Below are 72,089 nucleotides of genomic sequence, written 5' to 3'. Positions count from 1 at the left end.
TGTGGCTTGGTCACACATGGGTAGTGTCATACCATGTACATTTAGTTTGTCTGTGGCGCTAATTTCCATTATTGGTTGCATTTCTTTACTTAACATTATTTCATTGAATTTGAAACAGCTTGCAAGAGTTGGCATTAAGGCCATACAATTGACATTTTTGTGGGCTAATTGTTCCATAACATCTGTAGCACATGCATTATCACCATAAAGTGCATGAATGTGCTGGGTTTTCAATATTGCTTCTGCTTCTTTAGAAAGTATACCAACTCTGATACTTTTAAAGATTTTTGCATAAGTGAGATCTGCAGATGGCTGCATGTTTTCTGTTAATTCTCTGTATTGGAAATGTTGCCAAAGGTTGACATTTCCAATGCTGCCAACAGTTTTGCGGCAGAGTTTGTGTCCTAATGTTTTAAAAATAGGCTCACCTTTTACTGGTGTCAATTGAAGAAGATCTCCGAAAACAATAATGTGTTTTCCTGCAAAGAGCTCTTCATAGTTTGTTTTGAGTACTTCTTGTAATTTGAGGTGAATCAAAGCCAACATTAGGTTGGACACCATGCTCACTTCATCTATTAGAAGCATTTTCATTTGTTTTAATACTCTACGTAGTTCCATTGCAGCTTCTGTAGAAAGTTTGTAATAGTCTAATTTGTTTTGATGTTCTACTGGCAGGAGTAGTAATCGGTGTAAAGTGACACCACCTATGTTGTAGGCAGCTAAACCTGTGGGGGCAGTGACAACAGCTGACAGTTTGTTGTTTGTCAATTGTTGAAGGAACTTACTGATGATTTTGATTAGGAATGTTTTGCCAGAACCAGCTTCACCACTGACGTACAATAGTATAGGTTTGTAATTTTGGCAGGTGCATTCTTTGTTTTCATGTTGTACACCATGTGCAATTTCTTTTGTTACTTCTTGAAAAATGCTATGTTGCTCATTGTTTAGTTTTGATTGTAGTATAGTTAAGTCTTCTTTATCTTCATACTGACACATGGTGTTTTCTACTTCTTTCATAGCTAATTCTGCCTCATTTGTTATTGGTGTCTCTCCCAGTGGTTCTTGGCTTCCTGTTACAGAAGGTTGACTACTGTCAGGAGTGTCCTTATCTAGTTGGGCCTGGAGTTCTTCTTCGTGTTGCTGTTCATTGTGCAACATTGTTTTGTACTGTGTAAAGTTTATATCAGTTATAGTGCTTTCATTTGCTTTGAAAGCGTCTTCGTATGAGTCATAGTTATCTAGTATTTCTTCTACTTTTCTCCATGGTTTAAAGAGTTGTAGCAGGGACATGTAATATACTTCTTTATGTTGAGGAGTCTTTAATGACAATTTGATATGATTAATTATATTTGGTTTGGTGAGTTTTACTAAGCTGCCTTCACATTTTGTCACTCTGTATTTACCGTTTTTTTCATCAGGTTTTATATTATTTTTGTATGTGTAGTTTTAGGCTATGTGGTATAGACACATGGTTTCCAAAGTGGTACTCCTGTTTGGGTAGTATGTGTCCAATAAATTGTTTTTTAAAATGTCTTGGCTGTTGGGATCATGTTTGGCTATTGTTTCTATATCTTCGTATGATTTTAGAACTCTTTTTCTAGATTTAGCTGGTGCAAGACTTAGCCATACTATATTTTCAGATTTACCATACAGTGCAGTACCAGTTAAACGATCAGCTGCTTCATAGGATCTACATTCTCGATGGGACAGCATTTTTATGCCCAAGCTGTATAATTTTTGAGACACTGTTTTATCTGATGACAGGTCATTCCAGAGGTCTTGCAGCTCTGTCTTTTCTGCTTTAAGTATGCTGTGACATATCGTGCAACTGCAGTAGAATTGTCTGCAATGTACTGCACATCTATGTTTGCATTCCATAAGTGGGCAATGATTGCATTGTAATCATTGATATATTTTTCTTCTTCTTTTCTTTTTATGTAATATGTATTTTTTAGTGACTTACCTTTAACACTATATCTAACTGAAGACATGAGGTTGTTCACTTGACCTGTATTTGGAACTGGTCTAGGGAAACCAAATCGGCATTTGGTGTAGTATTTCCCTTTGTTTTGTATTTGCAACGACAATATTTGCCACATTTGTGTCTTTGAAATTGTAAAATTTGTGCATGAAGATCACTATTTTTGGATGCCGATGGAATTTCACAAGTGACATATTTTTCAATAAACTGAAAAACAGTGGCATCTCTGTCTTCACCAAATTTAGGAGCATCTTTAATCCATAAAAGCATGTGGATATGTGGTGCTCCTCTGGCTTGGTATTCTTTTCTCCAAAAGAAGTGTTGCACTTCTCCAAGGGGAGGAACAGTTTTATTACAAATAAAATGTAGCATAGCAATGAAGCGATGGTGAAAATATCTTGAAACATTAACACGATCCAGAGAACAAAGTTCTCCAGGTTTTAGTATATCTATGTTTGTTTTGTTTTTGTTTGATATGCGTAGGAAATCATGTAAATCTTCCCATGCATATTCTGCACAACTTAATGTAACAAACCAAGTGGGTGGGCCAAGGTTTCTGATCATACAACGTACATCTCCGTGACGTCGAAACCAGTACTCTTTAGTACCACACATATTTGCTAATAGATTTGTAATATTTGATTGTAAAACCTTATCTTTTTGTTGCACTTTTTGTAATAATTGTGTAGCTGTCATATTTTGAAAGTGGGATCCTGATTTTAATATGTGTGCAACTCCGTAACATAAAGTTGCTAGTTCACTTTCAAAGAGTAGGTGGAATATGTATTCCACATTTTGTCTAAATCTGGGATCTTCAGAATACATCCGTAATGAGCGGTATTCTGATGCTGATATTTGAATAGGTCTATCATCGTACCTTCCTCCTTTGCCAGTAGGAAAGAGTAGAGGAAAAGCATGTGCTTCTATACTTTTTTCCCATATGCTGATTGGTGATCCTTTTGATTGACGCATTTGGTACGTTTCCAGTGCATCTTCTATGGTGTCATTAGAGTGCAATGGATGAATTGTTGTAACGCTCACCTGATTCCCGTAGAGGCGCCGGTCTTGACTGGGCGTATACCGTATCTTCAAAGGTGATGTGTAACACACGGCTGGCTCTTTGGGCTGGACCTCTGTGCACTGTATGTCTGCCTCGAAGGGTAAGATGTCTGCAGATAGAAAATATGGGATTAAGGAACTGGGTTATTGAATGTCTCTCTCTTCTTCCCTTTCTCTTCTCCTGTAGAACCCCAAAGGTTAACGCTCTCACCTTAGGTAAGTGAACGCCGTGCTCTCCATCTGCCTCGGGGCAGGGTGCTGTAACCAGTTTCTTCACTGGATAAGGGGAGCAGGACTCTTGACTTCAGAGGACTGCTGTCCGTCGTTTACTGCACGAACGGTAAGTTTCGAGTAATTCTAATGTCTTTAAAGTCTTTAGTAATGATGTTTTTTGTTTTGCAGGGTTCCGGCGATGGCGGATGACGGGCTGAAGTGAGTTGAAGATGGAGCCCGTGTGATGAATAGAAGCGCCTGGAAGCACGTAAGTAAGCGCTTGTTGCCTGCTTCACGATGCGCTCTAACTGTCTTTTTATTTTGCAGGTACAAGTTCGGAGCGGCTGCAGGGTGCCGGAATACCCACTGGGTTAGATGTGGAAAGGAGTAATGGCACGTGAGTATTAAAGTTCCCCAATGTCTTTAAACGCACCTTGTTTTGTCTTTCAGATGCGGGATGCAGCGCCGAAGGCCTCCGGAGCGTGCGAAGAGTTGGTAAGCTTTTGTCTTTCAGATGCCGGAATGCAGTGTGAAGACCTCCGGAGCGCACGAAGAGTAGGTAAGCCTTTGTCTTTCAGATGCCGGAATGCAGCGCGAGGCGTTGGTGACAGCCGATGGACCAGGTAAGTGAAGAGCTGTCACTGAAGACCGTAATGCTAACCTGTTCTTTCTTGTCTTTATAGGTGTTGCTGAAGACTGGATTCAGGATGGTAAGCCTTTTTCCTTAGGCCCAGGATCAGATGCAGAAGACACGATGAGCGTTCTGCTGCAGAGGATGCAGAATAACGCAAAGCAAGATTCATCCATCGGATGTGGTTTAAATAGCCTCCTGTAGTGCTTAGGTGTCTCCTTCCACAACCACGCCTAGGTAAGAAAAGAGTTCCTGCTTTCCAGAAGAGTTCCAGAGTTCTGAATCTAGGGAGTGGCTCTTGCCCCACCCAACAGGAAAAGTAGTTCCAAACAGAAGAGGATCAGAGGCTCAACTGGCAGGCAAGTAAGCAGCATGGTCTGCTGCAGGTAAGTCCACCCAAGCATTATGGGCCCGGTGCTTCCAGCGCTGGGACTGGGCATATTTATGAGCCTGGTGCCACTGGCGCCAGGACTGAGTCCAAAAGGTCCCAATTGGGACTGGTTGGCACTCGGAACCTGGGTTATGGATCTGCTTCCAAGGGAGTTGGGAAAACCCTGACCTTTTGGAAGCAGAGATCATGACAGTACCCCCCTCAAGGCCCCTCCCAAACCGGGCTTCTCCGGGGGTTTTGGCTTGTCAGGAAATGTTCGGTGAAATCTTTTGATTAGGCGAGGAGCGTGGACATATTCAGCAGGTTCCCAGGATCTCTCTTGGGGGCCGTAGCCTTTCCAGTCAATTAGGTAAAATAGTTTAGATTTGGAGATCTTGGAGTCCAGAATGCTTTTGACTTCAAACTCGAGTTCTCCATCAACTAGGATAGGTTTTGGAGATTTAGTTAGTCGGGTTTGAGGTTGCACGGGTTTTAATAGAGAGACGTGGAAGGCCGGATGTATCTTCATGTGCGGGGGCAAGTCCAACTTGACCGCTACTGGGTTTACTATGGTAGTGATGGAATAGGGACCAAGGTATCTTGGGTTGAATGTGCGTGGCCCTTTTAGAGGTAGATATTTGGTGGATAACCAGACTTGATCCCCTACTTGATATTGAGGGGCTTCCTTCCGATGTTGATCTGCTCCTTTCTTGTATTGTTCTTTAGCCCTTTGAAGGTGAGAAACAGCTTCCTTAAAGTCTTGGGTGATTGTAGAATGCAGGTAGTCTACTGCTGGTGTTTCAAGATCTTGGAGGGGATCCAACTCCGAGGTTCGAGGGTGACTGCCGTACAAAAGAAAAAACAGGGTTTTCCCAGTTCCCGAATGGACAGAGTTATTGTAAGCATATTCGGCTATCCAAAGGATGTCTTTCCAAGTTTTTTCAGTTTGTTGCAGCATGCAGCTTAAATACTGTTCCAGAGTTTGATTGGTCCTCTCGGTTTGTCCGTCGGTCTGAGGGTGGTGACTGGTCGATAGTTTCACATCAATTTGAGCCGACCGACAGCAACTTCGCCAAAAATGAGAAATAAATTGACTACCTCGATCCGAAATTAGAACCGAAGGAAAACCGTGCAGTCGGACGATGTTTTCGAGAAATTCTCGGGCCAGAGTTGCTGCTGTTGGCAAGCCTTTGAGCGGAATGAAATGCGCCATCTTGGAGAATAAGTCCACGATTACTAGAATCGTATTGTATCCGGAGCATGGAGGTAGATCGGTGATGAAGTCCATAGAAAGCGTATGCCAAGGGCGAGGTGGGATGTCAATAGGGCGTAAGAGGCCTGCTGGTCTTTCCTTTTGACTCTTGTTTTGGGCGCATACTCCACAGGACATTATAAAGTCTCTGATATCTTTTTTCCAAGACGGCCACCAGAAGTAGCGCTTGATCTTTTCTGAGGTCTTGGCCATACCGGGATGTCCTTCCATTAAAGAATCGTGATAACAAGAGATTACTTTTTTCTGTAAATCTGTGCTGGGTAGGTATAATCGTTCTTGGAAATACAATAAGTTGTCCTTTACTGCAAAGTCCTTTCCCTGCAGATGCCAATTCTGTATGTCTGCTGGAGTTACAAGTTGCTTGGCTTTATCCTTAACTTCCTCTATGGATTCTGTGGCGATTACACCCAGAATTCTTTGTTCGGGAATGATTGGTACAGGTTTAGGGTTGATCAAGTGTTCTTCCACTCCCATCCGAGAAAGGGCATCAGCTTTACCGTTCTTTGTACCAGGTCGATAGGTAATTATGAAGTCAAACTCGGCAAAGAATAATGCCCAACGGAGTTGTCTAGAGGATTGGGCTTTTGCGGTTTTCAAATATTGCAGGTTTCGGTGATCCGTAATCACAGTAACGGTGTGTCGGGCCCCCAGCAGATAATGCCGCCAAGTCTTAAAGGCAGACTTGATAGCCAGAAGTTCCTTGTCAGTAATCGTGTAATTGATTTCAGGAGGCGAGAATTTGCGGGACCAAAATGCCACGGGATGCAACTGATTGGTTACCGGGTCCTTTTGTGATAGAACTGCCCCCATGGCAAGGCTTGAAGCATCAGTTTCCACGATGTAGGGGAGTTCGGGGCGAGGGTGTTTTAAGATTGGTGCAGAGATAAATTTAGTCTTCAAATCCTGGAAAGCTTGTTCCGCCTCGGTAGACCATTCAAAACGTTTGTTTTTCTTTAACAAGGCAGTGATGGGCTGGACTATTCGAGAGAATTCGGGGATAAACCTGCGGTAAAAGTTAGCGAAGCCTAACATGCTTTGCACACCTTTTACGGAGGATGGTGATGGACATTTGAGAACTGCATCGACCTTCTTTGAATCCATACGCACTCCGCCAGGTGATAATATGAATCCCAAGAATTCAACTTCAGTCACGTTGAAAACACATTTTTCCAACTTAGCGAAAAGTTTGTGTTGACGCAATCTTTCGAGGACCATTTTCACGTGTTTCCGATGTTCAGATTCCGATGAAGAATAAACGAGGATGTCGTCAATGTAAACAACAACACACACATCTATGAGCTCTCTGAGGACATCGTTCATAAAATATTGAAAGGCGGCCGGGGCATTGCAAAGTCCGAAGGGCATGACCTGATATTCAAATAGCCCATACTTGGTGCGGAAGGCCGTCTTTCATTCATCGCCCTCTTTTACTCGTACCAAGTGGTAAGCTCCTCTAAGATCCAGCTTTGTATATATGCATGCTTTTCTGACTTGGTCCAGGAGTTCAGGGATCAAAGGTAACGGATATCTATTCTTAACGGTGATCTGGTTCAGGGAGCGATAATCTATACAAGTTCTAAGGTCTACTTCCTTTTTTGGAACGAAGAACAAAGCTGAAGAAGCAGGGGACTTGGAAGGACGAATAAACCCATTTGCCAGGTATTGATCCAGGTATTGTCGAAGGTGAAGGTTCTCAGGCTCGGTGAGGGCATAAATTCTACTACAAGGAGGAGTAGATCCAGGTATCAGGTCTATCTGACAGTCATAAGACCTATGAGGAGGTAGAGAGTTAGCCTGATCCTTCCGGAAAACATCTTGGTATTCTAGGTATTCGGGAGGTAACTGGGGAGTCTCTGAAGAAATTGCTGCCAGTGCAACACCAGGTGGAGGGTGACAAGTAGAGACACATTCTGGAAACTGGACCGTTCTTGCTCGCCAATCGATCAGAGGATTGTGTTTCTCTAACCAAGGTATTCCTAGAATAATCTGAAACTGAGGGGCCTTGATCACATCGAACACGATCTTCTCATGGTGTCCATCTTGACTTACTAGCGTCACCTCTTGAGTGGTATGCGTTACTGGCCCGGAGGCTATCTCCGTACCATCCACCGTAGTAATGACGTCCTTTACAGCCTTGGGACAAAGAGTTAGATTCATCCTCAAAACCATTTCATGATCCACATAATTGCCGATTGCACCGCTGTCGACGTAAGCTTCAATTGCATGTAATCGATCCGGATTATCAGGGCTAATGAGGACCATAGGTATCACGAAATGCGAGGTCACAGAACTGGTTTTCACGCTCGGCAAGAGGACCTCTATTCTTGTCGGGCGAGGTCGTTTCCCTGCTCAGAGTTTGTAACTTTGGTAACTGCAGCTCCTACTGCCTTCTTGGCAGGTTTCACCGGACAGTCTCGAAGAAAGTGCCCTGAGTTTCCGCAATAGAGGCATAATAGCAACTGTTTTCTCCTTTCCCGCTCCTTTTGTGTTAGAGGACCTTTCAGACCCCCTATTTGCATGGGTTGCCCGGAGTCTACTCCTTTGGAAGGAGTTGGCGGTTTGGAAAATACTCGAGCATCAAACTTGGAACGATCGGCCTTCCTGTTCTGCAGTCTGTGATCTATTTGAACGACTAAGTCTATATAGTCCGAACAATCTTGTGGGGGATTCACTACTTGGGCTAACACATCTTTGAGCTCTCCACGTAGACCTCTATAAAACAGCGTAATCCTTTTGTCCTCAGGCCATTGAGTTTCCACTATCAGTCTGTTGAAAGACGCAATATAAGCCAAAAGGTCTTGATTACCTTGTCGCAACGAAAGAAGCTCATTGTAATAGGCCTGCCCCTGTGAATGTCTTGCGAACAGTTTTTCCATACTGAGCTGAAAAGCTTGAAAATCATGGAGGACCGGATCATCTTGATTTACTAGAGGGATCGACCAGTCTGCCGCATTGCCACTAAGGTACGAAAGCACGAAAGCTACTTTATCTTGATCAGTTGGAAAGGCTGCTGGCCGGCATAAGAAATGCAACCGGCACTGATTGATAAATACTGCAAACCTCTTTGGGTCACCAGAAAATCGTTCGGGCGGAGCCAGAGGTACATTCCCAGGTAGGTTGATCTGCACTGGATTCATAGAGGATGTAGAAGGAAGATTTCCCCCAGATGCGGGTAACGGGGTCTGTCCGGCTTGTGACTGTAGCAATTGTCTAGCAAGATCATCTGTTCGCTCCTTGGAAACAATCAGTTCCCTTCTTAGAGCGTTCGTTTCCTGACGGGCTGCATGCACTTCTGCCCTTAGTTCCCCAAGTAACTGGGCTAGCTGGTCGGTATCCGAGGTTTCCATAGCGCCTGGACGGGAGTTTTGTGGTAGGCTTTGCGTTCTGTAACGCTCACCTGATTCCCGTAGAGGCGCCGGTCTTGACTGGGCGTATACCGTATCTTCAAAGGTGATGTGTAACACACGGCTGGCTCTTTGGGCTGGACCTCTGTGCACTGTATGTCTGCCTCGAAGGGTAAGATGTCTGCAGATAGAAAATATGGGATTAAGGAACTGGGTTATTGAATGTCTCTCTCTTCTTCCCTTTCTCTTCTCCTGTAGAACCCCAAAGGTTAACGCTCTCACCTTAGGTAAGTGAACGCCGTGCTCTCCATCTGCCTCGGGGCAGGGTGCTGTAACCAGTTTCTTCACTGGATAAGGGGAGCAGGCCTCTTGACTTCAGAGGACTGCTGTCCGTCGTTTACTGCACGAACGGTAAGTTTCGAGTAATTCTAATGTCTTTAAAGTCTTTAGTAATGATGTTTCTTGTTTTGCAGGGTTCCGGCGATGGCGGATGACGGGCTGAAGTGAGTTGAAGATGGAGCCCGTGTGATGAATAGAAGCGCCTGGAAGCACGTAAGTAAGCGCTTGTTGCCTGCTTCACGATGCGCTCTAACTGTCTTTTTCTTTTGCAGGTACAAGTTCGGAGCGGCTGCAGGGTGCCGGAATACCCACTGGGTTAGATGTGGAAAGGAGTAATGGCACGTGAGTATTAAAGTTCCCCAATGTCTTTAAACGCACCTTGTTTTGTCTTTCAGATGCGGGATGCAGCGCCGAAGGCCTCCGGAGCGTGCGAAGAGTTGGTAAGCTTTTGTCTTTCAGATGCCGGAATGCAGTGTGAAGACCTCCGGAGCGCACGAAGAGTAGGTAAGCCTTTGTATTTCAGATGCCGGAATGCAGCGCGAGGCGTTGGTGACAGCCGATGGACCAGGTAAGTGAAGAGCTGTCACTGAAGACCGTAATGCTAACCTGTTCTTTCTTGTCTTTATAGGTGTTGCTGAAGACTGGATTCAGGATGGTAAGCCTTTTTCCTTAGGCCCAGGATCAGATGCAGAAGACACGATGAGCGTTCTGCTGCAGAGGATGCAGAATAACGCAAAGCAAGATTCATCCATCGGATGTGGTTTAAATAGCCTCCTGTAGTGCTTAGGTGTCTCCTTCCACAGCCACGCCTAGGTAAGAAAAGAGTTCCTGCTTTCCAGAATAGTTCCAGTGTTCTGAATCTAGGGAGTGGCTCCTGCCCCACCCAACAGGAAAAGTAGTTCCAAACAGAAGAGGATCAGAGGCTCAACTGGCAGGCAAGTAAGCAGCATGGTCTGCTGCAGGTAAGCCCACCCAAGCATTATGAGCCCGGCGCTTCCAGCGCTGGGACTGGGCATATTTATGAGCCTGGTGCCACTGGCGCCAGGACTGGGTCCAAAAGGTCCCAATTGGGACTGGTTGGCACTCGGAACCTGGGTTATGGATCTGCTTCCAAGGGAGTTGGGAAAATCCTGACCTTTTGGAAGCAGAGATCATGACAATTGTATAATGGTCTAAAGTGTTTGATATTGCAGCAGGATCTAGGAGCTCAAATTGGCCAGCTTCTTGTGTCTCTTGAATTATTTCAGTTGTATCCTTCAAGTTTTCTTCAATATTAATTTCTTTGTAATATTCATTATTCTCTTTAAGATATTGCAAGCCTTCTCTAACTTTATGTAAATCTACCAGCTGTTGCCAATTTTTTTTGTCTTTTGTAGGTACTCCATTTACCAAGATAATTAAAGATTGTTGCATTGGACGTTGCACTCCTAGAGTGTGCAAATTTTCTTTTAGATCTAATGGTAAATACATTACTTTTCCACGAATACCTTTCACTAATTCAAAGGGAGGTAATTTTGCAGTTTTTGGTTGAAGGCGTATTATTGCTTGAAATGGGTGCACTGTTTGAATTATGATGCTCTCATATAAATTAAGTTGTTGAAGGGGTTTTGGTAGTGGATATAATTCCAAATTATTTGCGATAGCATGTGAATGAGTTTGGTTGTTGTCACGTTTTGTAGTGCAGTAACTGCAAAGTATTACAGGGTCAGTTATTTCGTATTTGTTTCTGCTATAAGGTAGAGAGCTAATTCAAACCATTTAGAATCTTCATTGTCTTCTATTTTGTATGATAGGTCTACAGTTTTTGTGTCATTTTTATAAAAAGTTCTGCGGCAACATACACACACATGGTTTGGTACTTCAGCTGATGTACTTTTAAATTTTAGTATTTCTTTTTTGTATGTGTGTAGTAAAAGGTTGCCATGTGTAGAATTGTTACTAATTTGGTTTACAGCTATTTCATTCTGTAAGTGGGTTTCACTTCCAAAATATTTTTTCTGGATATAGTCGATTTCTTCTAGTAGGTCTTTTGCTGTACCATGCAGAAGAATGTTATTTAAATTGGCTAGTGCTGAAGCAGGACTTTTAGCATAGTACAGTTTATAAACTAGATTTCTTATACTTGAATGATGTGTTGATATCCTTTTGATATCATGGAAGGTGGTTTTGCAAGTAGGTCCTGTAATGCAGGCCAATGAATGTCCTTGTAGTCCTCTGTACTTGCGTACTGGACAGGTATCCATATTTTGCAGTAGATTAATTTTGATTTTGTCTTTGCTTTTCACATATTGATTGAGGAATTGACGTAAAGACTTGAAAAATTGTTTGGGAAAGTTACACATTGACGTGCATGGCCATTTGTACACTAGACGTTCTGATTCAGTTGAATGGAGGGGTAATTCTAAGTTTTCAGGACATATTTTTGTAAGGAGTACTTTTTGTTCCATTATGGTATTATTAACTTTTTCATAACCTCAACCACTGCTATGTATTGCAATTGTATTTGTTTGCTTTTGTTTGTACGCTTCTTCATTAAAGTATGGTTCTGTGCTCGTAGTGTGACTCCATTCACCTCCGCAGATACTTAAGAGGTTCTTTCTGTTGACATTTCGTTTATTGAGAAGTCTTTTTTGTAATTTAGTTATTAGTTTTGTTAGTGGCTTCATTTTGTTTAACACTAAAATAAATAACTTTCTTTTGAGAAGAATTGCACTGTCTATCAACGCTTCTAAGATTAATTTCCTACGATAGGTTTTAAGCGTTGAACCTGGTTTCTCTCCTGTTTTTATAAGATTTTGAAGGACTTTGTGATGGAACATTTTGGCTAAAATACTTTTCTTGGTATGCTTACTTTGAACTATATCAAGATTTAAAGAAGCAGTTTTATCTGTAGTGATAGCTGATTTTCTGCTAATTGTTTTTTGGTTTGGTTTACATTTTGATAGAGGAGGCAAAGTTTTTGTACTTGAAACTTCTTTTGTTTCACTAAATGACTGTATTAGCTGTTTTGTTTCAACTTTTTTTTACAAATTGTGCTAGAGATGGATGCTTATGTTGGACACTTTTATTTTCATTTGCTCTACTTCTGCGTTGCTTTCTACAGACTTGATTTTTGGTAGGCATTCTTTAGAGTCTGTTGAAAAAAATAAAGAAGGTATGGGTTGGGGTGTTCTGCAATGCATGTGTGCTGTGTGCATTAGTGTTTGAGTAAGATGATAAAGATGTATGTAATGGTGTGTGATTGTGCATTGGGAACTACAACTAGCAGGGATGGGTATACTTGAATTAATGTGTTACTAAACTGGGGTTTAGATGACAGAAAAAAGTAAGCTAATGGTGTGGAGAAGTATAAATAGCATATCTAATGCTATACAATTAAAACAGTTGTTTGTTCTATAACATCTAAATTCTAGCGGTTGAGTTGGGTAATTTGTGTGTCGAAAAATAGGAATTTGTGGCCCATTCTGGCTGCAAATCGCTGTTTAAGACATGGGATTTTTGAACAGAATGGTGCAGAATCTCTATTTTTAGGCACAGAAATAGCATGAATTAACCTTACAGTGTGTTTGAGTGATAATACAAATATTATGGTGATATTCTACTTACTTTTTTTCTAAAATGAGCAGGTTACTTCTTAGTTCTTCTTTGTACTTCAAATTTGGCTGCTTCTTTTCAGGAGAATGGTCTTCACTGCAATTGTAAAAGAAACAAATTAGTAATTTTGTTTGTATAAAGCACTGTTTTTAATTTAGACATTGATTTTTTTTTTATTGAAATCCTCAGCGCCTTCCTCAAAACCATTAAAACTATCTTATTTACATAAGATACGTCGCAACAGTTGAATACATATGATATGTCCTTAATGAACAAATTGTATTGCAATGACTAACTGTAGCAAACAAAATATCTTTACTATGGGCCTCATTACACGGTAGGCGGTAACCATGGCGCTATTAGCAACATGGTTGCCGCCGGTACCGTACCGAGTCCGCCATGATGAATGGCGGAATCACCGCCACATTCCAAGGTGTGTGGTGGCGGTAATTCCCCATTCACCATGGCACTTCCCCATTCCCATTGAGCCCCTATAGGGCTCAATGGGAATGGGGAAGGCAGCAATTACGGTACCGCAAATTGCGGTACCGTAATTGCATCCAAGGTCCCTTTGCGGGCCCGTTCCTTAACGGCTGGTAAAACCAGCCGTTGAGGTCGGGTCCCGCAAAGGGACCTTGTAGTAAGGCAGTAAGGGTTAACGGGCACCGGTCCCCTCACCGGTGACCGTTAACCCTTAACGCCTTCCGTGTAATGAGGCCCTATGTCTTGTGAAATTCATAATGTACCACTGAATACCATTATTCCTGTAACTAAGCTCTTCCAAGTAATAGTGCCCCAATGTCATGGGCTGCTTGTCCTATATAAATGTCAGTAATTTAATAAATAATGAAATTTAAAAGAAATTATGTAATTGTACAAGTATTATTGTTTGAGATCTGAACATAGAGTGTGCGTGCAATTTTGTTTGACTATATGTAGTCTATATATTTCATTTCAAAAATGTTAGTTTAACATGATTTGAGTGTGTGTGTGTATAAAGAAATTAAATATTATAAAGATTTGTAAGTGACAGTTGATTTTTGGAGATTGAAAAAAAGACTCATTTTACAGATTATACAAGCTAAAAGTCATTTAGAAAATGTGTTCATGTACTGTACAGAAAATATGCATACCTGTAGTTTGTGTTCATGCATATGGATATGCATGGAGCTGCAAGTAGAAATCTTGGAGACTTGTACAGTATTTCTTGTAGATGGTGCTTGCCAATGATATGACACTTGTACTCAGAGAGATTCACAGTACATTTGCAGTGCTGATCTATGATGATGCAGTTAGATGTAGAGGTCTTGAATGTGATTGGTGGATGGTCATGTGACTTCGTAGCTACATCCAATGAGGGAATGGCACAGAGAGTGAAGTGGAAATGGTAGAAGGGCTGTTCATGTTATGATATGTCCGCGGACATGGTGGTAGTTCGTGGACATCGGGTGTTACATCCGGGGATTTTTGGGTTCAGAAGTCATGCAAATGAGAATGAGCACTGAAAGGGATTGGTCAGGAAAGATTAGTGGGTGTGTTGTGCCAGGAGAGAGTTTCTCAGATACTCTTTTTGCTGAGAGAAGAACAGATAGCTATGGCTGTGTGTTTCAGAAAACAGATTGTTTGGATTTTGGGAGACTCGTGGATACATTGGTTGAAGGTGCATGCAGAAACCTGTGGAATAGCTGTAGATCTTGGATTCCCACATGTGGAAGTACACTGGCATGGAGTACGTGGAATGAAGTGGTTGGACTTGTTACCTCTCTGTGCTACTTTGTAGACAGAGCAACATCCAGATATAATTATAATTAATTGTGGAGGGAACAGTTTAGGACATGTGTCTGGAATTTCTTTGCAATTTAAAAAATTAAAGAAGGACTTGGGAAGGTCATGAACATGTTTCCAAATTCTCAAGTAATTTTTTCATGGATTGCGCAGAGACAAATGTGGCTTCGTTCTTCTTCATTTGGTCCACAAGTGGAGAAAGCAAGGCGCAATGTCAATAAGGCTGTTTGTGCCTTTCCAAGAGATTTTGGCATGTCCTCTTTTCACAATGAAAATATTATGTTACGTAGTACATACATTTTTCGCAGAGATGGCGTACATCTAACTTATGCTGGCAATCAGATTTTTCTAAGAAACATACAAAATGCATTGCGACCTTTTTTAGAATTACAGCATGAAAAGTAAATACACATGTGATGTCATCAGTGATGTCATCTATGACATTTGTGATGTCATCTTTGATGTTGTGGGTGTTAGTCTTAGCAGTGCACGGTGGTGGCACGAGTTATGGTTGCTTAGCTTACCATAACTGGTGAATTTCAGGTTTTTTTTGGTTTTACTTGGAACCATAACGTCCCTTTATCAAAGTTTTTTCACTGAATTTCATAGGTTTTTAATAGCGCGACTTAATCATAACGTCCCTTTAACAAAGTTTTTTTCACTGAATATATATATATAACTGCAGGGTAATCATTAAAGTGTTCCCTTTAAACTATAAGCCCTGTTTGAGCTTGTAGCTTAGTACCGGGCCTTGAGGAGCAGTGACATGTGTTCACATACCATGGAGTGATGTTCGTTTTTTATATATATGCCAGCATTATGAGCCCAATTGGTTTGAGGACGATTGAGGCACGGCTGCTAAATGTCAGCAACTGTACCTAAATCACCCTTCCGGCAAAGGAGTGGCGCCTAATTGTCTGCCGAGCCACTCGGACGCGTCACAATGGTGCGGCAAAGTGCCTTGCATGGAAGTCTCGTGCCAAAACAGGGCACACCTCTTTCTGGTGAAAGACTATAGAGAACCTTGAAGAATAACTCGGGCATCATGCGGTATCTTAAATCACACACACTTCAGAATGAGACACAAAAATATGAACATATCAAAAAGAAAGTATTCTGGTCTCACTTATCCATGATCTGGTAATTTTCCCACTTAACTCTGGTAGGTTTACTTTGGCTCTATCTTTTTCCCACGGTGATTCCAAAGTGCTGTGAACTTTCTGTCAATCGCATGTTCAGCGCCATATTAAAATCATTAAATAAAGGAACATTTAACCTTGTCTGTGTTTTATGGACCTCGAAGGTACGAAATAAACACTGAATTACATACTGAAGTGAATTAATATGAGACAGATTAAAAAGCAATATATGCTTGAACGCTTGATTTGAAGTACTATATTTGGAGAAGTGATTTCATGAGCCTCGGTGTCAAAGAAATGCAGGTGCTTTAGATAATTGATGAAGCTGTGAATTTCGCCATCAACAGTTGTTAGCATCAAAGTTTAGACACTGATTACCACAGAAATAAGGGTTACTTTTTAAGTGCTAAACCAACAGAGTTTAATTGCACTCATCAGACACACTAAACATAATCTTCTCTCACTTGAACAGAGCAATTTCTCAAATATTCTCACAGAAATAGTTTCAAGTAGAGCTGTGGCAGTTATTTTTCAATCTCTGGGGGTTTGTGGGCAGCCGCAATGTATCATATTTTAGAACTACGCAGGGCCCTGCTGTTTAATTCGATGCTGTTTGTGTTTGCGTCGGTTCCATGATTCATGGAAGAGTGCTGCTGCCTCGCCCAGGCATAAATCATGGCTCTGGCATCGAGGCGTCTGCAGCAGGATGCATTCCAAGGTTTCGGAACAATGTGGAAAGTACCTTGCACCAGAAACCGTGGCAGCGTTCGTTTGATTATGAACAGACGCATCAAATCCCCATAGCCGAGACACAGTCCAGTCACCCAGCACTTGCCGTTTGCTGTTCTCTTTCGCAGATAAATCGATTCATTTTAGAGACTGCGTCACCGGAGACTAGTTAGAGAAAATAGCATTTCACAAATATTTTCGGAATCGCACTGACGCAAGTGGGTGTACAGCAGATATGTGCGTACCACAAGCATGACGGGTAACACTGTGAACAGTAAGGGATGAAGATTGCAAGGTGATTGTAATCAGAGACATTGTACCTTTAGTGCCCGTACAAGTTGTACCAACTCAGACCAGATGCAATTCGCTCATTTTGAAGTGGGAATCGTCAAAATGGTGTACACTGCGTGCACGTGCTCAGCTTGTAGTTCCAATGTAGAAAATAGGAGAAGAAACTGCACCAAGATGCCATGCAAGTGGCAGAGGCGGCACTATAAGGCCCAGTAACATAACATGATGAAACGGGCCTGATTACAGAATGAGTTGGGCTTCCACCACCTGTGTTCCACCACTGCTCATTACCTACCTACCACCACCATCATCAGCCTGCCATAGGAACAGAGTGGGGGAATACTGGTTTGCCATTAGGGAACGTCGGTAAATAGAACAATTGCACCCAATTTTATGCCACTTCCCAGCAGCCAAATTTTGGGGGGCATCCAAAGATCTTAAGGGATCCTGCAGGATGTGAGGGAGTTCCATGTGGGCCTCCCCCTGTGAGGAAGGGGTCCAAAAAAGTCCCCACTGTAGCGGGAGAGGTGGCTCCGGGTGGTGGTTCTTTCCTGCCAGAGGCCTTTCAGGATGGAGTTGATAAGACGGCCTAGAGCAAATGGCTGGATAGGTGGTGAATTGTGTCATTCAACTTTATTTACTGCCCGCTCAGGCAGAGTGGGAGTACGTTATGTAATCCCATTCCACCTGAATGACTGTTGACTCCAGCAGATGCAAATTAGTCTGCAATGAGGACAGCCAGATGTGACTGGTAATAGTTTTGTTATTTCCTGGGGATGTGCCCGGACCAGGTGAATATGCAGCATCCATACACACCAACGGGGTCATAAGAAGTTGGGTGCTAACAGCAGGGACGTCATTTCACCAAAATCCCAGGGGTTGCGGAAGTGACAACACACGACCCTTGACCTCTGATGACATCACAGGAAGTGATATAATTTGACCCCACCACCAAGTGACACCACAGGAAGTGATGGCACACAACCTTTCAACTCTTGACAAAACAGGACATGCCATCACATAGCGTTGTTCCTCAGTACACTAAGAAAAATATGGTTATGATATGACTGTAATATGAAACATATTTCATACACGAATGGATCACCATATGTGGCGTTAATATCAATGTACATAGGAGGGGGCTTCACTCTGGCAGCAGGAACTGCTGAATTTCAGTAGCTTTGTATATGATGACAGCACCTGGCAAATGATGTGAGTAACTGGGCATTTCACAGAACAATTTGACATATGTTGGCTGTACATTAGATGGCAAAGCATTGCATATGGTGTAAATATTCTGGTATTTTCTTTCATCCTGTAAAGTTTAATTAACTGGGTATATTATGGCAAAACCTGACATATGATGTGAGTGCTTGAATACTTGACACATGATATAAATAGTTATCAAATTGTGTTATTTCCTCGACATGAAAGGAATATTTTGAATATACGTTTCTTGGCTATACCAAAAAGGCTGGTGATAGGGTTTTTTGCGACCTATGGTGTATTTTTGTGGCCCTCTTCCCAGGCAACTGGGACACATTTGCTGCTTGTAATGCTGGGGAATGCTCCATTTCGAACCCGCACTCAAGAGTGCCCTAAGCCTTTTGCAATTAAATCATTGCAGCCAGTTATTTTGGCCAGGGGTAGCAAGGGTTGCAGCTGCGACCCCTAGCAGCCCCAAAATGGCATCCCTGGGTAACAGCATGATCATTGGTGCAGGAGGTATTTACTTCATGCATTATTTCAGGCATACAGAATTCAGAAAATACCTCAAGATTATCAGGGTGGCTCCTGCCGCAAAAAAACTCATATTTCAACCAACATCCAAAACATCAAGGTGAAACTATTTCACTCTTTTCAATTACCCCTCTTTTCAACAGATGCAGTGGACCCCATAGAGAGAGGGATTGTGTGGACATCTCAAATGCCCATAACCCCCCCCCCCCCACTCCCCTGATGCAGAATGCAATGAAAGGTAATTCCTGGGGCTTCTGTGCATTTTTCTTCATGCGACTACATTGGTGAGAAATGCTTCTGTTCCATGTGTATTTCCATCCCACAGATGAGGAAGTGCATTTTTGATTTTTTCATAAACAGCTGATTGCAAATGAATAACTCCTTCACCATGTAGCACTTGCAACTGATACTAGAAATCTAACCCACTAATCCCACACTGCAGTGGCCCTTCCAAGTCTTAAGATAGCTACCCACCTTAGAATCTTTTATTGCAGCACGGAAAAAGCAGGTCACACCTTATTTTTAAAGCTGACTTACACTAAAAACCATAGCTGTCTGATTAAAAGCATTGTCCGTAGACTAGCAAGTGAGTACACAACCTTTCTGAAAGGGGGTAGTGTAGTACCCTTTCCCACTCCGAATACAATGGAAAATGGTTTTCGTGGAAAAGTGCGGTATTGTGAAGACTTGAATCTAAAGCCCCAGAAGAAGAAAGGAAAACACCATTCTCCATTAAAAAAACGTTTTTTGTTAAAAGAAGACAGCTCGTATTTGTCAACTTATTCATGGTGTGCGATACTGTTCTTAAGTTATTATGCTACTCAAAAATCTGTATACACCAAACATACATCAGTCAAATTGATTTTAGGGTGTTGTCTCAATAGATGTATGCTATATTCCCAAATTAGTGTCAGCCGGTTTCTGCAATTTAGTTAGTTATTGTATTCATCAGGACACAGGAAATGGCCATTTAGCTAGCCTACCACATCTGCCATAATATTCACGGGCTCTGCAATCTAAAATCAAAGCAAAAGAAATAATTGCAACATTTCTAATGCACCATTATGTGATATTGAACATTAAAGGTCATATTTGCATGCCGCTGAGGAGTCACGAATGTAATAATTTCCATTTGTCTACTAACTCACCTGGAAATGTGCATTTTCTTTTTCTTTTCCTCTTCATACCTTCTACCCAGCTTTTTTCATGGTTTGTTCAGGCTATGTTCTGCAATAAATAACCAATATTTCCAGTGAGTGGCTTAACATTTAATACTATATGGCTATTTCTCACTAGTGGTTTCCACACTTTTTTCGCAGCACTCTATCTCCCTGCAAAGAACTTGAAGATATTCTTTCTAGATGTTCAATAGTGTCAGCAATGGTTTTCCCCTAAGTGTTCTACTTTGGATATCACCTCAGTTATCCCAAAATAAGGTAATTGCTCCCAAAATAAGGTATCAAAGGCCCCTAAAATCGATTAACGTGGGCCTGCTCGACTACCCCGAATTGTGGGCACAAACAACTGCCTCAAAATTGAAAGCGGGTTAGTTTATGACTCACCATGGCGAAATTCGAGAAAGAGAAATGTACAATTGCCATTGGACTCACCTTCGCACTGAAGTCATCCCAGCAGTCCCAGCCAGCTTAACGTAGTCTGCTTGGAAAACATTCCCAAATGGGCAGGGCCAATTTAGCACTGTCTGAACACTATGATGTAGGATTTCTAGAAAATGTGTCTCTAATAGGTATCCTGGCTGTATTGCTGCCAGGATACTGGCAAACAGTAGGACCGTTACCAGCAACCGGTCCGGTGGAATGTGCACTGTATTCTGAGTGCCAGTAATAGTGTTAAATCTCCATTCTATGGAGTCCCATAGGAATCCATGGGGGGATTGCTGGTATTTCCGGCACGGTTATACCACTGAATCATTGCTCCGGACCATAGGAGCACTTTGATTGTTGGCACTAGAGACTGTACCTTGAACATCAATTTTCCTGGCCCATTGTTGCACTTGTGGATTGAACTGCGACATTTGAACATCCAAAGTTGCAGGCATCTGCAACAAAGTGAGGGCCACTATAATGTAAGTACTCTTTGCTGCTTGGACTCTTGAGATACTAGTTTCCCAGTAATCTAGCACCCTTAAGATTCGACCATGGTATCCAGAACCTGGGAGTTTGGCTCTTTGTGTTCTTGAGTCTAGGATTCAAATTACAAGGGCTTAATTCGCTGGGCTTCTGTGGTCACTAGTATCCTTGATTTTACAGCTCTACTTGTACTTTTACTTAACAGTATACTGTTAGTCTTGAATATGGTTTATATATTATTGGTTACATCTTCAATAAAAATTCCTTTGAGAACTATTAATAGGTGTCTTGTGGTCCCGAGTGATGAGATGGGTGGTGTTCCTGTGACAAAATGACTACTCCACTGCAGTAGTTCAGGGATGAGTAGTGGCTAACCACCTACTCAGCCTGACAATGCTACAAAGTCAGCAGTTATCCCATTCATAAAGGTAAAACAAGCACAGCCCTTCAGGTATACAAGGTCGGACTGGGCCATAAAACTGACCTAGGCACCAATGAAAAAGTGGCCTAGAGTTGAAAATAGCAATTCATTCCTTTTGTTTGAGTAGTTCCAACGGGGGAGTTTATGGGTCAAATATGTTGCAAATTCTACATTTCAAAGGATATGTGTTCAGTAAGACTGTTCAAAACTACTAGCCATATAGTGAATTAACTAATCAAAGTGGTCCACTTTGGCCAAAAAACAGGCCCATTTTGGCCCAAAATCCTGGCCCACAATAGCCTGTTGCACATGGAATTCAGGCATTGGCCTATTACCCTACAGGCCTGTCAGGGCCTGCAGGCATACCTTTCTTTGCCTTTTGTGGTAACGTAGGCAGAGGGCAGGCTATGCTCCTAGCAGGGGTGGGAATTGACCACAATAGCAACCCAAACAGCAATAGTACAAAGACTCCAAAATAAAAGTATGTCCAATCAAGGTTCTACACAAATATATGCACTTTAATGAAACAATCAAAATGCTGGTAACTAACTAGAAAACACAAACAATAACACACACCTGAAAAATAACACAGAAAATACAGAACTGTTATTGAATAGCACTCTGGGTACCTGCACAGGATCGATCAGGCAATGAATTGCAGTTGTGCTCCGAGACCCCCAACCGGCCCATAGAGTCGGGGTTTGCTCAGAAGCACTTTAAGACAAGATAGCAGCACCCGTGAGGTGGATGGGGGTGCAGATATATACTTCAACACCAATCAATAAGGACAACCCAACAGTGTGGCAAAGGGAGTCCGTTTAATGACAAGTACAAAAAACAGGGAGTTATGACCATCAGCAATGGCGCAATCTTCCTTCTCGCTTCAACTCCAACAATCGCCACAAAAACCATAGCATTTATACTGAAAACTCTCATCATTGACGTGTAACACTCAAAAGTTGACATGCAATTCTATTGGTCCAGGAAAGGTAACTTTAATATAGGTACTGTATCTGTATATGGTATGGAGTGAGGGGATTGGGTAAACACTGTTCGGTGGGCATCTAAGCCCTTCCTTCAAAACGACTACTGCAGACGTCACTAAAAGTACGACGTCCCATTGGATCTACTAACCATAGGACCCTAGAGTATTTGGTCCATTGTGATTGGGTTGACACCAACCCCATGCATACTTTTCCACTTTGATTAGCAGCATGCAGAATGGTCGGGCAGGTGCGGGGTGCCCCTTAGTTACCCGGCCTTCCTCCAATTATTGTTACAATCAATCATCACTTTAGTAGCCATGTGTCAATTATTTCACTGTGGTTGGCCTCGAGACTGCATCTTCTGTCTGGAAAAGTTCTGATATCTTTGCCTGGCCTGGTGCCATGCGTAGGTGTGAGCCCTCGCTCCTTCTTGCTCGGCTGGTCACATGATTCAGACACTGTGAATTTGCCTCTTTTCCATCAATTTGTGTATTTGATTCTCATTTCACCCACCACCTGCCTTCGTCTTCTTATCTCGACCTTTCAGAGGCAGGATATTCTGTTCTTAGTTTCATTTAAATGTAGCTACTGTTCGTCTCTTCTATTGGTACTACCTTGGCTTTCTTGGCACGAGTTGTCGCTGCTGAGTTTCATTTCAGCCGTCTCTTCTCGATTTTGCTAAATATGAAGCTTTTTCTCAAGTGGCCTTTAGTTACCTGGGTTGATTCTGCTTCTCCTGCAAAGTGGAAATACACTTATAAAATGTGCTTCGCTTGAGGTAGATTATGTATAGTGGTGCTTGCCGCACTATCTTTCTACTAAGTATAGCAAGCCGCACAGTTTTCTTAGCTTTCTTGCGGTTCCAAGCATGTGTACAGGTGTAAACTGGTTGAATATCTTCACCATGCTCATGGATTAAGCTTCTTACGTTTGACATCGTCCTTTCACTTTAGGTTCACGATATCCTTTATTCATGGCATTTCATCTCTTTTTATCATAATCAGGTCGTTATTTCTTCTATATGTGAATCAATCCAGGTTCTTGTGACATCACCATTCGTCTTCAATTACAACCTTTTTGGTTTCTTCAGGGACTGTACTCAGACGATCTTCATTTCGTTTCATTTGTTGATATGGCTTTCTCAATGGGTACCTTACTGTCCATGGTTTCCTTGGTACTGGTACTTCAATAGGAGCGGTTCTTCTAATAGGTACTGGACAGAACCCCACTGCGGCTCTCTGCTGGTTTATTTGCTCATCATACCTCACATATTTCGGTGTGAAGCCTCATGGTACTTCGAAATGGGTGGTTGGAGGGCAAGCTTTACTTGGGACCTTGTCTACACTCCCCCCTCTGGGCGATTCACCGACCACTTTCACCTCTTTCTTCAGTTCTTTCAGTTTCTCTTCTGCTTCGTAGTTTGAGTCCATTCTTTCTTCATTTTCTGGGTCTATAGATGATAGTCTGAAGAAATGTCTCTTTGGGGTCCATATCTTTATTGCTCCATTCAAGCTTCCTGCTGTTCTTACGTGTTTGTCTTTGTTCCACGTCATCAGTTGACACTGTCCAGTCGGGCTGCAGTAAACCCATCTTCCCACATAATTTCTATGTTTCTTGGGATGTAGGAATTTTGTTCCTTCTGGTGCATGAATGCTGGCCTTCACAAAGTCTCTTATTTCCTCGTCAGTCAGGTCTTTGGGCTTCCATCCTGGCTCGACATCAATCATGATCTTCATCCCTATGGCTTTTTTCGCAGTTTTCTGGCACTGAGAGATTATATCTTGATAACACAGAATCCTAGCAATATCATCACTAGCAGGGCTCCCAGGAACTTAAATGCATCTGCCATCCATTGTGGAACCCATGAGAATAGTGATCCAAACCAACTGTCATCATCAACTTCGTCAGTTTCATCAATCATCTGGTTCTGCAGTTTTGTCAGCATACCTATGGCTTCTGTAGAGTTCCATTTTCCTTATTGTGAGAAGGTATAAATGTGCAACATGATTCTCCGATTTTTGCGCAAACACTTACATCCATAGCTGTGATCATGTCAAGTACATTTCTGTTCTGGAGAGTCATTAGTCGGATTGCCCTTAACTCCTCCTTGATTGCGTTGAATCCCTTTATGGTTGTGTTGATGGTCTGCAGTAAATCCCATCTGGTTATCTGCAACCAAATAGTATTTGCTCTAACTTGGAATCTTGGCATGAAGATTGTTGCGAACACTGATGAGGTGAGGCTAAACATCCTATGTTCATATGGGATTGCATGAAAAGCTTCTTCAGATTTGGCAGAAAAGTAATTCTCCCTCTTCATTCAAGTCAGCAGTTCCACAGATCTCTTCTTCCTCAGGTGAGCATCTGCTTTCGGTAAACTGTCAATATTCAAGTCACTTTTCGGGATCACCAATGCTGGAACGTGGACATTCTCTATTGTGCATATACCCCCCCAGTTTCTCGGCAGTCTGATGTATGCTTTGGATCCACATGCCCAATAATGATCCATAATTACTGCAGTTCCATGTACCATTCCTGGAGCATCAAAAACTCGTCCACAGTTCTGGTTCTCTCCCATTTTTCTTGTGGCATTATTCCTGAAGTAGAATTTTGGGCTTTCCAGTGGCACAATCTGCAAAGGTCCTCCTCTGTCTTCGACCAATGTCAGCAGTTTTGCAAGCTTTGGCCATAATGGCTTGCATCCATTTCACACTATGTTGATGGTAGCCTCGTATTGACCTATGACCATCCATGCTCTGCATATCACTACTCATTTCCCCCATCCATCTGGTGAAAGCACTGTTGCCCAAATCTGCATTTGGCCTCTGTTCTTCCAACTTCAGCCTCTTCTGGGGTTTTTCCTTGGAGATTTAGTTTCTGATTAGCTTCTCTTCTGATTTCTGCTCCTTTAACTCCAGGCTTCTAGTATCTGATCACAATGTGTTTTATTTTTCCATTGTTTCTTGTCTTTATATCTTGGACATAATCATCTTCATCAGGATCAGTTGCTTCAGTTGTCCATTTCAGTGAGGCATCACTACCCATGAACTGGCCTCTGGTCTTGCACATAACTACGTGCGAAAGACAGTATGCTGTCTGGACATCAATTTTTACAGCTACGAAGATCTTGGACTTTCCCATGCTGTACAGTAGGAGTGCACAAACAAAGCATTCCCCTTCTGAACTTCGTCTTCCAACTTCTTTCATGTGCTGGTATCCAATGTTGTTTCCCAAATGTGCTGTGCTGTCCAAGTAATCGTTTAGTTTGTTGTCATCTCCGTGCATGCTTCTCTTGATTCTTAAGGATTTCATGTAGTTCACTATAACTACATCCCTGAATGCATCTGTGTGATGCTGGAAATACATTGGAGGCACAGGGCCTCCCTGTCCTTGTCCTGTTGTCCTTTTTCATTTGTGTTCTGTATTGTTTTCTGCCCATGAGTCCATATGGGACTCCTGGAAGTGCAGTTCTTCCTGTTTTTGGTTCGGTGTATAGACCCATGGGATATCCTTATGGCACCCACGGGTGGGGGCGCAACCCTGTGCCCCTAGTGTATGTTTTTGGGCACCTGTGTATGGCCCACAGAGCAGGGTATGGGTTGGTGGCAGCTCAATGCTGAATTTGACAGGTGCTCTTGAGTATCCTCCATTTTCGGATATCCAGGCCCTGCCATGGGAATCAGTTGATTCTTGATAGGAAACAAGATGGACCTTGTGGTCTCTTGCTTTCTATTGCCTGTTACCTTGTTTTCCCAAAGTCCTGGGAAGCCCTGACTCTGTCCCTTCCCCTTGACTGGCTGTTGGGTGGAAGTTCCATATATGGTGTTGTGAAGTCCAGGCCAGACTCGCTTGAGCGACTGTATGTTGTGGGTACACCCTGTGGGTGGGACCTGTGTGAATGGAGTGTGTGACCAATATGCACTTCTTGTTGTGGATGTATGGTTTCTGGTGTATGACAGAATGACTGAGACAGCCCTGCCCGAAACTGGCATGAATGCAGTGTGTAGTGTTGAAATGGGATCTCCTCCTGCCATGCCTGCTGTTCGCTTACAGAGAGGTACCTCAAGAGGGTGTTGGTTTCAGCCCCTTTGAGTTACTATTTGGACATCCCGTGAGGAGGCCCCTTGCCTTGATCAGAGAAGGTTGGGAGACCACCCCTCCAAGACCTGCCAAGCAAGTGGGGGACTATGTGTTAGGCCTCAGACGGAGGATGACACAGATGATGGGTCAGGCGACAGCGAATCTCAAGGCCAGCCAGGAATTGAATAAGTACTGGCATGACCTTAAAGCCTTGCAAGTGGATTGGACTCCGGGACAGGAAATCCTTGTGATGGAGCCTACCAAGACTAGAACTTTGGCAGACAAGTGGACCGGCCTCTTCAGGATCATCTCCAAGATGGGCGAAGTCAATTATCTGGTTGACATGGGAGCTCCTGGGGTAGCCCCTCAGGTATTCCATGTTAACAGGCTCAAGCCTTTCCACAGGCGAGCAGAAGTCTCATGTCTCTTGCTAGCTTCAGAGCAAGAAGAGGATGAGAGTGAGCCTGTTCCTGATTTGCTGCATAGCAACCCTCAGGATGGCTCCGTGGAGGGAGTACATCTCTCTCCCGATCTGACGACAGAGCAGCAGAGGGCCTGCAGGGCTTTGCTCCGGCAGTATGCCTCTCTGTTTTCACTGACTCCAGGCCTTACACCGTGGTGTAGGCACAAAATTGACACTGGTGACAGTGTGCCTGTCAAAAGCAGGTGCTACCGTATGTCAGATACAGTTAAGAACCACATCAAGGCTGAGGTCGCCAAGATATTGGATCTGGGTGTTATTGAACCCTCAACCAGTACCTGGTCCAGTCCGGTGGTCCTTGTCCCCAAGGCAAGTTCCCAGGCAGGTACCAAGGATTGGAGGTTCTGTGTGGACTACAGAGGAGTCAATGCCGTCACCAAAACTGACGCGCACGCATTGCCCCGGGCTGATGAGCTTGTGGACACCATAGGTGTTGCCAAATTTGTGAGCACCTTTGACCTTACCTCAGGCTATTGGCAAATAGCTCTGACGGACTATGCCAAAGAAAAGACAGCATTCTCAACACCTGAGGGACTCTACCAGTTTAGGGTCATGCCTTTTTGGTTGAAGAATGCTCCTGCCACCTTCCAGAGATTGGTCAATCATGCGCTCAGTGGGTTGGAGGCCTTTGGTGTGGCTTACTTAGACGACATTGCCGTCTACAGTTCCACCTAGGAAGAGCATTTGACACATCTGGATAAGGTGTTGCAGGCCTTGAAAATGGCTAACCTCACTATCAAGGCCACCAAGTGACAGATAGCTCAGGGTAAAGTCACATATCTTGGTCATGAGGTAGGAGAGGGTCAAATCCAACCTCTCCCCAGCAAAGTACAGGATGTACATGTCTGGGAGACTCCCACTACTCAAACCCAGGTGAGAGCTTTTTTGGGTCTCACTGGGTATTAATGCAATTTCATGGCAGACTATGGAACCATAGCTGCACCCCTGACAGCACTGACTTCACCCAACCAGCCGAGGAAGGTTAATTGGACTGAAGACTGTCAGAGGGCCTTTGATGGCTTGAAAGAAAGTCTGTGTAGGGCACCCGTGTTGTGTGCACCTGATTACAGCAAGCCCTTTATCGTTCAAACAGACGCCTGAGACACCGGAATTGAGCTGTCTTGTCCCAGTTAGATGACAAAGGAAAAGAACATCTGATCATATTCATCAGTAGACAACTTAAGGGTAGAGAACATAGGTGGGTTATGGTTGAAAAGGAATGTTTTAGTATAGTTTGGAGCCTTAGGCGTTTTAGACCCTACCTTACTGGGTCTACCTTCAAGCTCCAAACAGATCATAAGCCCCTGAAGTGGCTTACGCAGATGAAGGGTGAGAACCCGAAACTGCTCAGGTGGTCCATTAGCCTGCAAGGGCTAGACTTCACCATAGAGCATAGACCATGGATGAGGCAAGAAAATGCAGATGGCCTTTCCAGAAGGTATGTTGACTGTCTGGATGAGGGTGTCTATTTCGTGGGAGATTAGGCACCCTAACCACAGTCTGGGGAGGCGACTGTGATGCTGGAAATGCATTGGAGGGACAGGGCCTCCCTGTCCTTGTCCTGTAGTCCTTTTTCATTTGTGTTCTGTATTGTTTTCTGCCGAGGAGTCCATATGGTACTCCTGGCAGTGCAGCTCTTCTTGTTTTTGGTTTGGTGTACAGACCCATGGGATACCCTTATGGCACCTATGGGTGGGGGTACAACCCTGTGCCTCTAGTGTATGTTTTTGGGCACCTGTGTGTGGCCCACAGAGCAGGGTATGGGTTGGTGGCAGCTCCATGCTGAATTTGACAGGTGCTCTGAGTATCCTCCATTTTGGGATATCCAGGTCCTGCCATTGGAATCAGTTGATTCCTGATAGGAAACAAGATGACCCCTGTGGCCTCTTGCTTTCCATTGCCTGTTACCTTGTTTTCCCAAGCCCTGACTCTGTCCCTTCCCCCTGACTGGCTGTTGGGTGGAAGTTCCATATATGGTGTTGTTGTGAAGTCCAAGCCAGACTGGCTGGAGCCTTCCCAGTGACTGTATGTTGTAGGTACACCCTGTGGGTGGGACCTTGGTGAATGGAGTGTGTGACCAATATGCACTTCTTGTTGTGGATGTCTGGCTTCTGGTGTATGACACAATGACTGAGACAGCCCTGCCCGAAACTGGTATGAATGCAGTGTGTAGTGTTGAATGGCTGGGTACTTGTCCCAATACACATTGCTTGTTGTGAGTGTCTGAGAGGGAGGTGTATGGCCTGAATGCACTGTATGCCTGATTGGCTGACTGACTGCATGAATGCTCTTCTGTATGATTGGCTGCTGAGTGTGACCCAGCAGTGTGGATGAGAGACAGAATAGTATATCTGGGGACCTCTCACCACTGGAAAGTGTTCAGAAGCTGAAGAGAAACTGGAGTTGAAACTGAAGCTTAACCTTGAAGCCCTGCTGGAAGAGAAGTCTTGATGCTGCTCTACTTCATCAATCTGAAAGCTGCTGTGTCTCCAAGGACTGACCCAGAGTGGATCTGGTAAGGCGCCCTCTTCCCAATCTACGAGGGACCATCGTGCACAAGCTGATCTTTGCCAAAGCTCCCTGGTTGACAGACCTATGACAGGCTGCCGACTGGTGACGGGGACCGCTGCGGAATCACAAGGAGAAGCGCCCGGACACTGTTGTCCATCATCATCGACGACCGCCGTCGCTGACCGGAGCCGCCGTGCTCCCTTTGCCTAAGTAACATTTGATCCAAGGACGTTCTCGCCTGCACCGTCGACCGCTTTGTCCCGCCGGAGAAAGTCGAGGCCGCCGACGTGCCGAGGAGCATCTGCTGGTGGGTTTTCCGCAACCTGACGACCGTATAGTCAGGTTCTCCACACAGAATTTTGCCCAGTTGGGTCAATATTCTGCCCATTGTTCTAACCAACTGCTTTCCTCCTATATCTATTGTTGGTTACTTTTATTCCATGATCTGTGTGACATTTGTCCAGAGTATAGTTGATGCACTTTAATGAGATCTGATAATAATTGTGGTACCACTTTAGAACTGTATATATTTGCCATTGTGGAGTTTCTGAGCACAAAGTGAGTTATTGTGATAGTGTACATAACCTTGAATATTAATTATATAAAGACTGTGTTTTAACTAATACAGGGTGTGGATATTCGTTTGTGGGGACTTGGGTACTACACTGTACTTAAGAACCAGCCTGCATCACCTCCTGAGAAGCTAGGCCTTGATTGCTTGACCAGCGCTGCCCTATAGTGAATCTTGGCTGAGGTCCTCTGTGCCTCTCCTCTGCCATATAGAGAGCTGGACTACAGACACCCCCCTCCAGTCCTTACAATCTGTATGGCTCCTTCTTGCTGGAGGATTCTCAGGTATCCCGGTCCATGGTGAAGGCCTCCTCATCTGTGCCATTTGAGTAGACAAAAGTCTGGCAGTTCTTTCCTTGTCCTCATATATCTTTTTCTTTCTGGTTAGAAGTGTCTGCATCCACTCTGGCATCAGTTCAGTATATGGCTGGACTGTAGAACTTGTACTTGTCCCTTTCACTGGAACATATATGCTTGGCGATGTTGTCTATGTGGGTTTATTCTTCAACTCCTCTTGTCTTTTCCTTGCTCTGGCTATGAATGGCTATAATGTATCTGCTATCAGTTGTGCTCGTTCAGAGATCTTCTCTGAGTTTTCTTTTGCCTTTCTTGGTGTTGGATCAAGAGTTTCTGATACTGCTGTTTCTGTTGGCTTTCTTTCTGACTCTTCTTGTCTTTCTATGACATCCGCTTTCTTCATTTATCTCTTTAATTTGCTTATAGTGGGATTTCTCATAGTAGACAGTCTTTTCTTCTCCCATGCTTTGGATTGTGGTTCTGCAATAATTGACACTAGGCCTGGTGTATGTGTTGTCAGTCACCTTTTTACATTCATGCTCTGCCGACACTGTCTCCGGCTTTTCAATTTGCTTGTTACCACAAGTGTGTGTGTGTCATTGCTAATCAAGTCCATCTCAAGTTCATTAATTCCACCATCAGATCTTCTAGGGACTGGAATGACTATGTAAGGTCTGGGTGCCTTCGTAGGCTTCATGCGTGCATCATTAGGTGGGTGCACTAGAATTGGAACGCTTTGTGCACCAATAAAAAATGCAGTTCTGATCGTTAATGACAGTAAAACAATGATGAATATAATACATAAATACATGATGCCTCTGTAGGTTAAGCGGCAGCATTTACTTCCAGAGAAATATGAATGTCTTTCCTCCTGCGGGAGGACTAGAGTACTGCTCTGGACCCCCATCTCGATCATCCGTAAAAATGTGCCTTTAATACAAATCCTAAACAATATTGTCTCTGGATTCTGTTTGGTTCTGTTTGCAGGCTGCAGGTATTTAAACAATTGTCTCTCTTTATTTGAACCCTGGATTGTCTATTATTTCTTGATACAGTTCTCTTTTCTATGTGTGTGTCAAAACAGGCAATAATCCAACATGTCTCTCTATTGTGTATGTTCAAAATATACTAATTCCCAGTCTGTGCCTCTGATCGGCTTAATTCCCGAAGACATGTTGTGTCCTTGTCCATATGAAAAATAAAGAAATTAGATCTCTGGCACTGCTCTCTCGATCTCTCCCTCAGTGGAAGGTTTAAAATCTTCTCAAATAGTTATGTTGATGGTTAGAAAGTTCCACTTGCATCATGATGCCATGCAAGAGCATGCCCATCTGTGTAGAATTAGCTGGGTCTCCGATGAATGTGAGGACGTCAACATCTACAGGTCTCCCCACTAGCTCTGGAAAATCCGTAATTAGGCGAAAGAAAACATTACTTGCCAACCTACTGTCTTCTCGTAACAGGGACATTTGTCCTGTCTTGCTGAGTTTCAGGACTGTAGGCTTTCACTTCACTGTGAACAGTGTCTGCACTTTCCATTTGCGTGGAGAGCAACTTGGATTACTATGCTGTTTAGGATTATGCTCAGACGTTCTGTATTTGCTGGATCTCGAAAAAAAGTTAATACATCTGTCGTTCTCCAGACAAGTTCCGGGCAGGCTTCGATTAAGTGAAAGAACAATATGTTGATAAGCTCATTTGCGTCCTTCTCCGCTTGGGACATTTGGTTTTTCCTTGCTGTACTCAGGAAGTAGGAGGAACTGCTCGGCAATCACAGTAAGCAATCGCCTTATAGTCTTTTCGTGTTCAGGATCTTGAAGAAAGTCAGTGACACTGGTGAGCCTCCCCACCAATGACGGGTACGATTTTAGCACTAGATCGAAGTATGTCACCACATCTTTGGTGATGTCACTACTGTGGGACACCAAAAGTGATTTTGAACAAGGTCTCTGTGTGGAAGGAATCTGGATACTGTAATTTCTTCCAATATATGTGTCCTTGATCAAAATTTGGCACATTCTTTTCTAATCACGGCCTACAGTGTGCCTAAGTCCAAAGTTCAAAGTCAACAGACTATGTTGTGGTTTATAAATGCAATTTTCTTCTTCACCCTGCAACTAGGATGCACAGAGTGTCCGTTTTTGTATGTCCTTATCCTCTTTTTTGCTCAGAGGAATGTCCAAATTGAAACCACATCTATTGCACAAATGTTCTTTGTCTTTACTTTGCTGCTGATCATGCATCCTTTTACTCGTCATGGATCTCGTCTGCACGTGCTGTGGTTCTTCCCCGTCGTCTGTAGTCTCCTTGCACTGGGGTGCAGGCAAGGGGCCTTCTCCATGTATGGTTTGATGTCACCCAAAAAGATCCAAGCTCTCCTTCCTTGTAGCTTTACTGCAGAGGGAGTGCAGTCTTCCACTGTAAAGGGACCGTTAAACCTTGGCTCGTCCCACCTTTTCCTCATATGGTTCTTTACCAAGACGGTGTCTCCACGGAAAACGGGTGGGACACAAAGTCCTTGAGCTGTGCCTGTAGTAGTATCTCCTTCTGTGTTCCGTGCTGCCCTGCACCCTTTTCGTTGTCGCTGAAGCTGGTCTGAAATTACAGTAAGGCAAGATGTCATGCAATTCAAGTAATTTTGCATTTCAGACCCTAAGACTTCTCCTGTTGACTGGGAATCACAACTAGCTCTGTCTCAGGGTGTCAGGGGAGTGCGGATTCTTCTTCCTGTGGCTATTTCGTGCAGCGTAAGATGATGGTCAGAACCGGGTTGATTCCTGAGTACATACAGCACCAAAGGAAGGCAGTGCAACCATCCCTTTCTTAGAATAAGCTTCAACTTGGCTATCCTCTCCTTTTTTTAAAAAAATGTGTTTTTATTAGAATTTGTTGCGTACAAGGTAACAGCATTACACAGGAAATCAACTGACATTTGAATTTGTATCGTCGGAAAGGACATTCTATGACAATCTAATCGCACATTTTCAACATTGCCCTTATGAACTTTCGGTACCCAAGTAATCCCACTGTGATATAGCAGTATTTTCCAACAATTCTTTCATCTTTTCCCCCCTCCCTCTTTCTCTCCCCCCACCCCGCAAGACTTTGGGTACTTCCGCTGAGGATAGCATTATTCAATGATCAGCGCGCCGTTCAGTAGTTGTTAGAAGCGTTAGAGGCATTTGAGGCGTTAGAGGCCCCCTTGCTGGGGGAGTTGTCGTAGTATTTCTCTGCAGTGCATTGCATGGTTTGCTGGCGAGAAGACTTCCCACGGTTCAACACGTGGGATTGGTCTGTCACTTTGCATTAGTGTGTTGTTCCTGGCATGTACTTGTTAAGGAATTCCATCCATCGGATATCACATTGTGTGGATCTCCCATGTATGGAGGATGTGATCTTTTCCATAATGCACATATTAGAAGCTACATTGACCCACTCTTTTTCGGTTGGGACAGTAGGGGATTTCCATTTTGCAGCTATCACAGCCCTGGCAGCTAGTAACAAATGCGCAGCTATGTCTGTGACCCTCCTCCATTCATCATCAACTTTCTCAAATCCGAACAGGGTAAGATGGGGGTCAACTGTTCTCTGGATCCCGTCTAGGTCCCTGATCCACCCTAGTACCTCATTCCAATATATTTGAATACGTGGACAGCTCCACCACATGTGCCAGTAGTCTGCCACGGACCCACACCCTCGCCAACACAACGGACTGGATGACTGGTACATTTTGGAGAGCCTGTGTGGATCATATTGCCATCTGTTCAATAGCTTAATTGCATGTAACTTATATTGACACGAGATCGAGACTTTGGGCGCTGCTCGACATATCCTGTCCCAGTGATCTGGGTCGATGTCGTCCCCTATGTCTTTTTCCCATCGCAGCCTGAGGGGTTCCGTGGAGCCCTCACCTGCTTCTATTAATACCTTATATAGGGCTGCAATTAATCCTTTCGTTTCTGTTCTGGAGTCCAATATGGTCTCAAACGGGGTGAGTTCCCTTCTTAGCTTGTCCCTCCACTCGGGTTTCGTCAAGACACCTTTAATCTGCAGGAAGTGGAACACAGACAGTACCCACTCCCAGTGCTTCCTCCAGTTCAGGAAGCGAGATGAATGAGTCTTTCTTAAGGAGTTGCCCCACCCTCTCTAGACCTGCTTCGTACCAGGACTGGAATCTCTCCACATTGGGAATCTGGTCATTGATGCCGGGTGACCATAGGTGGCTCAGTGGTGACGGCCACGTGGTGATGTTTGCCATGCTTTTGCCTTCCCGCCATATGTCCCATATGGTTTCGAACATCGGGTGCACTTTAGTTCTCTTTAACACCTTCCTCCTAGGGGACCATAGCCACTCAGAAACAACTGTTGCCGGGGACAGATAGTGGTTATCCATGGCAATCCACTGGGGTGATTTTTGGTTGCGGAGATGGGGAATGAGCACTCGCAGTTGGGCCGCCTCATAGTATTTTTGAATGTCAGGGAGGCCTACCCCGCCTTTTTCTTTAGGCAGTATCAGGTTGGGGTATGCTATTCTAGCTTTCTTCCCCTGCCATAGGAATCTCATAATTGCCTTCTTGACCTCCATGAAGAATTGTCGCGGCATCTGGATGGGAAGCATTTGGAAGGGGTATAGAAATCTCGGAAGGCAGGTCATTTTTATTGCATTAAGGCGTCCTAGCCAGGACATGGTCAGTTTGTCCCACCGGGCGAGGTCCACGTGGAACTTTTCAAGAAGCGCCAGGAAGTTAGCATCGTAAAGCTCTCGCAATGAACTTGTGACTTGTATCCCTAGATACTTTAGTTTTTGGTGTTCTATCGTGAGGCCTAAGGGCAGATATTTATCATTGTTCATTTCTACTGACCCCTGGAGAGGGAAAAGTATGGATTTGGATTTATTAACTTTAAACCCCGATATGCAGCCGTATTCTTCTAGGAGGCTGAGTGCCCTGGGGATGGATGTGTTGGGGTTAGTCACGTGGAGGAGTAAGTCATCGGCATACAGCGCCACCTTATATTCCACCTGCCCCAGCCGCATGCCCTCTACTTGGGTGTCCTCTCTCAATTTTTGGACCAAGGGTTCGACCGATAGGGCGAAAAGAATGGCCGAGAGTGGGCATCCCTGTCGGGTACCGCGTTTGAGCTCAAACCACCTTGAGCACCCCCCGTTAACTGCTACTGAGGCTTTAGGTGAGGTAAAGACTGCCTGTATACCCCTTCTGAGTTTTGGTCCTATTCCCACTGTGCGGAGGACTGCGGCAAGGAAGCCCCATTCCACTCTATCAAAGGCTTTTTCAGCGTCTATCGAGAGTAAGGCGGGATCGTCGCACATAGTTTGGGAGGCAGCAATTAAGTGGAGCATCTTCCTCATGGTATCCGCTCCTTGTTGCCCAATTATAAATCCAACCTGATCGGGGTGGATAAGGTGGGGCATATGGGTCTCCAGTCTGGTGGCTAGTACCCTTGTATAAATTTTGGCGTCCAAATTAAGTAGGAATATGGGGCGATACGACCCACATTGCCTGGGGTCTCTTCCTTCCTTGGGGATGACCGTTATAAGTGCACGGACGAAAGAGTCTGGGGAAACCCCTGATTCGAGAATTTCGTTGAACAACTCGGCCAGGAATGGAGTGAGGAGGGTGCTGAAGGTTTTATAGAAGCCGGTTGTATATCTGTCTTCGCCAGGGGATTAGCCTAGCATTAGTCTTTTGATCGCTTCTTGTATTTCTTCCTCTGTTATGGGGGACTCGAGGAGGGCCGAGTCCGTGGGTGCAACCCTGGGGAGACCGATGTCGGCTAAGTAATTTTCTATCTCACTTGAGTTAGGATCAATTTCGGAGGTGTAAAGGGATTCATAAAAGTCAGCAAACAATTCAGGAATAGATGGTTTAGGTTGCTCCTGAGTAGGGTCATTGTATGTTAGCTCTGTTACCCTACGCTCTGCCCGTTGGAGCCTAAGTCTAGCTGCCAGTAGTGCGTCAGCTTTATCTCCTTTTTCATAAAATTTTTGTTTCAGTAGCTGCAGCCTACCCACTATCTGGTCATGCTCTAAGTGACAGAGTTCTTCCCATTTTTTTTGGCCTCCTGAATCTTGCTGGGGTCCGTGGTGTCACCTTCTCTGGCCTCTTTATCTAGCCAGCATATTTCACCCCGGAGCTTGTTTTCAATGAGCGCTCTTTCCCTTTTCTTCCTGGCCCCCTCCCGTATGAGGATTCCCCTCCAAGTTGCCTTCGTGCTTCCCACACTCCCTGTTTACGGACCTCCCCAGTATTGTTGGTTTTAAAATATTCTCTGATTTCTGTTTCCAATTCGTCCTTAAAGACCTGGTCTCTCCACAGGGCCTCGTTACATCTCCATTCCCCCCCCCCTAGTCGGCAAGTCCTCCCAGTGAATATCAGTTAAGACCATGTCGTGATCGGACCATGTTATTGGAGTGATTTCTGAGTGCGATGTGGTGTTGTACAGTTCTCGTGAGAGGTAAATATAATCTATGCGAATAAAAGTGTTGTGGGGGGCCGAATAGAAGGTGTATCCCCTTTCTTCTGGGTGCATTTCTCTCCACACATCAGTCAGCGCATATACTTGCATCATACTGGCATAGTCATTGCGATCCCCTCTTGTTTCATCATCAGCGGTTGGGTTGCCCGCCTTTCAATCCAAGTCCCGATTCGGCCAGAGATTAAAGTCTCCACCCAGTACAATGTGACCAGTAGCCTCCAGCATTATTTTCAGGATGGTTCCGGAAAGAAATCTGAGCTGTCCCAGATTGGGAGAGTAGATCGTGGCCAGCGTTACTTCAACCCCCCCCAATAGTCCCGGCCACCAACAAGGCACGACCCTGTCCATACGACCAGGTTTTAGTGACTTCAATCCCCTTTTTGATTAGGATCCCCACACCCCCCTTGCGCAGTACCCCCGAGCCCCAGAATTCTATTCTGCAGTTTCTCCCCAGGACGGGTCTCTCTTCCCCCCTCATGTATTTAGTTTCTTGAAGAAACAGAATGTCAATTTTGGCCCTCCGGAATTCCCTGGAAACCAAGGATCTCTTAGTCAGGGAGTTGAGTCCCTTAACATTAAGTGCCCCCACTCTCAGGGGGCCTCGTGTGTTGCCCTCAGGGTTGGCCATCTGTACACAACGTGAAGACATTTGCATAAGTAAGCCACCCTTCCCCGGGCATCGCTTCTTCTACCTGCACTAATGTTTTACCCTTCCCAACGGTGATCAAGAAATCTGTTTCACTTTTTGTCTCCCTTATGTCTTGCAATCCTGCCCCCCTCCCAACCCCCCCATACAACGCCGTCCGAGCGGGTCCAGTTAATCGCACTGAACTGGCCACGAACCACCAGCAGGAACCGTTATCTCACGGTCCTTTTACTAAGAATAGCTAGCATATGAGTCTGAGCCCTCATCACAACCCCTCCCCTTTCAAACCTTAACTTACAACAGTTGAGCATAAGTCTTGCACCGGATCGAAAGTAGGTCCCATTTGAAGCATTAGCGTCATGTAAGGTCTTTTGGTGCCTCTCTGGTACATTTGGTTCATTTGCCCCCCTCCGGGGAAACATTGCCTCTCCGATATTTTCTTGATCCCTTAACTTTCTCTCTCTTGGGGCCTTGGAGCCTCCATTCTCTTCCTTCACTCCTCGGTGCGTCTCCATCGTTCCTCTTTTCATTCGCCTCCACTAGTTCAGATATACATGCCTTTATTTCTCGCTCAGATCGCAGCCTGATCCTCGTACCATTGTGTTCAAATGTGAGGGAGAAGGGGTAACCCTACCTGTACCGGGTGTCTCGTTCCTTTAGCCATTTCGTCAGGGGGCCACACATCCTCCTCAGGGCGAGTGTCATGGCAGACAGGTCCTGGTATATCGTTATCTGTGCCCCATTAAGAGTGATGACACCTCCGCGTCTCGCTTTCTCAAGGATCTTCGCCTTGTCCTGGTATCTGTGGAAGCGGGCGAGGACAGACCTCGGTCCTCCCGCCGGGCCTCCAGCCCTGTGGATCCGCTCTGTCCTTGGTTCGTCGATCTCGTCGTCGGCAACCAAGATCTTAATAATATCATGGAGGGTTGATCTTAGGCCTTCCTCTGCTCCCTGTCTTGTTCTGGAATTCCGAAAAAGCGAAGGTTGTTTCATCGCTCCCGGTTTTCCAAGTCATCCATCTTTAACCTGTAGTCCTCCTCCCTCTGGTCGAGTTCTGTTATCCTATGTTCCAGCTGAGTCTCCATGGTGTCTATCGAGGTTTGGTTGTTTTCCACTCCATCCAGCCTATCTTCAATCTTGTCCATGTGTTGAGTGATCTTATCGATTTTGCCGCCTATATTGGCTCCCATGTTCTTTATCTCTGCCAGTAAGGCCGCTACATCGTCTTTCGTGGCGGCTGTGTCCCCATGTGTTGCCACCTGAGTTGCCATTTTGGGGGAAGCAAGTTTGGCGGGGGGAGGTGCGTAGACATAAGTAGCTAATTTTTCTCTTGCTTGCATATATTACGAGGTCCCAGCCCTGAGTGTAGTGGGAGTGGGGTTTGCACTCTCTGGTCGCGCTGTGTACGCACCGATAGCTTGTTCGTGGTGCTCCCACACAGTGGTTCCCGGCCTTAGGGAGCTGGCTGGGTGCCCTAGTTCGGTCGTGAAGAGTTTGTGTGTCCTGGGGGGTCTTCGTTTTCTTAGGGGAGGAGGCTGTAGCAGGTCCTTGCAGTGTTGATACTGTTAGAAGCAGGGCTACCTGAGGAGGCACACGCACCTGGTACAGGGGCCCAACCTTCAGTCCTGGTAGCTTTTCCGTGAATTGAGGAGTTTGGTGTAAGATCTCTCGATCTGGCTGAATAGAGGGGTCCTCTGGTCAGTGTTTTCCGGCGGGGGCGGGAGGGCCTCCCCTCCGGTGTCGCAGTGCAGTGTAATCAGTACCTGTGGCCCCGATATAGCTATGGTTTTAGGGCGCGGAAACTATGTATAAAGTGTCCTCCCTACTCCATATGGTGTGCCCTTATTCCATTCAGTTGTCATGTGTAGGTTCTTCAGGGGCCCTCCTGGGAGGAGGGCAGCCGCACCTTCGGTGCATGGACACTTCACTTTGCTCACTGTAGCGGGTGCTAGGCCCTGTCACCTTGCCGGAGAGTGTCGTCTGTGGGCCTTCGGCAGTAGTGGGGAGAGGGGGAGGAATATGCTCCGTTGCGCTGGGGTTATGCTGGCTGCTCAGAAAGAGGCCCCCCACGGAAGGTGTGGGGGCAGCCACACCTTCAGGTGCGTGGACACTACACTTAGCTCACTGTGGCAAGCGCTGGGCCCTGTCTCCCTGCCGGAGGATGTCGTTCGAGGGCCTCGCGTGCTACGCGGCCCTCTGCAGGAGTAGGGGGAGGGGGAGGAGTAGGCTCCGGTGCGCTAGGGATGTGCTGGTGGCTTGAAATGATGCCACTGTGGTTCGCGCGGTAGTGCAGAACAGTCTTACGGGCTCCCGTGGACAGAAGGGGAAGGACGGCCACCTACCTTGTCCAGTTGAAGGGGGCCCGTCTGGGTCCAGCCCATGTGGCCATCAGCGCAGAGGCAGGTCTCAGCTCACGGAGCCTGGCCGGTCAGACTGGCGGGGGCATACGCGAGTTCTGGAGGGATTCTCCTGGGAGCGCGGAGCAGGGGTCCAGGGCAGTCTCTCTCGCCGGGGTCGTGTCCGCTTTGTCCAAGGAGGCCACGCGAGTCAGCTTTCCCCTCGAGCGTACGCCTGCAGAGCTTCACTTCGACCACCTAGCTGTGCAGGTCGCGGCCAGGGGCTCCGACGTCTTTACCTTTTTCTAGGCGAAGGCACCTCCGATTTTAGTCGGGTTTTTTCCTGGGTGGGGGGGTCACCTTCCCACGCCTTATGCTCCGTTGCCAGCTCCGGGGGGGCTGCAAAGTGGGGGCTCAGAACCACTTTCAGGACCTCGGGCTCGGTGCTCACACGGAAAGCAGGCTCATCCGTGCGCCCCCTGGTGGCCGATCCTATCCTCTCCTTTAATAGGCCATTGAGCTTCTCACATATCCTGTTACCTTGTGGGTGATACACCGATGAGAACTTGTGCTTTATACCAAGCAGCAAGCTAATCTGTTCAAAAACGTCATTTACAAAATGGGTCCCGTTATCTGATCTCATGACTTCATATACCCTCACCTGGGAAATACCTACCTCACAAAAAATGTGGCCACACAGGTGGAGTCTGGGTGTGTACATGGACATACCTCTATCCATCTAGAGAATAGACACACCACAACAATCAGGTATCTGTACCCGTTATATACTTGAATCATGTCGACGTAATCGACATGCGAGTGCTGAAAAGGCCCATTTGGCCTTGGGATGACTCCTCTCATTACTTTTAATGTGTGCCCAGCTGTGAACTGTGGCAGATTATACAGTTCACTATAAAGAATGCAATGTGCTTGGTTAAGTTCGGTATGAACCTGTCTTCCACGAGCGTTGCCGCTAGATTCTCTTTTGTCATGTGTGCCGGATAGTGTAACTGCTCCAGTGCTAATTTTAACAGGGCTATAGGCATCACTGGTTTACCAGTGCTGTCTTGTCACCACAAGCTTTCGGAGGGGTTTAAAGAACACCCTCACCGTTTCCATAAGTTTTTTTTCCTCCTGTGGTGCCTCCCCTTGGAGTTCCATCAACTGTGTTTGTCCCAGATTATTGTAGCTTTCAGGTGCAATCCATGCAACAATCATTTTCTCATTTGTGTGAGCGACTTCCACTTCCATGATCGTCTCACTCTTGGATGCCATACGATTTGCTTCCGTATCTGCTGCTTGATTTCCTCGTGAGATAAAATCTGTTCCCTTCGTGTGGGCGGCGCATTTCACGATCGCTATGCCCACTGGGAGCTGTAGTGCCTTAAAATGTCTGTCCAATAAGGCTGCATGCTGTCGTGGCATGTCATCTGCTTGGAGGTAGCCCCTCCTTTTCCAGCACGCTAAGCCTGTCTGCACTGTTGACGTCACATAGGCGGAGTCACTGTACACAGTTACTTCCTGGTTTGTGTGATTCTCAATCGCGAGTATCAACGCCAATAATTCTGCAGCCTGTGCTGAATAATGAGATGGTATTCGTGCACTAAGGAGTACTTGAAATTCTCCATTTGCTGTGTGCTTCATCACAGCAACGCCTGTATATCTTTGCCCATCGTTTTCATCGATTCTCAAAGAACCGTCAATGAAGACAATTTCTCCTTCTGCCAATGCATTTTCTTTCACTCTGGGGATTTCATCATAGAATTCTTCATAATTCGCACAGCCATGTATTGGCTCTCCTTCAGTGACGGGCTCGGCTATGAACATAGCTAGGTTCACTATCTTGCATCAGACAATTTTAATTCAGGGATTTGATATGATCACTTCATAAGCAGAAGCTCTCTGAGAAGTTAGTGTGCCCTTTGGTTTCTCTAGAATAGAAAATACCGAGTGCTCGACGTACAACGTCATTGAGCATCCCGTTACAATGGTAGTAGCCTTCTCGATGGCAAACGCTGCGGCAGCTAAACTGTGTTTGCACGGGAAATGGCCTCTCATCACTGGGTCCAGGTTTCCACTAGAGTATGCCAGGGGCCTGTACCCCAATGCGGTTCTCTGTGTGAGCACTGCCGTCATAATGCTGCCATTCGTGTGTGAGAACAGGTAAAATTCCTCTGCATAATTAGGATTCCTAAAACTGGTGCTGTGCAAATTACTCTTTTGAGTTCGGCAAATCCTTCCTCCATGCTCTCAGACCATTCAATCTTTTCTTTCATCACTTGTGCTTTCTTTACGGCCTGAAGCAAAGGCTTGGTGTAAGAGCTGTAGTAGAAGACCCATGCCCTGACATAATTGCACAGGCATAAGAAACTCTGCATCTGCTTTACTGTGTGTGGCTTGGCTGTGTTTAGTATGGCTTTAGCTCTTGCTGGGTAACTCTTTTCCCCTTGTGTGAGATCAGCTGACCTATGTAGAGTACTTCTCGTTGGCAACACTGTAACATCTCTTTGCCAACCTTATATCCTTTCTCAGCCAATATAGTCAACAGCTGAACAGAATCATGTCTGCATTGCTCCTCTTTCGTGCTGCAAATTAAGATATTATCCACATATTGCAAGACAACACTTTCTAATGCAATATTGCTTAGGTCTATCTGCAGGACTCTGTTAAAGATAGAAGGAGACTCACAGTAACCCTGGGGTAGCCTCATGCGTTTCAGACGCATCTGTCTGAACGTGAATGACGTCAGATCTTGTGAGTCACGGTGCAACGGGATTGAGAAAAATGCATTCCGATCCGATCAATAGTATTCCAGAGGGCCTCAAGTTTGTAGCCTCAAGGTCTAGTATTGTCCTTATCTAGACAGTTATCAGCTCACAATGGTGATTTAATTAGCCATTGTATTGTCTCGACATGTTCTGTTCTATATCTATATGTGCAGAACTTTCATCAGGAGTATTGTCACTTTAATTAAAAATACTATTGATCGGATTTACATTGATGTTAGTCTTACCTATTTGGTCACGGTTTGTCACATTTTGATAGTGTTTTATCAAGTGATTTTTGATGAATTTGTAATTATTTATGTCTTTATTAAATACTTAATGTGTCTAAATTAACAGTTGATGTTTAATGATTATAACTGTTGTGTAAACTTTAACTGTATTTCTGACCATGGCTTGGCCTCAATTCCTACCAATTTCTTGAGCTGTTTCTGTACCGGTTCTGGCAACCCTTGGCACAATATATGGTAGAACACGGGTATAGATTTCCCCCAAGATTCCCGAGTCTCGAGTACCCATGCGTCTTGAAAATTCTGTATGTAAATCAACGGATCTTCTGACTCCTTCATTTTACGTGTCATGATAGCTCCCATGTCAGAAGTATCTGGGTATGGCACACATAGTGCTTTCCATACCGTGGCTCTGCAATTGTTAAATGGAGCTCCATTGTGCGCGGTATTAACTGTGGTCATACCAGGGTAACCTGCCCGTGTCCACACATCGTCTGCTCTATCACCAAGTATGGCGATTAAGAGGCCTTTGATATCCCTGATAGCTAACGTGTTCACTCACATCATTTTTTCTAGCTCGTGTATCCATTTTCAGACTCCTGATGTTAGCAATGGAAGCTTATTTTTCAGGTTTTCCCAATCCATGTGCAGCCATGGAATATACTGTGGTCTCGCCTCTCCTTTCTTGAGCAACGGAAATTGGGATGCATAGCCCTCTCTCTCTTTTCTCATTGTTCTCCTGTCTATTGCAGGGGTAATGTTCCCACATCACCACCTACCTGGCAATGTCCTTACCTGACTCACATAGGGTGGTGGAGACACCCCCCTCTGACCGTGAGATACTTCTTCGTGTCATTCTGACGGTGTGGCTAACTCTGATGCCCTTGGTGCAGGCTCACTAGTTTCTGACCATCTTATCCCTTTTCCCCTTGAAAATCGTTTTTCGCATCTCCTCTCTTCCTCCTTTTCCTCATGCTCCTCTCTTTCTGTGTCAGACACTGTCTGCCCCCAACTCGTGCAACTTCTTGCATCCTCTTTGTTCCTGCTTATTTCCAATCTATCTAGGGATAGTCTCTATTCCCACTACTTCGGGAGACATCCTCAGTGTTGCAAAGCTGAGTGCTCTCCAAGCGCTCGTCTTCCCCCTCCCCTTGGGCTACTTGTTCTAGCCCCATTTCATCACATATCCTATCGATCGTTTCTCTGATGCTTCTGGTGGCGAAGTCATCTCAATATTCGCTTTAGATGTGCCTGGTACCGAATCGTACTCAGGAAAGAATTCTTCTATCTCCTCCCAGTCTACCCCTGGATCAGGCTTTTTAACCTCTCTTTCCAGATATTCAAGATCGCATGTTCTCTGTCTTTGCTTACATTCTACATCGCCATTGAATTCTCTGCGCGTCCTCACTTCTTCTCTAACCCTATCTTCTTCCTCTTTCTTTGTGTCTCTACGTTCATTTTCCCTTTGGATTTCCTCGTCCCTTCGTCTCTTTATTTTTTTCTCTCGTATCCTTTGCTCTTCCTCTATCCTTTGCTGCTCCTGTCTGTCTTGATCATTGGATGCTCTCTGTTTACCATTGTGCTGCCTTTCTAGCTCTTCACGATATAACTGTTCTCGTCTCTGTCGATCTTTTTTCCTTTATTCTTTCGTCTCTCAATCCTTTTTCTTTTTCCTTCTCCTTTCTCTGTACATTGTCTAACTTCTCCTTTTGTTTCGCGTCATCCATGCCTTTGCCATCGAGTTTCATTAAAATCTGCCCTTCCATCCATTCCTTCTTTGTGAATGCTATCTCATCAGTTCTATCCTCGCTTCCTTTCCATCTTTTGCCTTCTCTCTCGTTGTCGAGGGATGTACTTGCCTGAGTCTGGTGTCTTCTCTCATCATCGCGTCTCTCCTTGCCCCTCGGGACTTTGGAGGTAATATCTCTATCTCTTCTTTATCTTGATTTTGCGTCACTACTTTGCGTAGTTGACTCAAACACTGGTTGCTATACCCTGTGGCTGCTTTAAGTTCCCTGAGCGGGTATAACCCTTCCTCCTTATCATTTTCAATTTTCGTTTCAGACGGGGCAGGTGGCACTGAGGGCATCTCACCCCCCTCTGTACATACGTTAAGTATCCAGTCTGATGGTGCTTCCTCTTCCTTGTCTTGTTGATACATTTGACACAACTCTAGACTAGCTAGGCGTTTGTCTAATTTTTTGCCCGTGTATGTGGCGTGCAAGTATGTCGTCATGTGTTCCAAAACAGCTTTATATAATGACCCGCCCTGTGGCCAAGGCATAAACATTTTGTGGGCAGTTCCTTTAACCCATTCTGCACTGTATTTTTTCAGCTTAGGTGGATGTTTCGAGAATTGTTTGCACAGGTGTTCTAATGGAGTTATGTCTTCCATGCTTAAATCTGTTTCCTTTCTCTTTATAAAACACTTGTTAACGCTTTACGTGACTTAAACAATTCTAACAATATGAGCGAGCTCCAATCCCGTTTTTTCCACAAAATGTTATCTCTTCTATTTTACTCAATAAACATCAATTCTACAATATCTCAGTTATTTAATCAGGTAAATCTTATGTCAGTTCCTCTAAGGAACATTTTAGACTTATGACATCACAACAAACAACACATAAGATAGACGTTAACAAACTAGATGAACTCCAGCTGGCCACATATACCTATACCTCTAATACTTTCAGCAAGACATGGAGTTTAAACCCATCCCTTTCACAAAAAGTGCCTTTAATCGCTCTGGTGGCCTATTCGTTCCCCTTTATTTGGGACTCTGGATGTAGGTTTCTTCTAGCCGCTTGTATTAAAAGCGTAAGAATTAGGGGAGTCTTCCCCGCTATCCTCTCTCTTCTCGGGTGTCTTCCTCGGTATCCTCTCTCTGTCTACTTAATTATTCTTGAGTCATTATTTCCTTCCCCATATATATATATACATTCTTCTCTACTTCCGACTATATTTTGTTTTCCCGCCTCCCTCTGTTACCTTTTCCCTTACTTGATTGATATTTTATTTCTATCGCGCTCATACACAAGTGTTTCAGAGCGCGACAAGGCAAAGGAGGGGAACAGGGGAGAATAAAGCAGCGATCTTACTTGTTCTAAGGTATATACTTTTTGCCAAAGCATTAGTCTTTTTCACTGATCGTTTGCATGTTTCCTCTCTGGATCCTCGGGATCACCATCTTTGTCACCGCCTTCTCTGGCTTTTCTCCCGCTCAGCTGCCCGTAGGAGTGGGAAGGGGTTATGTGGGGAAGCACAGGTCCCTTCAGACCTTTTTCTGCAGATTTTATTTTTACTCTACCACTGTCTACGTGGAGCTTCACGGTCTACTCAGCCGAATGGCAAAGGACTTGTGATATTACCGAGGACCTAAAGTTACTTTATGTCGACGGTCAATGGGTATCTTATTCTAATCGATAATTGATAACCAAACCACCCTCTGATACCAAGTGTGCTCCGAGACCCCCAACTGGCCCATAGAGTCGGGGTTTGCGCAGAAGCACTTTAAGATAAGATAGCAGCAACCGTGAGATGGATGGGGGTGCAGATATATACTTAAACACCAATCAATAAGAACAACTCAATAGTTTGGCAAAGGGAGTCCGTTTAATGAGAAGTACAAAAATCGGGGAGTTATGAATGTCAGCAATGGCACGATCTTCCTTCTTGCTTCAACTCCAAAGATCTTCACAAAAATCATAGCATTTATACTGAAAACTCTCATCATTGACGTGTAACACTCAAAAGTTGACATGCAATTCTATTGGTTCGGGAAAGTTAACTTTAATATAGGTACTATATCTGTATATGGTAACAGAGTGAGGGTATTAGGTAAACACTGTCAGGTGGGCATCTAAGCCCTTCATTCAAAATGACTACTGCAGACATCACTAAAAATGCGACATCTCATTGGTTCTACTAACCATAGGACCCTAGATTATTTGGTCCATTGTGATTAAGTTGGCACCAACCCCATGCATACTTTTCCACTTTGCTTAGCAGCACGCAGAATGGTCGGCCAGGTGTGGGGTGCCCCTTAGTTACTGGGCCTTCCTCCAATTATTGTTACAATCAATCATCACTTTAGTAGCCATGTGTCAAATATTTCACTGTGGTTGGCCTCGAGACTGCATCTTCTGTTTGGAAAAGTTCTGATACCTTCGCTTGGCCTGGTGCCATGCGTAGGTGTGAGCCCTCGCTTCTTCTTGCTCGGTTGGTCACGTGATTCGGACACCGTGAATTTGCCTCTTTTCCATCAATTTGTGTATTTGATTCTCATTTCACCCACCACCTGCCTTCGTCTTCTTATCTCGACCTTTCAGAGGCAGGATATTCTGTTCTTAGTTTCAATTAAATGTAGATACTGTTCGTCTCTTCTATTGGTATGACTGTGGCTTTCCTGGCACAAGTTGCCTCTGCTGAGTTTCATTTCAGCTGTCTCTTCTCGATTTTTTTAATATGAAGCTTTTTCTCGTGTGGCCTTTAGTAACCTGGGTTGATTCTGCTTCTCGTGCAAAGTGGAAATACACTTATATAATGTGCTTTGTTTGAGGTAGATTATGTATAGTGGCGTTTGCCGCACTATCTTTCTACTAAGCATAGCAAGCCGCACGGTTTTCTTAGCTTTCTTGCGGTTCCAAGCATATGTACAGGTATAAACTGGTTGAATATCTTCACCATGCTCATGGCTTAAGCTTCTTACGTTTGACATCGTCCTTTCAATTTAGGCTCACAATATCCTTTATTCATGGCTTTTCGTCTCTTTTTATCATTCTCAGGTTATTATATCTTCTATATGTGAGTCAGTCCAGGTTCTTGTGACATCACCATTCGTCTTCCATTAAGATCTTTTTGGTTTCTTCAGAGACTGTACTCAGACGATCTTCATTTGGTTTCATTTGTTGATATGGCTTTCTCAATGGGTACCTTACTGTCCATGGTTTCCTTGGTACTTGTACTTCAATAGGAGCTGTTCTTCTGATAGGTACTGGACAGAGCCCCACTGCGGTTCTCTGCTGGTTTATTTGCTTATCATACGTCACATATTTTGGTGTGAACGTTCCTGGTACTTCGAAATGGGCGGTTGGAATGCAGGCTTTACTTGGGACCTCCTCTACACAGTAATGTCAGTGTTCAAAAAGGGTATGTATTTGAAGAACAGGATTGAATAGGGGGTTTACAAATCACTATGGTGCCACAAGTGGAGCAGGGGGACATGGCCTCTTGCAAATTCCCTTTTCTTGATATTAGGTGGTTCGAAAGCATCAAACTGGACTTCCCTGTCCGTTCCTTGCAGTCGAACCAGGTTCGAGATGCGTCGAGACCTATGATCCAGGCACTGAGTTGGCATCACTATTGGGTTCTTTGTGGTTCGAGTCAACATTCGATGCAGTGAGGGTTGAAGGCCTCAACAAGTTCGTATCAGTGGCCAAGTCAGTTCAAGGCGATGTTACTGCTTGGTCGAGTCGATAAGTGAAACAATTGCTTCCAGCGGTTCAAGTTGTTCAAGTCCGGTTTAGGTGAGATCCTGTTGGTTCGATGTGGTGTTAGAAGATGCAGTGAGTCCAAGTCTTCCATAGTAGTGAGCTGGTGCTCGAGTTGTGGTAGCGAAGAGTGCTACTGGTGCGAAGAGGCGATGAGCCAGTTTAAAGATACAGGTGAGCACTTCGAAGATGCAAGAGTGCCAAAAGCAGCACTGTGGGTCCTGTCAGTTCAAAGGGCTACAAACATGATTCAAAGCCAGTTTAAAGCCTTGTGAACAATATTCCAGCTGTTCTCGGGCTTCTGGCTGCGGGGAATCACAATCCAGGGTCTCCAGGACAATTTCAGTCCTTTAATTCTGCACTCGCACTCCAGGGAGCTTGGCTGGCACCTACATGGGATCTTTCACCTCCAGTTAGTAACCTGTTTCCAGTGAAGCTGGCAGAGGGGCAGGCCTGGGTACAACAGCAGTCACCTCCACTGTTGCCTGGGTATGTTTAAGGGACAGAGCTCTACACTGCCATGGATGCCTTCTATCTTCATCTTACTGTTGGAAAATATGGAATGAACTAAACTCCCAAAAGAGGTTCAACGAATCCTTCTTACCTTCTTGAAAGTCAAAGAATGAAAAAAGGAAGGAGACCTCTTCCTTATAAAGGCAAATTGTCACTGAGGATTGAACAAAAGCAAGCCTACTGGAAGAGGTCCAATCCATTTTGCTGTGACAAGTGATCCTTGCCTTGTTACCTCATAACCAGCGTGCCTTGTCATGCAGGAAATAAATGGAACAGGAAGGGAAAGAGCCCCAACAGAAAAGCCAAATATTGGACCCCCTTCTCAGGTCTACTGTTCCCTCTCTGTCTACTGAAATGCTGCTCCTTTCCCATGCTTGCTGACTTCAAAGGCCCCATCTAGTTGAGCACTGTGGTGTGACACTAGCCTTTGTTATGTGAGTGCCCCTTTGCTTTGAAGTAGGGTGGTCATGATATCTCTTGGTGAGAGCTCCTGTGCCTGAGGGGAGGTGATGTCCTTCTTCCCAGGGAATCAAAGAAAGACAGAAGCCTGCCTATTGTCTCACTTGCTGAAGTGGAGACAGCCAGGATGCCATGAATACACATTTCCCTCTCTTAGCTCATCTGCACTCACAGAGCTGACACTTGTAGGATAGCAAACTGTGTGACTTTAATAATTGTATGCTCTTGTCAGATGCCATACCTTAGACAGTTATGGCTTATTGGTAGAGATTATCCTGCTAACAGATCAATAAGGCAACAATTATGAAATATTGAATCAGATGTGCAAATGTTAAAATGCTGCCTCTGGCTGCAGTGACTTTGGACCACCGCAGCGGTCAGGAATGCACGTTACCTGTGCCACTGAAGAGTAAGTCCTGCAGTTGTCAGGCGACTGGTAGCAACAGGGCATATGAATGCACTATGTTTATGTCATGGAGCTTTATGAAATGGGGTGGGGTCTGATTAGTAGACTCCCCTTTTAGAAACAGAAATAGCAACATCATTTTATATTAATACAAGTCAAAAAAGCTATGGCTTTCACACCAGCTCCAGATAGCATTCTGTCATGCTTCAAAGGGATTTGGTTAATGCCCATTGACATTTGTTACTTGTATAGCACCTGCATTGCTCTGGCAAAGCTTCAAGGCAATGAGTTTACATACAAATGGGCATGATGTAGAAAGGGAAGAAGGCAAAATAAGTGTATATTATGCTAGTGGCTTGCATAGTGCCAATACCGCCATGGAGTAGTTCTGATCTGCTGAAGATGAATCAAAGAAGGGAAGTGGCAAGGAATGGTAGGCAGAAGCAGGGATGGATTCATAATCTCATGTTTATAAAACGAAGAGAAGAAGGTTACCGCTGCTTCCAAGTGTTCTGATACACTGCATGAATGCAGCATGCCCAACACAAAGAATGATTCACAGTACAACAGTAACCGCGGTGAGCATCTGTTGTCCAAAAGGACGATGTTGTGGCCCCGGACCACAGGCCCAGAAATACCCCAAAATGCCGTGTCCTATTTGGTTGACAATGGGGACAAGTTCAGGTGAAGGTCAGTATTTCAGAGATTCACACCTGAGCAAGATACCCTGAACATGACCACCATGCAGTCCTCAAGACTTTCCAGCATACGTGTGCCTCCCTTTGCCTTTGTGCAGACTAATCTGTACTCATGCGCTTACTACATGTGTTTGAGAATCCTCTGCGTATATAAAATATGCCTTTGCATTTTTTGCTCCCTACACTGCATGAAGGTATGCAATTGAGCCCAGATCTCATGTTACAGAAGGATCTCTGTTTACTGGGGATCTGCTCTTTGCACAGCAATAGACAGTACCTATGAGGTGTATCGAATTCTAGGGAGAGTAAACGGTGTACTCCTGGTCCCTACAAAGAATGTCATTGAGTGACAGTGGCGTGTTCATGTGTGTGCTATGCATAGACACATAGCCTAACTCAGGACAAGGGATGTTCTTGACATCCAACGTTCCGAGAACTGATACCCTTGCGAGTTAAATTTCAACATGGTAATTGGCAATAGGATAGATGTATCTCCTGTCAATAGCTGATATCAAGGGTTGGTGGAGGAGACCATTTTTAGACTTTCACTTGCAAGGCAGGATTATCGTTTTCGATGATCTTTTTAGTCCCAAGCTCATGCACGCTAATGGATCATTGCTTAGTTGGATCTCAATAGAAATAATTGCTCATTTTGAACATCCGCCTACTATGCTCTATAGTTAGTACTATCTCCTTTGAAACTCTAATAATGGATATGCAAGATCCCACATGGTTAGTCAAGGGTCCCTTATGAATGTATAAATCAGGAAGAGGGGCAAATCAAGGAAGTGATAGATGATGTTTGAGGGAAGAAAAAATAATCAAAGAACTTAAAGACTTAGAGGACCTATATAAAAAGTCAGTCTTAAGGGAAGTGCTCAGTCAGCACACAATGGTCAGAGACTAATTAAATCCACTTATCTGTGTCATATATTAACCAGTTGTATAGCAAACATCGTAAAGTTTGTTGGCATGTATATTAATGGCCAGTGAGATGCACACCCTAACAGCTGCTAATGGTGACAGCTTTATCAGTAGCCTAATACTGCAGTTGGTCTGAGTGAAGAGTGCAAAATCATTATGTAGAGGGGTGCTAACTTGGCAAAATGAAGGAGACGCAAGGGGCTGATCTAGAAAGTCCTAGTGGCATAGGAGGTACTAAAATCTATTCAAAATCACCAGATGAAACCCCCAAGGACTGGAAGGATTCTCAGCAGTACCTTGCAAAAAAAGTCAAGATGCTTCTTTTAAAACCATTGATTCACCTTATAACGCATTTTGAAAAATGTACTTCATAAATGAGACCACAATCTCTGTTACTAGCAATGGGCAATGACGACAAAATACACAGTTTGCATAGAGAAATAGCGTTAATGAGACTAAATAGAAATATGTCCATCAACTTTCCTGCTTGGAAAGCCACTTGCCAAAGTTAAAAGATGCAAACCAGATGGGATTCATCTGTGGAAGACAGATTACAGATGATATGAGACAGACCCTCCATTTAATCAAACATTGTAAAGATATAGAAATAACTGCCTTTTTGCTTCTAATATATGAAGAGAATATATTAGATTAAGGTATATGTTTTTAGGGGATTCTCGGGAGAATTTGTCTTTGGTTCCAATTGTATACATCTTACCATATTTGACAATGTATACCCAGTGAGCGTTACAACGCACTTTTCATGCACAATCAAGCTAGGAAGAGGAATTTTCCAGCTTTACGGTTGTCTATTTGTTATTTCCTCTGTTAATGTAGCTTTTGTCCCAAACAGTCAGACATAAAAATGACATCATGGAGATCGGATGGGCAACATCCTACACACTACATATTTGTGAAGGATAAATAATAATTGGCATATGTAAGTAAATTGTATATTTTCTGATGATAATACCTTTGCCTCAATCTCACCCTGCTGTTCCCCTTAACTGCACTATTACAAAAGCTGCACAGTTTGAGGAAACCTAAAGGATGAAAAACTAGATATGGGGCGTGAAAGGAATACATTTGCACATATCCCTGCACAGTGCACATAATGCTCCATTGTTTGGAGAAAATTTAGCAAATCTTATGAGGTGGACAAATATGGATGCCGCATGGCTAAAAGAGGTGATCTCTAAAAGAGAAGCAAGTTACTCAGAATCCATTGTTTCTTTTCAATCGCTACCATTGTTAGTTCAAGAAATGTAACGAAAAAAAAACTCCAATATTCTTATTAACTAATGCCATCATGGAGAAGTACCTGGTTTGTCAAGACATATTCTGCTTACCTTAGGGTCGTTTTGGAGTGGCAGAAAACCAAGATGTATAACTAGTGGCAGCATAGGGTGATCAGTATTCCATGATCCAGTTATATATAGGAGCTCCCCTGCACAGATGAGCTTCACTTTATGAAAACCAGCTCACAAAAAGCACCCTTCGACCTTGGAACAATAAAAAAGAAAAAAAAGGTTTTACACCTCTGTTTGTCAAATTTACAACCAGGCTGTCCAATCGGGCACACTGTCTATGTTGTGTTGGTGTGAGAGTTGAGTGCAATATTTTATTAAAGAGGGAATCAAATATGTCCTGAAGATGAACATGATTTTAGGCTACTATAGGACATGCAATATAGACATCACTGGTAGACCCACTGGTCTCTAAATAAGGAAGGCAAACTGGGTTATTGAGGTCTCAAACTCTAACTGATCAAAGATGCTGAGGACACTGACACTGGAAATGTCCCTTCAGCATCACAGTTTCAAAGGATTATCATTATTGGCTCCAAAGGAAGTTGGATGCACAACAGCTCTTTTTTTGGGCAAGGACCTCCTTTCAAGACAACCGAGCTTGCAGCATTTCTGGTACATAAAACACAAGTCCCAGAATTTCCCACAATTCCTCCAACAAGATGCTGAAGGAAACGGATAGATCGTGTGACTTTTTGGGCAATTGATGTACCATTGAAAGCATATTTGATGTGCACATTGATCCTCATTACGAGGTTGCCGCCAACCCCATATTACCGTTAACGCCACCTGACATCCCGGTGCTACCGGGATATCTCATGAGGCGGCGGTACGGTAAGTTTCCATTCCCATGTAGTCTGATAGGACTCCATGGCAGTGGGAACCCTGAAGCACCAGCATCGTTAGTAACAGTGCCAGTGTTTCAGTGAAAAACATGCCGGTAGGGACCTGAACTCCTGGCAGGTCAGGCCTGCCAGCAGTACAGTGTCCCTATCAGCAGACTTGCAGTAACCCAGTCCGGTAAAGATGCGGTTAACTTGTTACCGGCACCTTTATTACCGGACCGGGTCATTTATAATGAGTCCCATTCTCTAAATGATGTATATTTAAAGGATTATTGGCCCTTATTGAAACACAGTTAAATACTCTTCTGAGATTGTGAACAAATGCTCCTTCTCCCATCTAGACATGTTGCACTGTGTTTTGTAGTTGAGGAGTTGTCGAGAAGCCTGTATAAATAAAATGCTTAATCCACTGAGATGCCCTCTGCCTCTGAGAGTTCAGGCACCAAGGGTTTCTGGGTTCAGCTCAGGGTCACATTGTGGGAGATCCAGTGGCATAATTAGGCATACTGGAAATACTTGTAAGGAAAGATTCCCATTTATGTGAAATTTTCCCTTCAGTTGTGTAACACCCAACTTTTTGCTGATGTTAAACACCATAGTCTGACTTTACCAGAGGAGCCCAGGCTTCTGCTGCATTCCTCTGGGCTTTTCGCTCTCAAATTATGGGGAAACTGACATGCCCTTAAGACAGTCAGTACTGGGAGACTTTGTTTCCCTTAGTCCTTTACAATGTTGCAACTTTTCTGCAACATGTAACACGTGTACAATGTACCTTACAATACAGTGCACTTGGGTCTAGTCATTTCCCAAGGCAGATGTGCCTTGAACAGGACTGGTGGCAGCTTATCATTTTGCAGATTTTTAACACTTTCTTGCCAGGTAAACTGCGATTACCTTGTCTGGCACGGGTAGGTGGCCTGGCTCCAAAATGGCCACGCCACAAGGTTGTTTGTCCTGTCTTTTGGCCATCTTGCCCCTTCACCTTCCCCCGGTCGAGCCAACCTGGGTCAGTCCTTATTTGGGCATGCATTTTCCTGCAAAGGGCCAAGCTTTCGCAGGCTTCTGCATGCCTTGTGTGTGTGCCTCCAGGATGTGGGCTGGAACATCTGGTTACAATACACATCCTGGGTGCCAGAGAGTCTGGAGTGCTGTGAATGCCTGGGACCACCATTGTCCGTGATTGGTCCATGTATGGTATGCCTGTATGTGAGCAGATCTCCAATTGGGTCCTCTGCATTTAGGCGCGTAGTAGATTGTGGATAAGAGAAGTCCCCAAACACCCACACCATGAAGATCTCTGGTGTTCTCACTGAACGAAGGATAGGATCCAAGTATCCTGAAACTAAGAAGCCGAGTCGAGGAACCGCTGGTGACCCGCTGCAAGGTTTGGCACCCTGAGCCCACTGTCGTCCCATGGGATCCCTCTGCATCTGGTCGTCCTAGAAGATCTGCAAAGATGCTTCAACCCATTGGAATAGTGGGACCAACTATTCTCGGCACCTTCTTCAAACCCTGCAAGTAAGCTCTCTCGGAAGTGTCCCTGGGCCAACCACTGGGATGACCAGCTTACGCAGAATCTTTGCCCTGATACTGCCACTGTTTTGAGGAGGCCCTCAATCCTTGAGATGTTGCTAGCTCTGTGTTCACGGCACTCTCACACCAAATTTCGTACACTTGGCATTCCCAGGTCTGGAGTAAAGTGAGTGCGCCCGAACCGGAGTATACGCAGTTACCGTGTCACCCAGCTGTGGTGATGAACTTTGCAGGTGCCCTGCATTTGTGCCCCTCTTGCCCCTGAAACTTCTGCAGTGAAACAGGCCTGATCCATCCACCAGGAGCAGAGAAAACACCACTGTCATGTTTGGGAATCATCGCTGTATCTTTGCTGCTGAAAGTTGCATAGCTGCCAAATTGCCACACTTGAACCTGCAACCGAAGTGGACTCGACTGACGAAGTTTGGTCGTGAGTGTGCCGGGTGTCGGTGAGTAATCACAACCCTAAGCAGTGGCCCCTAGCGCCTCCATCCATTTTTACGCATGAGTGGCCCCTCAGGGTCCCTCTCCTTTCCACTGCTAGTGTGAACTAGCAAACTATTCCCAACTCTTGGAATCGACTCTGCCCTCAAGTGGAGGCCCTCCTCGAATAGTCAGAACCTATTCTTCATCACCTCACCCACCTTCCTGAGCTGCTACAGACCCGTGAAGAGACCCCGTTTTGGCCATCTGCATTACCGCGTGCGCCAGCATTGCATGTACATTTGAGAAATAGGCTCCACTCTTCTTAGGGATTGGACGGCCTCGTAATTAGGAGTGTGTTGGATGCAGAAGGGACTAAAGACTACCTGCACTGCCTGTTTCCTTCCCCTTTTAGGTTGTGGACTAATTTCATGCATTAACCCTTTAGACCCCATTGGTCTTGTATATATGTATCTAGATAGGATTGTGTTGGCTTAATAGTATTACTTTGATTTGATTTGTGTGTTGAAGCTCAAAGGCCTTGAAATAAATGTATTTGTAATTTTAATATAGAGACACCTGAATGGGGGTGATTTGTAAGTGTCCTTTACTCTGTGTGCTCATGGATGTCTTTCAGTTACCCTCACCCCTCCTGGGACCTAGTCTTGACTGCCACCAAGCTATCTTGATTGGTCTGGCTTGTCCAGAAGGTTTCCCAGTTCCAAGAAAGTAGGCTGGCCTCCTGAACCTTTGCCCACCATGCCAGAGTTCAGAAATCTATCTTAACAAATTGGTGTGCAGCGGTGGGATAGGACTGAAGGTATCCAGTGTTGGACACTAGTGAAGGCATTTCAAGTTATGCCTACCCAGGACACATAGTGACTTTGTAGTGATAACTGTAAAGGCCATAGACCTATCTAATATAATGGAAACAAGTACCCTTATAACCTTGAATGCTTCTAAATCAGAAGCATTGAGAAATATGTGTAGAGAATCATGGAATGGCAAGAGTCCCAACTCAGATGCGAGTGCAGAAGGAGGTGGGGCTGCTCCCACTAGCAGAACTGACAGTTCTGCTGCTGCCCTCATCCACGGTGGCCATGAGGACCTGGATGAAGTAATTGGTACGCTCACCTTATATCCATGGGGACGCCTGTATGCCCTAGTTGCTGGATTTCCCGCAGATGTACTCAATTCGGGATGATGTCTTCTATGGCAGGTGGGCCTGAAAACACAGGAGGACTGGGCTTAGGTTCAGATTTCGTTTCCTCCCACCAGCCCCTTGGACTTGACCTGAAGGCCCCCCCTCCTCACCTTGTTATGATGTCTGGTGTGCTCTCCGTCCTGCTTTCTGCACAGGGGTGCGTAGTTTCTGTGGGTTAAAGCGACCAAGTTAACATCACTGATGCCAACCCATTCAAGTGTCTTTAAAGAGGTAAGTTTGATTATAGTAGTCTTTGAGGGCCTTTGCTTTCTTGCGGGCTATTAATGTCTTTCCCTGATTATTTCCCCCTTAGGTATGCAGAGGTTCGCTGGGTGCACTGCTTGGGTTCGGCTCCTTCCGGGATTTATGGACGCGGAGCGTATGAAGAAAGGTAGGTTCAGCGCGAAGTGCGGCGCACTAATGTCTTTTTGGGCTAACCTGTATTCTTTATTCCTTTTCAGGTTACGATGGTCTTTCTGGGCGTGCAGTGTTTTCCGGAGCAGAACCGGCCAAGATATGCCCAGCCAGGTGAGGAGATTTTGGTTACTGCTAAGCTTGCCGTGAGTAACCTGTTTAATGTTGTCCCTTTTTCTCTCCTCCCCAGGTGCTTCGTTCCGGTGCGAGCGCGATGTCCTGAAGATACTGCCAACGGGATGGAAGACCACGAGCAGCTGGGACCGAAGGATGGAAGACTGCAGGCAAGCTGGAACTGCTAATAATGTTCTTTTGTCTCCTCTGCAGGTCCACGATTCTAGGAACGCCGGGTGCTGGTCTCTGAACACGGTGAGCGTTACGCTGCTGGCTGCAGAATAACGCGAAGCACGTTCTTTAGCTTGGGTGTGGTTTATATAGCCTTCACTGTAAAGTAGTCCAGGTAAAGTAGTCCGGGCTACCACACCCTAAAACACTGCACCGCACAGTCTGGTTCTTGGGGACTAGACTGTGTGGGTGCCTCCATGTTGGCTGTAGGCCTCCATATGAAAAGTAGTCCCTTCAAGTCCCATTCCAAATATGAGCCTGGTGCCAAAGGCGCCAGCACTGACTCCAGGAGAGTCTCCGGTGACAATGCAAGGCCCTTGGGGCCCCAGATGAACCCCGAGCCCTAACCCTACCTGGCATGTGACCATGCCAGTGGGGTTCTGGGTCACGGGTCGTGACAGTAATGTCCAATGTTTCCTCTGTAAGTGCTGATGCTGAAGCAATGCTGGAATTCAAAAAGCAAGAGCTGCTGTTTAGGCAGAAGAAGCTTGAATTCCACATGGCTAAGCTGAAGATAGAGCAGGCAGAAAAACAGAAGGACAAGGATCCCCAGTTTGAACTGGCCAAGTTTCAAGTTTCAAATGGATCCAAGGGATCTGGACATGGGTCTGGTTCCTCCTCTCATCCAAGATTTCCTAAAGATCTGCTCAGTGTGTATGATGTGAAGAATGACATTATGTATACTGGCTGAATGCCTTTGAGTATGCATGTGAAGTTCAAGAGATTGTAAATGCTAATAAGATTGCATGGTTGATCAGCAGACTACCCCATTCTGGCTGCAGTGCTATTATGGAAATGTCAAAAGCTGAAAGAGTAGATTTTGCAATGTTAAAGCAAACTCTCATCTTAAAGTTTGGGAAGACTCCTGCCCAATACTTGAAGAGGTTTAGAGAGTACACAAAGAAAGAATGAAGTACTTGGGTGTCATATGTGACTGATTCTTTAAAAAACTTGACTGGCTGGGTTGAAGTCTATAAGGTCTCCACCTTTGAGGGTATGATATGTCTTGTCATGCTTGAAAATATTTTTGCATCTCTTTCCCCTGAGCTTAAGCAGCATTTGGCAGATTCGAAGAAGTTAGATCCTAAGAAGCTGGCCATTGCAGCAGATTTGTGGGTGTCACACAGAGTGTCCCATAAGGACAAGACTCATCCTGGTAAGCAGGAGGAGTGGAAAAGGTCCAAAGATAAGGAGGGTGGGGAATCTGATAAAACTTCCTCCCAAAAGAGCCACAGAAAGGAAAATAAGGGTAAGTCACAAGAGAGCACACAGGGTAGTGGAGCTTATCCTCCAAAACAGAACTCTGGTTACAGTAAGCCTCCCTGTGTCAACCGACCCAGTGGATCTTGTGTGGCTTGTGGAGCAAGTGACCATGTGAAGGGGGACCCCAGATGTAAGGTCAACACCTTGGGGGTCCACTCTGCTAATCTGGCCTCCTCCTCCTCTGAGGAAGAAGAGTTTACAGGGGCATCCTTCTCCTCAGATTCCTTCCCCAGTAGGATAGATTCTGAGGTAGTTTTAGTTTCCCTGGGTTCCTGAGAGCCTAAAGTCTCAGAGGCTTATGCTAGGATTCCCGATAATACCAAGCACTACTTTAAGGACAGTGTGCTGATGAATAGAGTAGATACTCCTGCCCTTATGCATAGTGGGTGCAGCAGAACTGTAGTGGATTCTACCTTGGTAGACCCAGAGGAAGTTGCCAGAGCTCCTCTGATGCCCACTATATTGGCTGATGGCCCACCTCTCAAGTTCCCAGTTATACCTGTAAATCTTACTATTAATGGTACAGTGATCAGGATTCCAGTGAGCATTCAGAGAGATGTCCCAGGAAAGGTCTTGCTGGGAAATGATCTCAGAGCTTTACGGCGTGTGGGAGATACATTAGAAAGACCCTGCACAAGGTCACAAACAAGGGCAGCACTGGCCAAGACCACTGCCATGCCCAAGCCAAAGGGGAAACCCAAGGCTAAAGGAGTCAAGAAAGACAAAAGAGGAAACGAGAACATCCCCCCTAACTCACCTACCACTGAGGTGGAAGTAGTTGGTCAAACACCTGGGCCTGCTGATGTAGAGGTGTTACCTGAAGTATTTGATCCAAATGAACACCCTGAACTAAAAGACTTGTTACTAGAAGGTGGTCCTGACAGGGATGAATTCAGTAAGGGCCAACGTGAGTGCCCATCTCTGGAAGGCCTAAGGAGACAGGCCTGCTCCCAGCTTGAGGGTGAACCTCCTGGGAAGCAAAGGATTTATTGGGAAGGTGGGCCCCTCTACAGTGAGCCTACAGAGTCTACAGAAGGAGACCATAGGAGGTTGGTGGTTCCCCTGCTGTAAGACCCTTCCTCCTGCAGCCAGCTGGTGCATGAAGTGCCCCTTGCTGGTCACCTTGGTATCAAGAAAACCAAGCAAAGGTTATCCATACATTTCTACTGGCCCAAGATGAGGGTGCAAGTAGAACGTCACTGCAGGAGTTGTGCCACCTGCCAGTTATCTGGTAAGAGTGGCACGACAATCCAAGCTCCACTGGTACCACTCCCTGTTGTGGGAGTACCATTTGAGAGGATAGGGATCGACATTGTTGGTCCACTTGACCCCCAAACATCCTTAGGCAATAGGTTTATCCTGGTACTGGTCGACCATGCTACCAGGCATCCTGAGGCCATCCCATTTAAGACTGACTGCCAAGTCAGTTGCAAAAGCTTTACTTGGCATATTTACTAGGGTTGGCTTCCCTAAAGAGGTTGTGTCTGATAGGGGCAGCAACTTTATGTCAAAGTATATGCAGGCCATGTGGAAGGAATGTGGTGTCACCTATATGTTTTCATACACATATCACCCAAAAACCAATGGTCTAGTTGAAAGGTTTAACAGTACCTTAAACGGCATGATTGGGGCTCTGGAAGAACCCCAAAGAAGAAAATGGGTTCTTCTGTTACCATGCTTACTGTTTGCCTACAGAGAGGTACCTCAGGAGGGTGTTGGCTTCAGCCCCTTCGAGCTTCTGTTTGGTCACCCTGTGACGGGACCCTTAGCCATAGTCAAGGAGGGATGGGAGATGCCCACTCCCCCCATTACTACCAGTGTAGTAGACTATGTGCTAGGGCTCAGAAAAATGATGGTACTTCTGATGGGTCTGGCTAGCGAGGAACCGAAAGCAGGACAAGCACTGGTGAAACCTTGGTATGACCAGAACACTTCCCTCATCAATTTCACACCTGGTCAGCAAGTCCTCATCATAAATCCTATAAGGCCTAGAGCTTTACAGGACAAGTGGTCAGCCCCTTACACAGTGGTCGAGTCACTGGGGGAGGTCAACTATCTAGTGGACCTTGGAAGGGCTGGACAGGCTCCAAAAGTGTTCCATGTAAATAGGCTGAAGGCTTTCATCCCAAGAGTTGAGATTGCTGCACTGTTGCTGGCTCCAGATGTTGAGGAGGAGGAGTCAGAACCTCTCCCTGACCTGTTCCAGGTCAGTCCTTCAGATAGCTCCATTGAGGGTGTCCAAGTGGCCCCTCAACTGACTGCTGTTAAACAAGCAGAGGTGAAAGGTTTGCTGAGGCAATTTTCCCCCTTGTTCTCTCAGTCTCCTGGTTTGACACCTTGGTGAAAACATGACATTGACACAGGGGACAGTGTATCTACCAAAAGTAGGAGATACAGGATGTCAGACAAAGTAAGGTCTTACATTAAGACTGAGGTCAACAAACTGTTGGATCTTGGGGTGATTGAACCCTCCAGTAGTCCTTGGTCCAGACCTGTGGTTCTGGTTCCTAAGGCAGGTACCTCTGAGTAGAGGTTCTGTGTGGATTACATGGCTCTGAATGCTGTCACCAAGACAGATGCACACCCCTAGCCTAGAACATATGAGCTGGTGGATACTTTGGGTGCTTCCAAATACCTCAGCACATTTGACCTCACTGCAGGCTATTGGCAAATATCTCTTGCAGAACATGCCAAGGAGAAGACAGCTTTCTCAACACCAGAGGGTCTTTACCAGTTCAGGGTAATGCCTTTTGGGTTGAAGAATGCCCCTGCCACTTTCCAGAGGCTTGTGAATCATGTCCTTAATGGGTTGAATGAATTCTGTCTAGCATATCTGGATGTTATAGCAGTTTTCAGTGCCACCTGGGAGGATCATGTGAAGCACCTCAGGATAGTGTTGCAGGCTCTTCAGAAGGCCCGTTTGACCATAAAGGCCAGTGAGTGCCAGATTGGACAAGGATCAGTGGTCTATCTTGGACATGAAGTAGGTAGAGGGAGGACACAGCCTCTACCCAGTAAAGTACACGCAGTACAAGACTGGCCTACCCCCACTACTCAGACCCAAGTGAGAGCCTTTTTAGGACTCACTGGGTACTACAGGAATTTCATGGCAGACTATGGCACCATAGCTGCCCCTCTGACTGCTCTCACAACTCCTAAGAAACCCAAGAAGGTAATTTGGTCTGAAGAGTGTGGGAAGGACTTCATTGGCTTAAAACACTCCTTTTGCCAGGCCCCTGTTCTAAAGGCCCCTGATTACCAAATACCTTTTATTGTGCAGATAGATGCCTCTGACACCGGGATAGGAGCTGTACTATCACAAGTAGATGAGAAGGGTAAGGAACACCCTATTGACTCAGCTTAAGGGCAGAGATCTCAGATGGTCCACAGAAGAGAAAGAATGTTTCTCTGTTGTGTGGGCCATAAGGAAGCTGAGTCCCTACCTTTATGCGACCTGCTTCACTGTGCAAACTGACCATAAGCCTTTAAAGTGGCTAATGAACATGAAGGTAGAGAATCCAAAGTTGCTCAGGTGTCTCAAGGCTTTGAGTTAACTATTGACCATGGGCAGGTGTCCAACATAGCAATGCTGATGGGTTGTCCAGAATGTGTAACAGACCTGAACATGAAACTCATCCGGGGGTGGATAAATCCCCCTGTCCTTGGTCTGGGAGGGGTGAGTGTTTGGTAAGATTCCCATATATGTGTAATTTTCCCTCCAGTTGTGTACCCCCAACTTTTTGCTGAAGTTAAACACCATAGTCTGACTTTACCAGAGGAGCCCAGCATTCTGCTGCACTCCTCTGGGCTTTTTGCTCACTTTTTATGGGGAAACTGACATGCCCTTAAGACAGTCAGTACTGGGAGACTGTGTTTCCCTTAGTCCTTTCCAATGTTGCAACTTTTCTGCAACATGTAAAAGTGTACCTTATAGTACAGTGCACTTGGGTCTAGTCATTTCCAAAGGCCCTAGATACTCTTGAAATCTTTTTTAGGAGAAGTGCAGATGTGCCTTCGACAGGGCTGGTGGCAGCTTATCATTTCGCATATTTTTAACAATTTCTTGCCAGGTAAACCGTGATTACAGCGTTTGGCGTTAGGTGACCTGGCTCCAAAATGGCCACACCACAATGTTCTTTGTCCTGTCCTTTGGTCATCTTGCCCTTTCACCTTTCCCAGGTCGAGCCGTCCCGGGTCAGTCCTTATTTGGGCATGCATTTTCCCGAGAAGTGCCAAGCATTCGCGGGCTTCTGCATGCTTATGCATGCTTCTGCATGCCTTGTGTGTGTGCCTCCAGGATGTGGGCTGGAACGTCTGGTTCCAATACACTTACTTGGTGCCAGAGAGTCTGGAGTGCTGTGAATGCCTGGGACCACCGTGGTCCGTGATTGGTCCACATATGGTATGCCTGTATGTGAGCAGATCTCACATTGGGTCCACTTCATTTTGGCTCAAAGGAGATTGCGGATAAGAGAAGGCCCCAAACACCCATACCATGTTGATCTCTGCAGTTCTCACTGAACGAAGGATAAGATCCAAGTATCCTGAAACTAAGAAGCCGAGTCGAGGAACCACTGGAAGCACCCTGAGCCTGCTGGGACCCCTCTGCATCGGGGCGTCCTAAAAGGTCTGCGAACATGCTTCGACCCACTGGAATAGTGGGACCAATGATTCTCGGCACATTCATCAAACCCTGCAAGTAAGCTCTCTCGGAAGTGTCCATTCTCTAACCATTGGGCTAACCAGCTTATGCAGACTCTTTGTCCTGATACTGCCGCTGTTTCAAGGAGGCCCACAAAACTTGGGACCTCACTAGCTCTCTGTGCATGGCGCTCTCACACCGAATTTCGTACACTTGGCATTCCCAGGTCTGGAGTAAAGTGAGTGTGCCCGAACCGGAGTATACGCGGTTACCATGTTGCCCAGCTGTGGTGACGAACTTTGCAGGTGCACTGCATTTGTGCCCCTCTTGCCCCTGAAGCCTGCTACAGTGAAACTGGCCTGATCCAACCACAAGGAGCGGAGAAAACGCCACTGTCCCATTTGGGAATCATCGCTGTATCTTCGCCGCTGAAAGCCGCAAAGCCGGCAAATTGCCACACTTGAACCTGCAACTCAAGTGGACTCGACTGCCAAAGATTGGTCCAGAGTGCACTGGGGGTCGGTGAGTAATCGCAACCCTAACCGGTGGCCCCTAGCGCCTCCATCCATTTTTACGCATGAGTGGCCCCTGAGGTCCCCTCTCCTTTCCACTGCTAGTGCGAACTAGCAAACTATTTCCAACTCTTGGAATGGACTCTGCCCTCAAGTGGAGGCCCTCCTCGAATAGTGCGAACCTATTCTTCATCACCTCACCCACCCTCCTGAGCTGCTACAGACCCTTGAAGAGACCCGGTTTTGCCCATCTGCATTACCGCGTGCGCTAGCATTGCATGTACATTTGAGTAATAGGCTTCACTCTTCTTAGGGATTGGACTGCCTCTTAAGAGTGTGTTGGATGCAGAAGGGACTAAAGGCTACCTGCACTGCCTGTTTACTTCCCCTTTTAGGTTGTGGACTCATTGCTTGCATTAACCCTTTAGACCCCATTGTTCTTGTATATATGTATCTAGATAGGATTGTGTTGGCTTAATAGTATTACTGTGATTTGATTTGTGTGTTGAAACTCACAGGCCTTAAAATAAATGTATTTGTATTTTTAATATATATACACCTGACTGGGGGTGATTTGTAAGTGTCCTTTACTCTGTGTGCTCATTGAGGTATTTCAGTCACCCTCACCCATCCTGAGACCTAGTCTTGACCGCCACCAAGCTACCTTGATTGGTCTGGCTTGTCCAGAAGGTTACTCAGTTCCAAGAAACTAGGTTGGCCTTCTGAACCACTGCCCACCAGGTTAAAGTTCAGAAATCCATCTTAACAATACTTCACCACACCAAGCTCAAATTTAAATTTGCATTTTATACACTTGAATAAAGTAAAAAATAGTGTAAGAAGCTCCTGGTGTTCCCAAGCTGCTGAGTAACTTTTGATAATTCGTGGTGAGAAGTCTGGATTGTTTATGAAGAGACAGAGTGATATCAAACCCACAGGAATCCCAACCAATTTAAGGCCCATATCACAATACTTTAATTAATAGATAGTCGATGGAAATAGTGGTCCAATGCCCAGTCTATCATCCCAGAATAGGAACATGCAGCTGATTTTCAATATCCCGTCAGCCCTTTATTCTCTACTGAGAGACCATTACAAAATTTAACATAGTTCAGAATCGTTGAAGTGCCTTTTGATATAAGGCATGATTGCACCACCCAAAAAGGGGCGTGCATTATAACCTTGCATGGCACTCTAGGAAGTCTTCCCCCGTAAATTAAAGAGAAATGTTTCCCCTATAAAGCATTGATTATTTCAACAGAGATTGGGAGCGGAAGAGCCTGAAATACTATGGTAGTCGAGGGAGTAGTGTCATATTTGCAGATGAGACTAGGTCTAACCATGAGATGTCCCAAGAGTTCCAACACCAAGGATCCTCTTCACTTGCTTTCTGCAGCTCGGGATGTTAGTTTTATGCAGGGGTTTGTACAACGGGGTGATCTTTATGCCCCGGTATTTCAAACTGTCATTTGACCACATAAAAGGAAATGTACCCTGGTGTCATGAATCCTGCCCCCAGCCCTCTGAAGCATCAGGCTGGAGCCAGACCATGATCCCCTATATGACCCTTTAGGGCCTCTCCATCCTACCAGAGACCCACTTGGAGTCAGACCTTGAACTGAGTATGTGGTCTAGCCTTTTGGGTGTGCTTAATCCCAGGGATACCTGGAAGCTATTTAAACCACGCCCGGCCCATGAAACACGCTTTGTGTTTCTCTGCACCTGCAGCGTGACACTCACCATGCTCGGATCGGTCTCCTGAAGGCCTTCGCCTTTCCTCCGCATCCCGCGCACCTGCAAGAACAAGAACAGCATTAATATTATACTTAACTTGGGGAGCAGTCGGCTTCCATCCATCGCCCCTCCTGTCCTGTGGGCAGCCAGGGCGGTGTCATCTCCATCTCGGCATGCCGCATCCTAAGGGAGGATAAACAAACGGAAGAAAAGACTTTAGTAAGCATTCTTCATATCTTAGCTTACTCGAAAAACTGTACGAAGAGTCAAACGCTTACCTGAACTCAAGCCGCTAGGGGTAACTTCAGCTCCGGAGCATCTCATCGACCTGCAATCGGGAAAAGACATTCCAGGTTAGCACGGAAAGCATAAGGAGACGCCGCACATCGCGCTTACTCACCACACCTTAACCTCTCAGCCGGCAGCCACGCTGGGATATTGCAGCACCTGAAAGGGACATAGAGACAAACATTGGTCAATACAAGGAAGAGCGGGCAGCATCGTGCATCGCGCATCGCGCTCTCACCCACCGTTATTGCTCGGCTCCCCCCAGCAGCACGACGCCATCACCAACCCCCTCCAACACCTAAGGGAGGAAAGACATGTTATAGAAGGGACAAGAGTCAAAAGGATAGTTGATAAGAATCGTTCATCCTACTGGTCGGGCTGAAGTTATAGCAAGCCCAGCCCGTTGGGCCCCCGCCAGTTAAGTAACTAGGGAGCATAGAGCCCTCATCAGTCAACGCACCCCTGCACCGAAAGGCAGGACGGAGAGCGCACCACACAAGAAAGCAAGGTGAGGAGTGGACAAAGGGGAAGGTTTGGTCCCCAAGGGAAGAGGGGGTCAAGCAAGCAGAGACAATAGATTTAAACTCCTGCAATCCTGTGTTTCAGGCCCAGTCTCCAGTCGAACAGATTCCAGGGAATGGTTCGAGGTCGTAGGAGGTCCAAACAGGCTGAGTGGCGTCCCCGTGGATACCAGGTGAGCGTTACAGAATGCAAAGCCTCACACCATAATCCACCTGGACGTCATGGAAATGTCAGAAACCGACCAGTTAGCCCAAATGTTGGGGCAGCTACGTGCTGAATTACATGCAGCCAGGCAGGAGACCAACACCCTGAGGAGGGAGTTGATTGTCGCTAAAGAACGTACTGAAGATTTAATCCGGCAACTTCTCCAGTCACAAGCGGGACATGCACCGTTACCGGGTAGCGTGTCTTCAATGCCAGTACCCTCAGCCAACCCTGTTCAGATAACCCTTCCCGGGGCAGTTCTGTTGGCCCCGCCCGAGCGATACATGGGGGATCCCAAGAAGTATGCAACATTTATGAACCAATGCCTTCTGCATTTCCTTTGCAGGCCAGGGGCTTTTCCAAATGACCAGTCACGGGTTGCTTTCGTGCTATCCTATCTGAGCGGTAGTGCCGCAGACTGGTCAGTACCCTTTGTTAATCAAGATAATCCTTTGCTACATGACTTCAGGGGTTTTCAGCAGGAGATGGAGAAACGCTTCGCCTGCCGTACTCATGGACAGGCATTAGACAACAAACTTTTGTCCCTTCGTAAAGGGAACCAAGACCTATTAGCATACATAGCCACATTCAATAGACTTGTGGTTGAAGCAGAATGGCCTGAGGAGAAGAGAACCATGTTATTTCATCGGGGTCTGCGGGGAGAGCTAAAAGATGTTCTCGCACAAGTGGTAGACCCCCCGAAAGACTGGGCAGAATGTATTAACCATGTTGTTCAATAAGATCATAGATTAAAAGACCGAAAAGCAGATCGAACCAGACCGGACCCTCACCCTATGTATGTGCGTTCAAAGGGCAATGTCTCTCGAACAACAGAGAGTTCAGGGGAACCAATGCAGATCGGAGGGGTCAAATCCCCCTTGACTAAGGCTGAAAGGAATAAAAGGAGTCAGCAGCAGTTATGTTTGTACTGTGGAAAGTCAGTCCATTTCCTTAAAGAGTGCCCAGTGAAGCCACCAAAGAGAACAGTAGGGGCCACAGAGAAGGAAGATACCACCAAGGAATCGAAAACTGCCAAGCCGGCAAGTGTAGGGATCCACTTGTCGAGCGAAGAAAGTGAACTACAGACCTCCCATTTTGCATTGTCTGTGATCTTGGTCAATCACCAACAACCATCTCAGATGCACGCAGTAAGAACATACATAGACAGTGGAGCCGTCGGGAACTACATAGACCAAGATCTTGCAGCAAAGATGGGGCTTCCTTTATGCCCTAAATCAACCACAGACACTGTTACCACTGTTGATGGCACGGAAATAGCTTCTGGTCCAGTATCCCAATGCACTGCAGCCTTAACCCTTCTATGCCAGGATGGACACCAGGAATCTATCGCTTTTGACCTCATCAAGGCACCTCAGTTCCGGTTGATATTAGGAATGGCGTGGTTGGTAGCTCATAATCCTCGAATAGATTGGTGAGCAAAAGAGTTGGCCTTTTCCAAAAGTTGCGCTCACACTTGTTATCGCCAATGGAGACAGCCAATTGATACCAGAACTTCTTGGAACTTCTTGGAACAGTGGCAACCGGTACCTTACCAAGTGAATACCAGGATTTTCAAGATGTATTTCAGAAGGAACAAGCTAATATCCTACCATTGCACAGACCATACGATTGCCAGATCGACCTGATACCCGGTGCACAGATTCCTTGTGGACAAATCTATGCACTCACTGAACCAGAAAACTATCACCTGAAGTCCTATCTAGACCAATACCTGGCAAACGGATTCATCCGTCCCTTGAAGTCTCCAGCAGCCAGTGCCCTATTCTTCGTGCCGAAGAAGGAAGGGGACTTGAGAATGCGCATCGGCTGTTGCTCACTGAACCAGATAACCGTAAAAAATCGTTACCCTTTGTCACTAATCCCTGAACTGCTTGATCAAGTCAAAGACGCCCAAATCTACACAAAATTTGATCTGAGAGGAGCGTATCACCTTGTTCGAGTGAAAAAGGGCTACGAATGGAAAACCGCCTTTCGTACCAAGTATGACCTGTACAAATATCAAGTAATGCCCTTTGGCCTTTGCAACGCACCCACTGCATTTCAATACTTCATGAACGATGTCTTAAGGGAATTAATTGATGTCTGTGCCCTAGTATATATTGACGGTATCCTAGTATACTCTGCATCAAAGCATAACCACGTCAAGCATGTTCGATCCATACTGGCAAAACTCTGCCAACACCAGCTCTATGCCAAACTCAAAAAGTGCTCACTTGATGTCTCTGAGGTGGAATTCCGTGGCTTCATTCTCAGCCCAAATGGAATCCGAATGGATGTACACAAGTTAGATGCTATCCTAAACTGGCCATCGCCAAATTCATTCAAAGGAGTCCAGAGCATGTTGGGCTTCGCAAACTTTCACCGCCGATTCATCCCGGGGTTCTCGCAAATAGTGCATCCCATCACATCATTCCTAAGAAAATGTAATTAAAAGGTTCACTGGACAGAAGAAGCAGAAAAGGCTTTCCAGGAACTCAAGATGAGATTCACTTCTGCCCCGATTCCCCGTCATCCTCGCCCAGACCGCCCTTACGTGGTGGAGACGGACACCTAGTCTCTCAAAAAAGGACCCAGAAACGGGTCAATTACACCCTGCTGCCTTCTGGTCACGTAAATTCACACCCTCGCGCTCAATTACACTATCACGGACAAACAACTCAAAGCCATCAAGTCAGCCTTTAAGGCCTGGCAACATCATCTTCTAGGTGCCATACACACAATCACCGCAATAACTGACCATCAAAACCTCCAGTACCTGAAAACAGCAAAGGCTCAATCTTCAAGACAACTACGCTGGGCCCTTTTTTTCTCTGAATATGACTACGTGATCACGTTTCGACCAGGAGTTAAAAACGGGAAAGCCGATGCTCTTTCCCGTATGGGTGTCGATGAACAGGGATACAAGACCCCTGACCCGATAGCCATCATTCCAAGTGACAAACTCCTAGGAATCACAGCAACCATAACCCAGAATGAATTACATGAAAAAATCCAAAGCTTGATGAGTTCTGAGCAATTACAAGAGTGGAGTACACAAGGAGAACATCACATGATAAAGGATCAGTTGCCCTACTTCAGGAACCGTTTATTCCTGCCAAACCAAGAACTATGAGAACAAGTCATGTTCGGTTATCATGATTCTTTAATCGAAGGCCATCCTGGAATTGCAAAAACCCTAGCCAAGGTAAAACAGAGTTACTGGTGGCCCACATGGCGTAAAGACATTATCCAAGTCATCTTATCCTGTGGAGTGTGTGCACAAAACAAATCATCCAAGCAGAAACCGGCTGGACTCGTACAAGCATTGGATATTTCACCAGCACCCTGGCATATGTTATCCCTCGACTTTATTACCGACTTACCACCCAGTTAAGGGTTTAACACCATTCTAGTGGTTGTGGACCTGTTTTCAAAAATGGAACACTTCATTCCTCTTAAGGGTCTCCCAAACGCATCCACTCTGGCAAAGGTGTTTCTCGAACGCATGGTACGGCTCCATAGGTTTCCTTTGGTACTGGTCTCAGATCGAGGTACTCAATTCGTGTTCAACTTCTGGAGGAAGTGCTGTTCTATGGCCCAAATCAACATCTGACTATCCACCAGTCACCATCCCCAAACGGATGGCCAAACAGAGAGAACAAATCAAATGCTCGAGCAGTATCTACACTGTATGCTACATCAAGCTGAAGGAAGCTGGTCAGACCTATTATGGATAGCTGAATATGCCTATAATAATTCCCTACACACTAGCACTGGGCAGATGCCCTTTTATACCATATATGGCAGGTATCCTCGCACTTCCGAGTTAGACATCCCTACGACCTTGGAAATGCCAGCAATTAAAACCTTGCACACGACCATTTCTCAAACCTTGAAAAGGGCAGCTGAACACTTACTACAAGCTAAGAATGGCCAGAAGAGATTTGCTGACCAACACCGAGTAAAAGCCCCCAATTACCTAGTTGGAGACAAAGTCTGGTTGGCATCTAAACATGTGCCCATTAAGGCAACCCAGACTTTCCGTCCAAGATACCTGGGTCCATTCACTATCACCTCCGTGATAAATCCAGCAGCAGTCAAACTAGCCTTACCATCTAATATGCAGATTCATCCTGTGTTCCACGTATCTCTCCTAAAACCTGTTCAACCTGGGACCCGTGTTACAACACCACCGAAGTCAGTAGTAATCGATGGAGAGCCAGAATTTGAGGTCAAGGACATCCTGGATTCAAAGCATGTCAGATCTAATCTATACTATCTAGTGGACTGGAAAGGGTGTGGTCCGCAGGACAGAACATGGGAACCTTGCGAGTATATCCATGCACCTCGCTTGCTTAGAAGGTTCCATCAAAACCATCCAACCAAACCAGTGCCAGATAGGAGAACCACCATGAGAGGGGGTTTGGGGGGGGTGCTGTCATGATTCCTGCCCCCAACCCTCTGAGACATCAGGCTGGAGCCAGGCCACGATCCCCTATATGACCCTTTAGGGCCTCTCCATCCTACCAGAGACCCACTTGGAGTCAGACCTGGCGCCTGTAATGCCAGGCTCACACATAGCTCTAAAGAATCACTTGTCATTGAACTTGTAACGTGTCGTGGGCAAGATGGATGCCGCACATAACCCAGTTCCTTGAACTGAGTATGCGGTCTAGCCTTTTGGGTATGGTTCATCCCAGGGATACCTGGGATACCTGGAAGCTATTTAAACCACGCCCGGCCAGAGAAACATATTTTGCGTTTCTCTGCACCTGCAGCATGACACTCACCATGCTCGGATCGGTCTCCTGAAGGCCTTCGCCTTTCCTCTGCATCCCACGCACCTGCAAGAACAAGAACAGCATTAATATTATACTTACCTTGGGCAGCCTTGGCAGTGTCATCTCCATCTCGGCACGCTGCATCCTAAGGGAGGATAAACGAACGGAAGAAAAGACTTTAGAAAGCATTCTTCATATCTTAGCTTACTCGAAAAACTGTACAAAGAGTCAAACGCTTACCTGAGCTCAAGCTTCTTGGGGTAACTTCAGCTCCGGAGCATCTCATTGACCTGCAAGGGGAAAAGACATTCCAGGTTAGCACGGAAAGCATAAGGAGGTGCCGCACATCGCGCTTACTCACCGCACCTTACCCTCTCAGCCAGCAGCCACGCTGGGATATTGCAGCACCTGAAAGGGACATAGAGACAAACATTGGTCAATACAAGGAAGAGCGGGCAGCATTGCGCATCGCACTCTCACTCACTGTTAGTGCTCGGCTCCCCTCAGCAGCACAACGCCATCTCCGACCCCCTCCAACACATAAGGGAGGAAAGACATGTTATAGAAGGGACAAGAGTCAAAAGGACAGTTCGTAAGAATCGTTAAACCTACCCCAGTCCGTTGGGCCCGCGCCAGTGAAGCAATTAGGCAGCATAGAGCCCTCATCAGTCAACACACCCCTGCACCGAAGGGCAGGACGGAGAGCGCACCACACAAGAAAGCAAGGTGAGGAGTGGACAAAGGGGAAGGTCTGGTCCCTAAGGGAAGAGGGGGTCAAGCAAGCAGAGACAATAGAGTTAAACTCTGGCAATCCTGTGTGTCAGGCCCAGTCTCCAGTCGAACAGATTCCAGGGAAGGGTTTGAGGTCGTAGGAGGTCCAAACAGGCTGAGTGGCGTCCCCGTGGATACCAGGTGAGCGTTACACCTGGAGCCTCTTAATACCCTCTGGAGATCCCGTTATATTCATACTCTGTAATTTTAGATATTAACAATGATTCTTGTTACTTTCCAGAAATGCCCCAGTTCTCTCACTGCCACTTGAAAGAAATTGCCTGCATCTTTTTGGAAGAGGATAACATCACCTGCAATCAGTACCATTTTACAAGGTGTACCCAAACAATCCTCTCCTTCAATTGTATCATTATCAGTAAGCATTGTGCTAAGGGT

Source organism: Ambystoma mexicanum, chromosome 7q, assembly GCF_040938575.1.
Source record: "Ambystoma mexicanum isolate Mex_15411 chromosome 7q, UKY_AmexF1_1, whole genome shotgun sequence".
Classification (NCBI taxonomy): domain Eukaryota; kingdom Metazoa; phylum Chordata; class Amphibia; order Caudata; family Ambystomatidae; genus Ambystoma; species Ambystoma mexicanum.
This window is presented reverse-complemented; position numbering follows the sequence as displayed.